Below are 72089 nucleotides of genomic sequence, written 5' to 3'. Positions count from 1 at the left end.
TTGTGGCTGAACCTTCTGTACCACAATATCCACTCCTGAATTTACATATGAATCCTGTTGTTATAATGTTTTGTTTAGTGTGGACTTCTTGTTGATTAGTTTGCTTGTCACTCTGTGGTGAACAATTTCAATCAAGAGACAGATAGATGTCTATTAATTCTCTAAAATAAAATAAAAATCTTTGAAGGTGTCTTCTCTGTCATTTCTTCTACTTCCTGCTTCTTAACCTCTTGTTAGCCACATGCTATAATACTCATGTGCTGCCTCTCTAATTCTCTTAATTTCTTCTCTCCTATTTTTAAATCTTATTGTTGTATACTCTCAACTGTTTCCCAAAGTTACAACGGTTTGTTGATTACTTTCATCATATGATTTATTTTCAAAGATACCTTTAAGTGTCTTCTGCATGTTTTACTCTATAAGGTCTTTATAACTGTTCCCTTTCTGGGGATATTAAGTATAATTTTAACATCTTTTCTGCTCCATACATTGTCTATTGTCTCAGTGAACTTTTATTTATTTATTTATTTATTTTTTTTGGACAGGCAGTGTTAGACAGTGAGAGAGAGACAGAGAGAAAGGTCTTCCTTTTCCTTTTCCGTTGGTTCACCCCCTAATGGCTGCTATGGCCAGCACGCTACGCCGATCCGAAGCCAGGAGCCAGGTGCTTCTCCTGGTCTCCCATGCGGGTGCAGGGCCCAAGCACTTGGGCCATTCTCCACTGCACTCCCGGGCCACAGCAGAGAGCTGGACTGAAAGAGGAGCAACCGGGACAGAATCTGGCGCCCCAACTGGGACTAGAACCAGGGGTGCCAGTGCAGCAGGCTAGGATTAGCCAAGTTAGCCACAGCGCCAGCCATACTTATGTATGTTAATTTGCCTTCAGCTTAGAGGCTTTATTCAATTGTCTAGTGAACCTCAGTTTTCTGTCCATAGCTGAGAGTGAGAATCTATAAGACATTAGGCTAGACATAAGATGGCAACATTTCTGTAGACTGATTTTGTGGGCCTGTTGTTCAGATACTCCAGAGAGCAAATCTCCAACCTCGATGCATCAAATAGGGAAGTTTTGGTTCCACATTTTTCTACATCTTCAAAATCCTTAGTGGCAGATGAGTTTGTTTCTAGACTTTTTTTCTTGCCAGCTTAAGCCTCGGCTTTCTCTTGCTTGATAAATGGGTTGTCATTGGTGCTTTTATCATCAGTTTCCGGTATCTTATTTTTAATACCTTTTTCTATGTCTTGGGTTTTGGAAATTTTTGCCACTTCACTCTTCATCCTCCAATCTTAAAGCTTCTTTGTTATATTAATGGAAATCTTAAAGAATCCAATTAAGGCAGTGCCCTAATCTGGAATTTTACTGTAAGTTTTTATCACTTATAATCAAGAGAATAAATGCTTTGACAGACCCTTCAAGAAGTTTATGAAAGTGTGGAATATGAAGATAACTTTATTCTGGTATAAAATCATGCGTGATTTTATCATACTACAAATGCATTTCCATGGACTTTTTGAAGACATCTCAAATTCTCTGACCCCAACCCACCCCCAGTAAAGCAGCCATCATAAAAAGGAGTCTTAGGTTGTTTCCTAGTTGCCCTGGCTGTTATAGAAGAATATAAGTGATTTGTTAAACAACTGAAGTTCATTTCTCACAATTCTGGATTCTTGAAAGTCCAATATAAAACTGCTGCTGGGTTGGGTCCTGTGAAAGCCCTTTGGCTGGCTGATCTTTTCCTCTCCTGATATAGGCACTAACTTCACCATGAGGGCTCAGCCCTAATGACCTCATTTCAACCTAAGCAACTCCAAAAGACCCCATCACCAAAAACATCTCATTGGGGATTAGGGATTCAGCATATGAATTTTGAGGGGCCATATTCAGTCCATGGCATGTAGGTTGAAAGTTGCATTTTAGAATCTGAGTTTAAATAACTAAGATTACATTTAATATGTATTTTTACACTTAGAGATCTTTAAGTCTTTTTATAGATATTATGGTAAATGTACACATGCCCCATATGACAATAAAATATACAAACAATAAAAACAGTCTGAACTAGTGTTATAACATAAAAAAAAACAGAAGCTGAAAGTTCAAAAATAGCAAAAAAGCATTTTTATTACTTCCTCAAATAGTAAATGTGATCTTTCAATATACATTCTCAAGATAATTTCATTTTTCCCACCAAGATAGGGGAAAAAAAGCCAACTTTAACGGAACACTTGGTTATAGAATTACCTTAATTACCTGTCCTTTTGATTACTTTTAACTTTGGCAATCATTCCCATTATTGCATTAATCACTAGGCAGAATTCAGTGGTTTAATTCAGTGCCAAACGCTCTTGTTACATCTAAGTTGCTAACTATATATTTTAATACAACTGGAAGAATTAATAAAATTTTACGAAGGTCCTTGCATAACTGTGTTAATATTATAAACAAAATTTGTATGTCATTCTTGATTATATTAAGACTTATTTTACAATAGTATTCTCTATAAAAAAAGTTCTTTAACTTCCATATCACTTACATGCCACATTGCATTTTCTGATATAACAGTTCAGCTAACTGCAGCCTTATACTAAAGTATCAGATAGCTTTGAGAGAGAGAGAGAGAGAATTTTATATTTTATATGAAGTTTATATGGCCTTATAATGGGACAGTCTATTTCAAAGTGCATCGGCATGAAGTCACTGTAATTTTGTCTTTACAAGACTCTAGTTGGCAGAATATTTCTTATGTCCTACTTTTTATAGAAAGATAAACTTCAGTTCATGAAAATGAATCATTATCCCAAGGTTATGTGAGGTAAGCATAGTAAAATTTGTATTAGATTCAAACTTTAAAAATAGTAGTTCCTTTTTTTCAGTAAAACACAAAAGCCTTTTATTATATAATTTTGATATTGTACACTATACACTTAGATTGTAATGCATGAAGGATAATATACACTTTTACCCCATTTGGGGGCTGGAGCTGTGGCACAGTAGGCTAAGCCTCTTCCTGTGGCAGCAGCATCCCATATGGACACTGGTTCATGCTCTAGCTGCTCCTCTTCTGATCTAGCTCTCTTCTAATGGTGAGGGAAGGCAGTAGAAGGTGGCCCAAGTGCTTGGGCCCCTGTACCCATGTGGGATATCTGTAAGAAACTCCTAGCTCCTGGCTTTGGATCAGACCAGCTCTGACCATGGTGGCCATTTGGGGAGTGAACCAGCAGACAGAAAACCTCTCTCTTTGTCTCTTTTTCTCTCAGTCTATAACTTGTAACCCTTTCTCTCAAATAAATAAACAAATGTTTTAAAAATAAAAACAATAAAATCTTTAGTATTTCCCCAGGCTCCTAAATATCCAGTTACATGCTTAGCATTTTAGCTTTTTTAACATCAATCCTTCCTCCTCCTCCTCTTCCTCTTCTTCTTCTTCTTCTTCTTCTTAGCATTAGTATTATAATTTGTATTAGTATTATTATTTTATAGGGAGAGAAAGAGAGAGAGCAAGTTCTCAACCACTGGTTAAACTGCATACTTGCAGGCCAAGTATGAGCCAGGCTAAAACCTAGAGCTGGAACTCAATTAAATTCTCCCATATAGGTGGCAAGAACCCAATTAGTTGAGCAACCACTGCTGCATTCCTGGGTGCATATTAGCCAGAATCTGGAATTTGGAACCGGAACTGGGAGTCAAAATCAAGCATTATTTTATCGAATGTTGGATGCGGGCATCCTAACTGACATCCTCACAACTGAGCCAAATACCGCAACATGCAACAGCAGTTTTAATCAACAATATACTAAGACCTTGAAAAGAGGAAACATTTTGGTTTTAAAAAGATAGGACCGAGATCAGCGCTGTGGCGAAGCAGGTTAACACCCCAGCCTGAAGCGATGGCATCCCCTATGGGTGCAAGTTCAAGACTTAGCTGCAGGCTAATCCTCCACCTTGCGGCGCCGGCACACCGGGTTCTAGTCCCGGTTGGGGCGCCGGATTCTGTCCCGGTTGCCCCTCTTCCAGGCCAGCTCTCTGCTGTGGCCAGGGAGTGCAGTGGAGGATGGCCCAGGTGCTTGGGCCCTGCACCCCATGGGAGACCAGGAAAAGCACCTGGATCCTGGCTCCTGCCATCGGATCAGCGCGGTGCGCCAGCTGCAGCGGCGGCCATTGGAGGGTGAACCAACGGCAAAGGAAGACCTTTCTCTCTCTGTCTCTCTCTCTCACTGTCCACTCTTCCTGTCAAAAATTAAAAAAAAAAAAAAAAAAAAAAGACTTAGCTGCTCCACTTCCAATCTGGCTCTATGCTATGGACTAGGAAAGCAGTAGAAGATGGCCCAAGTCCTTGGGCCCCTGCACCCATGTGGGAGACCCAAAGAAGCTCCTGGCTCCTGGCTTCAGATCAGCACAGCTCTGGCTGTTATGGCCAATTAGGGAGTGAACCATCGGATGGAAGACCTCTTTCTCTCTCTCTCTCTCTCTCTCTCTCTCTCTCTCTCTCTCCCCCTCTCTCTCTCTCTCTGCCTCTCCTCTCTCTGTGTAACTCTTTCAAATAAATAAATAAATCTTAAAAAAAAAACGAAATAAAAAGATAGGACTATAATATAGTTTTTTGTACAATAAGGTTGATTTTCCTCCTCTAAAAATCATCTGTTGTTTCATTAGGCAAAAAAATGAAAACCATTTGCCATTACTTGGATCCCATATAAGAAATCATATGTAATTTGAATTTCCATATGTTTGTGGAAAATGGAGTTAGAAGATGAGTTTTTCTGATGAAAAGTTATTTTGAACTCTGTGAATTTTTTTCATAATACACACTTTTATGAACTATTTAAACAACTTGTGTGTGATTAGGAGTGTATGTGTGTGTGTGTGTGTGTGAGAGAGAGAGAGAGAGAGAGCACTTACTTAAGGTATTTTTAGTAATTAAGACTTATCCAAGCTCAAGCAGAGGCAGCATGATTGGTTCACCCACGTCCTATGACAAAGAAACAGCTTCCCACAGGATCAGTAGAAAGCAACCAATGTTTGGATTCTGATTTTTGTGTGTTTCTCCTGTTGAGAAGTTTCTTTATCAAATAATTATGGCTATAGCACTTGTTTTTTGTTGTTGTTGTTTTGACAGGCAGAGTGGACAGTGAGGGGGGGGGCAGAGAGGAAGTATAGCATTTGTTTTAGCATAAGCACTTAGGCTGCCATTCTTGACTAAATCTGAGGGACTGAAGATGTACCAAATGGGGATCTATGCCATGTGAATTATTAGGCCAGCTCAGAATAGAGCAAGGACAGAAATACTGTTGATTTTCCTGAAGTCCCTTTTACTTCCAAAATATTTCCTAATATCTGAGTGAGAAACAGTTCAGAAAATATTAGGGAATGCGAACAAAAACAACAGCAAAACAAAACCACACACACAATCCCACCCCCACCCCCCAATATTACATTGAAGGATCAGTAAGATATATCCAAATAGAATGAGACAGGAAATGTAATATGTATATCAGTGTGGCCCTCTGAGTCACAGTTAAAGAAATTTAACTTGAGTCAGCAATTCTATCAGTAGTTCCTATATTTCTCTGACAATAAGCTGCTGGAGATAAAATCAGTGAAACTTCACATAATTCATGAAATGATAAAACTTCAAAATAAAAAAAAGTATGGAAAAAAACTGTGAGACTTCATTTTGCCTGTGGGTTTAGCAAGAAGGGAGTTTGAGGCAATCTATCGTGCTGCATTGCAAAGCTAAACCACGTTAACAGGAAGCACTACAATTAGATGGAAATGGGTTCATTGCGGTCCTGGTTGTATAATACCTTCTTCAATATAAATCTTTTAAAGCAATTCACATTTGGTTACTCCTGAAATTGACATAGGAGGGATTTAAAAATAAAGAAGTATCCACAGACTTTGCTACCCTGGATTTTCCTTGTTCCTATCATTTTTTAAGTTATTTTTTGTTTGTTTTATTTTTTAAAAATTACTTAAGGTAAACAAATTTCATATATTTCATACATACAAATTTAGAAACATAGTGATACTTCGCACCATTCATTCTAACTTCTTCTCCCCCTCCTCATCCTCTTCTTCCTCCTCCTTCATCTTGGTCTGAAAGAGATATTTTCAGATTTTTTATTCCAGTTCAGATATTATTTCTTCTGCCTCACCAAGCCTGTTCTTAAAGCTTTCCACTGTATTTTTTGACACATTGAATTCTTCATTCAGTTTGATTTCTCTTTAAAATTTCAATTTCATGGGAAACTTTTTCTTCCATTTCATGTATGGATTTCTCTAATTCTGAATTTTCTTCTCATTGCTTCTGAGTAATCCTATGATCAAATTTTTGAAAAACTTTTCAGATATTTCATCAAACTCTTCATCTTCACATTCTAATGCTGAAGTATTTTTGTTTTCTTTGGGAGACCCATGTTGTCTTTCTTATTCTTCTTTCTTGAATTTTTGCTTTTATTTTTAGGCTTTTGTGGAAATACTTGATTGTTTCCTTTGATGGCATTTATTTATTTATTTATTTACTTATTTATTTTTTAATAGGCAGAGTGGACAGTGAGAGAGAGACAGAGAGAAAGGCCTTCCTTTGCCATTGGTTTACCCTCCAATGGCCACCGCGGCCGGCGTGCTGTGGCCAGCACACAGCGCTGATCCGAAGCCAGGAGCCAGGTGCTTCTCCTGGTCTCCCATGGGGTGCAGGGCCCAAGGACTTGAGGCATCCTCCACTGCACTCCTGGGCAGTGGAGTGGGCCACAGCAGAAAGCTGGCCTGGAAGAGGGGCAACCGGGACAGAATCCGGCACCCCGACCGGGACTAGAACCCAGTGTGCCGGCGCCGCAGGCGGAGGATTAGCCTATTGAGCCATGGTGCCGGCCGGCCTTTATTTTTGAACTATGTCACTTACTAGAGTGTCTGCTCTTTCAGTGAACACCCAGAGCTTTGTGCTGGGTGTGGTCAGGGAGCTCTGGCTAGTGCTCTAGTGTAGGGGTGAATATCCAGGGTGACACTTAAGTTGGTCATATTAGATCTCCTCTGTTGTCAGCAGAGAGGGTATAATCAACTCTGTTGGCATAATCACCTCCTCTCTTCCTCCTCTCTTCACCTCCTCTCTTCCAACGTGATCAATGGCCTGCAGTTTGCTCATAGTGAGTACAACACTCACCTGTGCTGCAGCATGAACCATACTAAGAATCTGTGCAGTCCTCAGTGTGACACAATCCTGCTGCAGTGACCCCTCCCTCCTGGGTAATCAGGAAGTTCTGAGCCTCTGCCACCAGACACAGTGATTGCTCAGAGAGCTAGCTATACCCTGTGCTCTATCATGTAGTCACAGAATTCACACAGTCTCAGTACACAGGACTCCCGCTGTCATGGTGGGTAGAGGATCCACTCCCTACCCCTCCCACTTCCTGCTAGCCTGTCCTGTCTATGGAGAAAGAAGAGATGATCCCACAGCCAGTTGCCTGTGGGTGTTCTGCCTTGTTAGTCTGAACCCTGGAGTCTATCATATGTTGAGAGGCTGAGGGCACCTCATAGTCCCACGCAATTGCCCAGCCTCCTGTCAACCCCCACTGCCACACTCAAACTCAGTGGGGTGGGCAATGTGCATTTTTCCCTCCAGTAATATCCCCAGATCACACGTACACCACAAGAGAGCCGCCACAGGCACTACTGGTGCCAAAATGGTGCCTTCTCCCCAATAACTGTTGAGTGTGTACCCAAGAGTTGCTGCAACTATGATTACTGTCTCAATGTTGCCATCTCTCTGCTGGTTGCTGGATGTCCATGTGAGGGTACGGGAAGAAACATGCCCTTTATTCTCTGGGTTAGGTGGGTACTCTGTCCCCCTTTAGGGCTCAAGGCTGGAATCAAAGACAGTGTGCTCTGCCAGGATCTCTCTCCAGTAAAATCACCACACTGTTCCACGATGTCCCTCTTCCTTCTGCAGAACTTCCACTGCAGATTTCACTCCAACTCTCTCCTGTACACGTTCTCCACTTTTTTTGCTACTATTTCTCCCTCACCTGAAGCAATACATCCTTTTCCTATTCAGCTATCTTGGAATCCTGCTTTTTTTTAAGTTGAAAGACAGAAAGACAAAGATGAATCTTCCAGCCACTGGTTCATTCCAAAATACCCACAAAATATGGTGCTGAGCCAGGCTGAATACAGTAGCCTGGAATTTAATCTGAGCCTCCTCCATGGGTGTCGGAGAGACAACAGATGGAACCATCAGAGCTGCCTCCCACGGTGCTTACTAGCAGGAAGCTGGAAAAGGAAGCGGAGCTGTCACTTGAACTTAGTCACTCTGATATGGGTTGCACTCTTCCTAAGTGAATTCTTAACAACGGTACCAAGTGATTGCTTCATTTTTTCTTTCTTTTTCCATTTGTCATATATGTGATGTTGGAAGTGTTACAACTGTCCCAAATTGTTCATTTTTCCCTGATGAAAATACAGTTCATTTATCAACAGTATACAAAAAAATTGAAGGCACTGCTCTTTCCACTTAATTAAATCATTAACTCAAAAAATGTTTTTCAGAGATGGTTTTAGTTTACAGCAGTAAATTTAACATATAGGCTTATTTCAAAGATGATTATGATAAATTTTTCTGTTATTAGTTTTTATGTTTTATATAATTAAATACTATATTTACAAATCACCCATAAAATGATTATTTATTGTTCTATAGATGTGTGTTACATCTAATTCATCTAGGGTACAACTTTATTCTGCTGTTTCTCTGTTGATGTTTGTCTGGATGATCTGCTCTCTTCCAAAAATTAAGTGTTTAAGGTTTCCTATTTAAAAAAATTGGTTGTTTATTAATATAGATCAACTGTGATGTTTTTTACATTCTTGTGAATAATCACAATTTATATTAGAAAGGACCTACATTTTTGAGATTTTGTTTTCAAATGAATTAAACAGGTCAGACTAGACTTGTTGTAAATTCCAGGTGTAGTTCCCTTTGAAATAGTAAGAAAGAAATTTTTTGTTTTTCATTGAGTTCATTGCTATTTATCATGTGTTAAATTGTACTTTTTAAAAGATTTATTTATTTATTTGGAAGTCAGAGATACGCCGAGAGAGAGGAGAGGGGGAGGGAGAAAAAGAGGGAGAGGGAGAGGGAGAGAGAGAGAGAGATCTTCCATCCACTGATTCACTCATCAATTTGCTGTAATGGCTGGAGCTGAGCTTATCAGAAGCCAGGAGCCAGGAGCTTCTTCCAGATCTCCCATTTGGGTGTAGGGGCCCAAGGACTTGGGCCATCTTCTACTGCTTTCCCAGGCCATAGCAGAGAACTGGATTGGAAGTGAGCATCTGGGACTCCAACTGGCATGCATATGTGATACAGGCACTGCAGACGGAGGCTTTACCCATTACGCCACAGCGCTGGTCCCAATCTGTCTTTATTTTGTGATATATTACAATGATGTCTCAGAAAAGATGATATGATTTTTTATTATTTCCGAAATCTCATGTTCTTAGAGGACTTTGAGGAAAACTTCACTGGGAATAATACATTTCCTTTTTTACATAGTTATTTACTTATCATTAGATAAAAATAAAAATATCCCATGTATTTTTCCTTGGGGCTTTCCTTTCTAGCCACTGTTATTTAATATTGATTTATTTTGTTTTGTTTTTCTGGCTCACTATGCTATGGTTTCAGGTTTGGTGACTCTTGCTAATTCCAAAATGTACTCTATGACAAGCTCAGGTAGTTCAAATAAAGTGACTCAAGAAAGTGAAAAATGTTCCTGTTGCTTTTGATGTTTTTGAAAAGTTTCTGTGTCAAGAGAGTTTGCCCAAGGCCATGTTCTCCCACTTTCCAGAGGTTGTTTTGCCACACCTGACAACTGATTCCTTAGACATAATTCTCTTTATAGTGCTTCTCTTGAATGCTATGCCAAGTTCAGTTGAAGTTTGTTAGAACACTTGCATTTTTAAAAATAATCACTCTTCAACTTGATTTCATTTTATTGTAAAAACTGATAGCTTTCTTGATATATTTCAGATTATATTGAGCAGAGATTGTGTTTTTCCCTCGTTACCACGTAAAGTTCACTCATCCTTCCATTGCATTTGATCAAACAAGCATTTTCTTTATTCCTTCTACTTAATCATAGGAGATCTCAATCAATTGTAAGGGCTCCCAATCATTAGCAAAGAATATTGTCTGTGGCAAGAGTGTGTTTTCTGTGTCACACCTTTTCATGGATATCACACTTTTTTATTTTGTAGGTAAAAGTGTAACACTGACTTTTTGCCAATTCTATAGCAGATACCATGTATGATTCAAAATACATCATTTTGTTAAATCATAAGGACATCTCTACAATATATTAAAAATCTTTATTAATTAACAACTGGTAGTATTCGATATGGGAGTTAAATTTACAAAGTCTTAAGAGTTAATAAATATAAAAGCTAATTTTTTCATGTTTACACAATTGATATGTCATCTTCTTGAACTGATATCATTATTGATGCAGTGTTACTTTCATTATACTGAGCATGAAATAACTGGGTAGGAACATTACCTGAACTGCAAGGCTCAACAGGAGTTACATGTTTAATAACACAGATAAGTCATTTTTGTACTCTCTTATGAAGTATCATTTCTAGGACAGGCAAAATTTAAAAGCCAATTCTTCCCATTAAAATCTTATTTAAATACATTTTCTGAGGCCAAATAATCACAAAGAATACAAACATATAAAATCAAATTGACAAAGAAAAAAGAGCACTTGAGTAAAGCAAAGATCAATTGCCAGGGAAACCATTCTAGGGATCATAGGTGGAAACCGCAGAGTGGATTTTCGTTTTTCATGTATTCTGTAATCATGGATTAATTTCTTTGCTTGCTAAACTTTATGTGGGCTACCAAAGTGCTTTGGTAGCCACTTAGGAATGTGCACAAAATATGAATTAGCTGGTATGTATGTACTCAGCTGATATCACACAAGGTGACATTCCTTTCTTCCAGCTTTCATATGATATATAAATGCACTGTTTTGGTCTATTTGGTCTAGAAATTTTTGAAATTTTTATGTTTTTTGTTGATGATTTCATTGTCTATAATGGCTCCCAAACACAGTGCTAATGTGTTACCTAGTGTTCCCAGACACAAAATGTCTGATGTGCCACTTGAGGAAAAAAATATGTTTTTGATAATTTCATTCAGGCATTAGTTGTAAAGCTTCTGGTTATGAGTTCACTGTCAGTAGATCAACTATGTATTAAAAGAGACACACAATAAACAACGTGGTTATTTTATGTTTGACCAAAGTATTATGAACAGAAGCTCCTAGAAATCCAACACTGCATTTCCACTAGGACCAGTGGTTCAATATTTGTTATATCATTTTATATAAACAATTGCTAGGAACTAAGAAGTGTTGACTCTATGGCATTTTCACAAAATATCAGAGTGACAAATTCTGGGTATAATGTACTTTGAAGATGGAAACATTTTTAAAATACTTATTTATTTATTTATTGTTTGAAAGACTGGATGACAAAGTGGGGGGGGGGGGGACTTCCATCCATAGGTTTCACGCATCAAGTGAAACTATCAACAACTATGGCTAAGCCAGGCAGAAACCAGAACACAGGACTTCCACTAGGTCTCCCATGTGGGTAGCAGGGCCCCAAGTACTTGGGTCATTATCTCCTGCCTCCCCGGGCACAATAGAAAGAAAAAAGTATGAAGTAGCTGGAACTGGAACTACCATTTTGATATGAGAAGTGGGTACTCCAAGTGGTGGTTTAACCCACTGCACCATAAAGCCCAGCTCAGATTAGAATTATTGACAACATGCTTCACAGTCAAAAATGTACATTCTGCTGATTATTATAAACAAATTTAGAAAGAGAAAACATCATCCTAATGAGAATAAGGGGAAGATAGATATCATATAATCCATAAATGGCATAGGGCTATGAAAAACATTTACTTGAACTTGTGGTTTCTCATGTTTTTCTTCCCAATAGTGCCCAAAGCAGGAACTATTATATGGTTTAAAAATTGACTTACATTAAATGCTAAATATAAGTATATTATTTACAGTTGACAAAATAATATATGACTATGGAGTTTTTTTGTATCTATATTTATGTTATATATCTTTATAAATCCTGGAACATTACTCAACTGTTTAGAATCATCAAGCTTACTCTGAACCTTCCATGCTCAATATAAATGTTAAAACCTGAGTAATTATGATCTTCAGGTTTTTTTTAAAGTAGATAATTCTCTCTTTAAAATATGTATTAATATATATAAATACATATATTCCTACATTAACAGGGAACTGGATCAGATACAACTTTACAGCTGGCCAAAGGGGTAATCCCAGCCTCCTTTACCAGAGCCCATGGGAAATAGCTTTTACTGGGTCCTCTTCTACATTTTGAAGGCACTGAAGAGGTTGACAATGACCATGAAGCAGACAAGTGTGGCCTTGAGCAAGATGGTGTCCCATTCCTTGCAAGGGTAACATCCCTTCTCTATAGGGGGTGAAGTGGCTATTAATGATGAAGTTACCTCCAGGTCATGTTCTAGTCCTCTCCATGGTGGCATCACCGCAAACCAGGCCTCGCTGGCTTTCCACATTCTCCAGGGCCATTGCCAGGTGGTATGTTCCCCCAGGTCAAGGTCCACAGGAGCAGGTAACAATACATTGCTTTGTATCCACACCTGATTTCTACAGGAGGTCAGCAGTTTGCATCTCCAGTTGATTGGGCATTGCTGAATAATGCAGAACACCTTCACAGGGCAAGTGCTCCAGGCCAAAGCGTTTCACTTAATAAGCATAACACAGTCCACAGTCTCTTGTTTGATCCCATTAGTGAGCCTGAGTAGTATTCCTTTCTGAGGAATTGCTTTGATAGGCCATTATGTTTCTCAATCATTCCAGCTCCATGGGGATGGTACGGTGCCTGCAATTTCCAGTCGATACCAAGATATGTAGTCCAGATCTGCACTCCTAAAGTCATAAACTGGGTCCATTGTCAATTTCAATCATCTGTGTTCTTCCACACATGGTACATAATCTGTCTCAGGCATACAGGACAGATCATCTCTTCTAATTGGAACTACAAAAAGACCCATAGCAGTGTCTACACAAGTAGCTGCATACTTGTACCCATATGATTTCTGCAAAGGTCTGAAAAAGTCTATTTGCCACATTTCAAGGACCATTTGTCCCTGCATCACAGTTGCAGTGGCTACGGGAGCTTGATGGAGATGCTCCTGGGGACAGACAGTATAGCTTTTGATGGCAACTAGAACCTCTCGTTTATAAGGTAGATTGCAGACCTTCAGTGTAGTCCACATCATCTTTTGCCCTGTAGCAAATGTTAGTATAAACATTGGGCAGCAGCATTTCCTAGGGCTTTTTCCAGCCCCTGCACCCTGGCCAGGGAATCAGCCTCATCACTCCCTGGGTGGGCGATGTGTGTGTGAACCATCACATGGGATTCAGTGATTTTCTTCTGGTGTCTCCTGTTCCATCTTGCTACATGGCTTGGTCCCATAAAGGTAGGTACATGACAATCCAATTATCTGTATGCCAGATCAGCATCCAGAGAGTAAAGTCCCAATAGATGGCTTAGCTGGCAGTGACATGGACATCAAGATTGTTGGATCAAACATGCTGAGGGCCTGGCAGCCTGTACATTCCACTTTGCCACACTAACTAACTTTCTCTTGCTCACCGCAATTCCATCTGACACCCTTCTTTGTCAAACAATACACAAGGCCTCAGAACCTGTGCCAGATGAGGCATAAACACTCTCCAACATCCCCAAAATCCCACAAACTCCTGCAACTGCTTTATGGTCACTGGGAAGGGGAAGGCCTTAATTTTGTCTATAACTGCCTCAGGAATGACCTTCATCTCACCTGGCCAGACACCTCCCAAGAATTTGACAGAGTCCACGACTCTGAATTTTGGACTCCTTGACTGCCCAGACACATGGCTTTAAATGGCTCAGTCAAATGGATACAGCTGCTACCAAATCTTCAAGAGCACAGGTTTATATCATATCATCTGTACAATAGAACATCCACACTGTCCCAGGAATTGGTCATTGTATCAAATCTGCCACCACCAGAGGGTAAAACAGCATAGAGGGAGCAGTCTGCCCAACAGATTCTACTTCCCTGCAATAAAAGCCTCCTCATCTGGTCCATGAGTCCCAGTATGTCTATAGCATTTTGCTTGCCCAACTTGCACAACACTTGCTGTAAATCAGCATACATCTGCCACCTGCTGGTGGCCTTGGGCAAATCTGCAGCATTAGTCCATGCCACAAGAGCTCCTGTCATAATCCAGTCTAGAAGGGGATGATTTCCTGCCACATGACAGGTGGTCTGAAGTTGGTGCCATGAGGCTTGATGCAAAGTCAGGATTGGCAATTTTTCCATTTCAAGTCCAAGAGCAAGATCACACCCATCCCCGCATCCAATAATCAGAGCAGCTGAGTAGCAACAGATTAGAAGGCCTTCTGCTTAACCTGATATCTGAGATCAACAAGTTCTTCCTGGTGGAACACCGAATGCTTAACCAGCAAGAGGGGCCCTGTAACTGTACCTTAGGGACTTTTGCTGACTACTAACATATTGGATGAATACCAGAATTCAGTGCCTTGAGTATCACGGGAGGATCATCCTCATCCTCACCATCAGAAGACTCAATGACAGCAACTATAATTGCTGGGTTGTTCCCGGCATCAAGGTTGGTCTGAGGGTGTTTCCATTCCCAAAGTGTGAATGGCATCATCCTTTGCCATCGGATTCACTATCTCTTCCTCTAGGGCACACTGCAAGCCACTTTCTGAAGTCTCTACCTGCATCCTAGCATTGGGTTCTATCTGCAAAGTGCTTAGAAAGACCCATTCCTCCTATAGCTTGTCTCTGAATGCACTCCATGTCTTTTTACACTAGAGGGCAATCCATCCACTTCAGGCCACTCCTGGCAAGGCACTCAGGCAAACAAGGCCATAGCCACCAAATACCGCATACTATTGATCAACCACTCTTGAATCCTGTGTTCTGGCACATCAGCAGGCTCCAAACTGGCCAACTACGCTAGGTGTAACACAGGAGCTCAGCTTCCGAAATATGAGGTCTCTATATGTACAGGCCAAATAACAAATGTGGAGCCCTCCACAGAGACATACCTCTTTTATTCTCTTGGTGGCGGGGTGTACCTTTACTCTTGCAGTGGGGGTGCATACACAGAGATTCCATACTAGCTGTGCTAGCAGCTCCATGCAAATGCCCACAGACAATAGTGGCAGGCAGCCAAATAGTGACATAGCAGAATTGTATAAGATTCTGAACTTCTGACTTGCAGAATTGTACCAGTCTCTGGGATTAGCCGTAGTGGCCACAGCAAAGGAGCCTGACTGATCTCATTTTCCCATCACAGCTCAGTCAAAACTTCCATTGCCACTTTTCTTAGGACTGAGCCTCAGAAGCCACAGAGTGTGTTCCTCTGCTAGTGGGGGCAGTCACTAGGGGCTTTCCAGATTCATGGGCAGAAGATAAGGAGTATTCTTGAAAGGGCAGTGTCAAAATTCTCACAATACATGTGTGTTAGAGAATATAGCCCATTTTGGAGGATACAATCATTTTTGGAGTATATAATCTGTTTTCCCACTACACGGAACCACAGAGATGAGTTGTGATTGAACAGGGATGTACGAATGTTGTTTTCTCCATTTTTTTGTGTGTTTCTTCACTACTAGCTCATAGGCTATACTATTTTGCTCTTATCTCTTAGATTTTAATTTTATCATAAGCTTTCAAACTTCCTGTATCTCAATTAAATTAATAGTGACTACACATTTGAAAGCAAAGCACAATGGCTTGAAAAACTTCCGAATTTGGTATTTAACTTTCCAAAATTTTTATTATTACCTGTGATTTATTTAATTCAACTTCTACATTTTCAAATATTGGCATGTTTGTTATAATCCATATTACCTAAAAACCATTTCACAGATTTTGTGACAACAATGACTATATTATATTTTAACAGCTCATGATTTCCAGAGCTAGAATTTACCCTTCCTCTGACCATATTCCTAAATTCAAAGATTACCAATATAAAGTACTAATAGATTCATCTAGTTGTTAAATATTGCATAGCTAGTTAATACCATAAAAATAAACATTAACTGTGTACCTACTGGGTTTTTGGCCCGGTCCACAGCTGCAAGTGTAAACTTCTTATAATACTTTTCCTTCCTTACTTCCCTCCTTCTTTCCTTTCTTTCTTCCTTCCTAACTTCCTTCTTTCCTTCCTCCCTCCCTCCCACCTTCCCTCCCTTCTTTCTCCTTCTCCCTCCACCTTCCTGCCTTCTTCCTTCTCTGATTTCTCCTTCCTTCCCTCCCTCCCTTCCTTCCTCCTTCCTTCTTTCCTTCTTTTCTTCATTCCTATTTCTCTCTGAAAGAACATATGCACTGTACACAATGTGCCAGGTACGCATATATATATATATAGAGAGAGAGAGAGAGAGATCATATTCTGTTCAATTTGACTGTGTTACTTAATGAGTGAAGACTCAAAAAATTTGAATAATACTGATATACATATGCATATATAAACAGAAGATGAGCATGAGAGATTTTATGATGTGAGAATAAAATGGAGATAATATAAAATTTCAAAAGTTTAGATAGTGTAAATATATTCATTGTATCAGGACAACATAAGAGATACAAAAATATTTATTATACTTTATATGTTGCCTAAATTTTTCTGTCTTGCTGTATTCTTCTATAGAATAATGTACCTATTCTCAAAGTAAATGTTTTATTTCAAAATGTATGTGTCTAATTGAAAAAATTTAATTTCATGTTGAAATTGTTCTCAAATTAGTTTTTATCAGTGCCTTAGAGGTCAGTTTTCTTCATAATTAATACCACTTTACAATTTAAAAAATGCCAAAGTAAATTTTATACAGTAGATAGGAATTTTACTCCAATAAAATCTATCGTGGTCTAGAAATATAGTCATTGTGAATTTTCCACTGTATATCATACTGACGTCTAAAATCATTTCCTGAATAAAAGCCAGTTATTTTTGTAATTTTGTAATGTAGTTATACTAAAAATAAGTTTTTAGTGTATCACCTATGTTTGAAGAGTTTTTAAACAGCATAAGCAAGCAACAATAATTACAGTTACAATTCTTTGACCTTAATGTAAATAAAAATTTATAAATATAGTTGGTCAACTTACCTATTAAGTATATTCTTACTTAAATGATTTGCTGTGTGAAAGTCATTTCAGACACACAGACACACACACATACATACAGACATACCTTAAAGACCCTAATTAAAGAGTATACTAAAAATCAGGTAGCATATTTCCTTCTAGTTATGCCATTAGAACAAGTGTTCAGGGCAAATCTATGATACATTAATTATGGAGAACTAGTGCAATTTTGGATAAATTAGTCAAGGTCTATTTTGGTAATTACACTGTATTATCCAGAATTACCTATCTATTTATTCTTGGTTCTCCTCACTGTGTTACACAAAATTAACTAAATAGAAGGATTAGTTATCTGCTTGCAGAAGGATAAGCTACTGTTTGGAAACTTGAATCCTAAAAGGAAACAAATATTTGGACAAATGAGAAACAAATGCATGCAGAGGTTTTACAAATCTTATGTACAAGATTCATGTACCTAAGAATTTCATACAAAGAATTTTTAATTTATAAAAATTTCAAACTAATAAGTTTTGAAGCAAAAGGTATTGAACAGTTTCAGTTATTTCTTTCATGTCTTCTAAACTTATTTAATCCATAAAGAAAAGTTATGTATGTACACATACATGCATTCATTTAATGTATAAATTATCAAACTAGACAAAACATAATCACAACACTTACTAGCAAGACTTTTGGAATTGAGAGAGATCTAGGGATTTTCTAAGCATAGAAAATTCAACTCAATTCTCCAAACATTTGTTTTTTCATCACAGTGCTGTGGGAAGAAAAGTGATTGGCACAATGCCTAATATTTAATAAGTGTTTTAAAAGTGATCTATCTTAGATCATGTTGTTATCAACGCTCTGTAATGTTTAATCCAAAATTAATTGAACATAAGAAAGCATTTTTCCTATAAAATAAAAAAAGATGATCCTCAAATGTTGGGAATTGAGCTATGAATTAAAATGGAGTTTTCTAAGGAATTAAATGGAAATTCCATTTTAAATTAAACACAAGTATTTGTAATGATGATTATTATCAGGTTTAAGGGGTGGACAATCTGTCTATCTCTGTTTCTCTCTCTGCCTGACTGATAAAATGAAAATACTGTTTTTAAAAGGATAGAAAATAAGGATTCTTGGAATATGATTTCCTTTGCCTACTAGAGTTACCTGCTCATTCTCAGAATATTTAGATGCTGGAAGATAAAGAGAAAAGCAAAAGGTTGAAAAAGTACACAGAGGGGCTGCTGTAAGCTGCCTGTGATGCTGGCATCCCATGTGGGCACTGGTTTGAGTCCTGGCTGCTCAACTTCCAATCCAACTCTCTGCTAATGTGCCTAGGAAAACAGCGGAGGATGGCCCAACTACTTGGGCCCCTGCACCCATATGGAGACCTGGAGGAAGCTCCTGGCTCCTGGTTTTGGACCGGCCCAGCTCCAGCCTTTGTTGCCATTTGGGGAGTGAACCAGCAGATGGAAGATCTTTCTCTCTCTCCTCTCTCTCTATAAGTCTACTTTCCAAATAAATAAAACCAATCTTAAAAAAAATACAGAGAAGTCTTTGTCAATATATATACATATGTGTGTGTATATATATATTTTTTTTTTCCAGAGATTACACTGGTTCAGGAAACAACAGACTTTTTTAGAGAGAGGCCTATGAAGAATACATTGACATTACATTATCATAAAATCAATTTTGGAAATTGTTTCCCCTTTGCACTAAATAAAGTTTTAAATTGTTCAATAATTTACTGTTTTGTAAGTGGAATTAGCTAGGCTTCTTACTACTTATAAAGAAAATCTGTTTATAATTACCCTGGCACAAACAATTTTGATTGATGGGTCACTGATTTCGATGGATTTTATGGAATTTTGAAATGATGACAAAAGAGTCATACAGTCTAGGTATCATTTGCTCAGGTAGCCAATCTAGGCACATTAGGAAAAACAGAAATGATCCTTAGGTATTGTACTTACAAATCAACTGCAGGTGTTGCTAGAATGTAGTAGGTCTGGTTTTTGACTTGATGTTTTCTTCTCATAAATTCTTGGGCAGTGCAGATGCTGCAATATTTTGATTTTACAAGGGCTTAGGGCCTGCCATCAAAAGTCACATCAGATTAGTATGGGTCCAACATAAGTTTTCATTTCAAATCCTTATAATAAATACGTTCTGATTTCATACCCATATTCTTTTGTTTTATCATTTATACATAATATTTACTTTTTATATTACTTCATTTTTAAATAAAAGGCAAACTAAAGTTGATAAACTCCTGCATAATTCTTGGCAAAACTCATGATACGTGAACCTGGGAAGATACCAAGACACTTAGGCAGGTGTGTTAGGCAGGTGTAGAATTAAAGATACATATTCTTGCCTCAAATACTTTTTGGAATGAACAGATCATTCATGTAATAAATAGTTACTTGTTCCATGTTTAAGAATTCAGATACATACTTTAATCCTGTTTTAGGAAAGTCTATGGTGGGTTTTGAATCCTATTAATTGGCAGAGTTTGGAATAGTCAGTGATACAGCATAGCTGGAATTTGTGAAACGATCATAAAAATAAGCACTGATGTCCCAACAGAAGCTTGAGTTAATCTACCTAATGAATGATTGATCATGGATTCCAGGCATTTCAGTTCCAGGTCTTCTGCCAAAAAGACAGTTGGCAATAGGATTGTTTAAGCATGATTTTTCTTATTACACTATGAGGGATTCTAGGCTTAAACAGATTAAATCGTTTGTCCATGTTCCCAAAAACTAGCAAGAACAAAGTCAGGATTCAAATCTAGGTTGGTTAATTCCAGTTGTCTTATTATTTTGAAAAATGTACCAGAGGTTATTGGAAAGACTTCTGATTCATTAATACGTTCAATTAAACCTTCAAATCTTCCAATCTGAATACCATGAAGAATTTAAGAGTCAAGGATTTTGGTTCAAGTATTTTTTCTTGTAATTGCATCTTATGATGCAACTCCTTACTTCTTTTAATGGATAACCAATTTTATTCCTTATTAATATATTTTAGTTTTATAACAATTTTCCATGAACTTCATTTTAAATATTTGTTAATTTAATGTTGATAAGTAAATGTTCACTCAAAATTTGTTGACACAAACAATGAATGAAACCATATTTTCCCTTAATTATTAATCTCATATTACTACCTGTAGTGAATTTTAAATAACTGCTATATTAATTATTCACAGAACTAGGAAAAAAGCTAATAAAATTTATGTGGAACCACAAAACACCCCAAATAGCCAAAGCAGTCTTCAGCAAAAAGAGCAAACCAGGAAGCCTTACACTACCTGACTAAAATACATTACAAAGCTACAATAATCAAAATCACATATTTGCATAAAACAGACATAATGAACAATGAAACACAATAGACACCTAGAAGCAAACTCACCCATCTACAACCAACTGATTTTTGCAGGATGGTGTTAATTTTGTAGTGTAATCTTAACCAGATTAAGAAAGATCTAGAAACATTGAAAATCATTATTTTGGATGTGCGTATGTGTGTGTTTTCAAATGAGACCAGCATGGGAATCTGAGTGTAGTAGGTAGAAAAATCTGACCTGGATGTGGCCTGACATCATCAGCGGTCTGGAGATCTGGAGAGCCTAAATAGAAAGGTGATTTTAAGATTTCACTGAGAGAAATGGGACACACTCAACTCCTGACTCCTGTCTCATGAGTCAATCAGTCTACTGCCTGGATTGTTAGTTGCTGACCTTTGAACTCTGGGACTACACCCATGCCCCCCTTCCTCTCAGGCTCTTTGACCTTGAACTGAGACTCACATCCTTAACCCATGACTTGGACTGAGCCACACTACCACCAGGATCTCCTGCCTACTGGTTATCTGTCATAGGAATTCTCTGCTTCCACAACTGCATGAGACAAACATCCTCATAAATGCCCCTTCATGTCCTTACATGCTGATCCTAAAAATTCTGTATCTCTAGAGAACCATGAATAATGAAGATACTAAGAGCATGCATTGGAAAAAGGATGATATGAAAAAACTGTATACTACATGCTAAAGAATGAAATTAGACTCCTTTCTCTATGCACAAAAATCAGCTCAAACATGGATTAAAGAACCAAATGCACAAATTAAAACTTTTAGACTAATAGAAGAAAATTTAGGCAGATACTCAGGATATTGGAACCGACAAGAGATTTCTGAATCAGAGCTCCAAAGTGTAGGAAACAAAACAAACATGGACAAATAGAATTTTATCAAACTAAATAACTGCTGCATAGGAAATAGTTAAGAGAGTGAAGAGTAAACTTAGGGAATGGAAGGAAATATTTCCAAGTTATATATTTGAGGAGTGGTTAATACTGACAATAAATAAGAAACTCAAACAACTCAATAGCAAAAACTAAATAATCCAATTATAAAAAGGCAATAGGTCTAAGTAGACTTTTTTTTTTTAAACACAAGGAAGATATCCAAATGGCCAGCAGGTATATGAAAAGATGATCATGTTTGCTAATTAACAAGGCAAGGAAAATCAAAACCAAATGAGATATTATCTTGTTCCAGTTAGAATAACTAATATCAAAAAGACCAAAGGTATGAGAGCGAAAATTTAGCCCAGCAGTTAAGACAAGCATATCCCAGATCAGATTACCCTTCCTTCCACTTGCTGCTCTGGCTCCTGATTTCATATTTCTGCCAATAAGAGTCCTGGGAGGCATAAGCGTAGGCTTAAATATTTGGATTTCTACCACCATATGGGAATCCCTCTCTCTCTCTCTCTCTCTCTCTCTCTCTCTCTCTCTCCTTCTCCCTCTTTCTCCCCCCTTCTCTCCCTGAGCTTCAAATAAATACATATGAATCATAATCTGTCTCTGTTTATGAGTTTCAAATGAAAAAATATGCAAACAAAGCATTAAAATGTTAAATTATTGAGGAGATAGACACAGTTATTCTGATTGAACATCATACTTATATACATATATGGAAACATCATATAGTTTCTCACAGATATGGCCAGTTTTTATGTGTCAGTTAAAAAAAGATAAAAATGATTAAATAAAGTAAAAAAAAAATTAGATGATGGTAGGTAGGAATAGAAAGCCAAATGAGAAAATAACACAGAACTCAACTATTGACAAATGCTTACTTAAATACAGAGGAAGTAAAGGACAATTAAGCTTCAAATTTTACAACTCTGCTGATTGAAACTATTGATTTTTGGTTTAATCAATTTTCTCTTTTGGAACATCACATAAAAGTTAGGAATGTAACTGATCAGACATAAAGATGAAATAAAATAAAGTGTGGAAGGCTAAATTCATTTTCTTTGAATTTCATAAGGCAATCAAATGTATAGGGAGTATTACAAAAACATTTTCAAAGAATATAATCACCCTCTTTATGCAGTAAATTTTTGAATGATATATTTCAAAAACAGTTTGTTTTCTCCACTTTTCTATCATAACAGTAACTATCTGAACCAGAAAGACGTCTACATGTTTTTCCATTCTAACAGTGATGAATTCCCTCCTCATTTCACATTACAGAGTGAATTACACATGTTTCAGTTGTCTCGATGAGATTTACTCAGAGATTTCATTCTTTGATGTGGAAAGGGAGCATATGATAGTCATGTACAACTATCTGACACAAAGAATTAGGAAGTCAATCTTCAGTTTGTATTCAAGATAAGAAAATTCTGTAGTCATCAGCAAAGCCAAAAAAATACTCAGGCTATCCCACTTACACATAATTGTTGGAGTTAGGAACTCAGCATAGAATAAGAGCAATATACATAGACTTTCATATTTGGAAAAGATTGGTTTCTAATATGAGAAATTTTCTAATTGTTGTCTATGTTTAAATGTCTGCTTTTATCTAGCTGTGGCATTAGTCCTGCTAGAAGTGTTCCTTAATGCAATCTAATTGACAGTCTGCATGTGAGGCTGCGCCACCTCTCCGGCCCTTACACTAACCATCTGGGCTGAGATCCCTGGACAGTGAGAGAAGAGTTGATGGTTTCAATTATGCTGGGGTCATAGATCATTGGCCTGATACTTTTCAAATGGTCAAGATCACGTTTCTCAAGGTTCATTCTTACTGTTTTATGTGGTGTGTCATTACTTACAAGTGAATGTCAGACAAGAAAAGACCTAGTCGTAGGAAGCCAAAAATCGTCAGAAAAATGAAGAACTTGGAAAACCTCTAACATCTGGGAAAAAGAGTTACACGCATTATCATCTTGTTTTTGAGGCAGCCTACATGCAATTGTATCTGGATTAGAGAGCATGCTTTAGCAGAGTTATATAATTTTCAGTGAAATTTGACTTGCCTGTATATTTAGTGATGAATAGAAGTAAACGTAGTAAGAAAAGGTGGGCAAATCCTTAATTTTACATTTACAAAATAAGAGCACTTTAAAATTGCCCATATTATTGAATGTAAATAAAATTACAAACTGAAATTATATAATAATAACAGGGATTATAATTTAAGGGTCAGTATTATATCCCAGTAGATTAATCCATAACTTGAGATGTAAGCATTCAATATGGGAGTGCTCCTTCTAGTCTCTGGTACTCTGTTTCCAATCCAAGTTCCTTCTAATGCTTCTGGGAAGGAAATGGAAGATTTTCAAGTACTTAGGCCCTTACGTGGGAGACCAGGGTGGAATTCCTGGATCCTGGTTTCTGATTACTCAGACCTGGCTGTTGTGGTCATTTGCAGTAAACCAGGACTGTTGGGTCTCTCAAGCTCTCTCTGTCTCTGTGTGTCTCTCTCTCGTTCTTTGTCTGCTCACTTGCCTCCCAAATAAAAAAATATTTTTACAAAATCAAGCTTTTATGACGAACATCTTAATATAATCATCACATTCTTTTCATAATCCTGTCATATATAAATTTTTAATTAAATGTTGTAAATCCTCTTTGTTATTATTGATAGAAAAGGAAATCTTAACTTCGTATTTTGGAGGAGAGGTGGATTATTTGCTTACTTCATACACTGAATTCTTCTTTATAAAGCAGAAATAATGTGTTTTCTATTAGAAGCGTATATCACAGTCTAAATTCAGAGTGCCATCTAGTGATGAAGTGGAGTTCAATCAGTTCTAAAGTTCAAGAAATACTGTATTTGTATAGTGTTACCTTCAGTGTGGATTTCTTTAATATGGAAAATTGAGGAGACAATTAACATAATAATTCATTACATTTTATTTAAGTTGCTAAATTATAAATTCATTTCCAAATTTAAAAATTTTTAAAACTCATTCACTGTATCTATCCTTATTAACAGGGAAATTGTTTGCCAAGAAATTAGGAAAATAAATTACATATTTGCATTAAAATATTTGAATTTTATTAACATGAATTTACCATACTGAAGTTTTTATTGGTACTAAAAATCTATCATAAATAATGGTTGGTTGATTAGATCAGATGCTAAATATGTCACAAGTGTTTCAAAACACAGCATTTTATTTTATTTTTTTTTCTTTTTTAAACTTTTATTTAGTGAATATAAATTTCCAAAGTACAGTTTATGGATTACAATGGCTCCCCCCCCCATAATTTCCCTCTCACCCGCAACCCTCCCATCTCCTGCTCCCTCTCCCATTCCATTCACATCAAAATTCATTTTCAATTCTCTTTTATACAGAAGATCTATTTAGTATATATTAAGTAAAGATTTCATATGTTTGCACCCACACAGAACATAAAGTGTAAAATACTGTTTCAGTACTAGTTATAGCATTAATTCACATTGAACAACACATTAAGGACAGAGATCCTACATGAGAAGTAAGTACACAGTGACTCCTGTTGTTGACTTAACAATTTGACACTCTTGTTTATGGCATCAGTAATCTTCCTAGGCTCTAGTCATGAGTTGCCAAGGCTATGGAAGCTCTTTGAATTCGCCTACTTTGATCTTATTTAGACAAGGTCATAGTCAAAGTGGAAGTTCTCTCCTCCCTTCAGAGAAAGGTACCTTCTTCTTTGATGGCCCGTTCTTTCCACTGGAATCTCACTCACAGAGATCTTTCATTTCGTTTTTTTTTTTTCTTGGCTTTCTATGCCTAAAATACTCTCATGGGCTCTTCAGCCAGATCTGAATGCCTTAAGGGCTGATTCTGAGGCCAGAGTGCTGACAAACTTTCTGCCAAAACATGAATATACAGAAGGATTGCTCATAGCACCCTGATTTTACCATCCATCAAGGTTCCAAATTTAGGGTTTTAGTTGAGATGTTCACAAGCTTGAAGTTTACTTTATATGCATTTTGAGAAGAATGGGCAGTGGAGCTGCCAAGTTTATCTCTAATAGACTTGAATTTCTTGTTTTTGGTGGTAAATACAATTTCATTCTCAATACAGAGATGCAGCAGGTAATAGAATCACTATTTTTTTTTGATCTGGAAGTCTTTATTTTTTTAACTTTTATTTAATGAATATAAATTTCCAAAGTACGATTTATGGATTACAATGGCTTCCCCCCCATACCGTCCCTCCCACCCACAACCCTCCCCTTTCCCACTCCCTCTCCCCTTCCATTCACATCAAGATTCATTTTCGATTATCTTAATATACAGAAGATCAGCTTAGTATAAGGATTTCAACAGTTTGCTCCCACACAGAAACATAAAGTGAAAAATAATAGATGATTTTTTTTAAATGATGATGAAATCAGATCAGACCTATTGTCATGTTTAATCCCAGTGAGAGTCAAGTTGGGAGTTGATAATTTCTTTTTTTTTTTTTTACAGAAGATCAGTTTAGTATGCATTAAGTAAGGATTTCAACAGTTTGCACCCCCATAGAAACACAAAGTGAAATATATTGTTTGGGTACTCGTTATAGCATTAAATCTCAATGCACAGTACATTAAGGACAGAGATCCTACATGAGGAGTAAGTGCACAGTGACTCCTGTTGTTGACTTTACCAATTGACACTCCTGTCTATGGCATCAGTAATCTCCCTATGCTCCAGTCATGAGTTTCCAAGGCTATGGAAGCCCTCTGAGTTCTCCGACTCTTATCTTGTTTAGACAAGGTCATAGTCAAAGTGGAAGTTCTCTCCTCCCTTCAGAGAAAGGTACCTCCTTCTTTGATGACCTGTTCTTTCCACTGGGATCTCACTCACAGAGATCTTTTGCTAGAGTGTCTTGGCTTTCCATGCCTGAAATACTCTCATGGGCTTTTCAGCCAGATCCGAATGCCTTTAGGGCTGATTCTGAGGCCAGAGTGCTATTTAGGACATCTGCCATTCTATGAGTCTGCTGAGTATCTTACTTCCCATGTTGGATCACTCTCCCCTTTATTTATTCTATCGGTTAGTGTTAGCAGGTACTAGACTTGTTTATGTGCTCCCTTTGACTCTTAGTCCTATCATTATGATCAATTGTGAACTGAAATTGATCACTGGGACTAGTGAGATGGCATTGGTACATGCCACCTTGATGGGATTGAATTGGAATCCCCTGGTATGTTTCTAACTCTACCATTTGGGGCAAGTCAGCTTGAGCATGTCCCAAATTATACATCTCTTCCCTCTCTTATTCCAACTCTTATGTTTAACAGGGATCACATTTCAGTTAATTTTCAACACTTAAGAATAACTGTGTATTAATTACAGAATTAAACCAGTCATATTAAGTAGAACAGACAAAAAAACTACTAAGAGGGATAATGTATTAAGTTGTTCATTAACAGTCAGGGCTATGCTGATCAAGTCACCGTTTCCCATAGTGTCCATTTCACTTCAACAGAAAACACAGCATTTTAAAAACATCAATAAATGACCAGGGTTTAAGCAAGAGTATTAAAATAAAAGACCCATCTTATGGATTATTAGTTTTAAGTATTTTGAGTAATTGAGTATTTGATTATTTTGTACATTTCTCTGAGTGATCAATTTTCATTAGAATCTTAAATTATATTTTAATTCTTTGAAACTAAACATAGAAATTCGTGAAAAAAAAGCATGGAAATAAAGAATGTTACAAAGAAAACAAAATTAAGAGATAGAAAAACAACAGAGACATCAAGGGATACAGAACAAGAAATGGCGAACAGGAAAAGCCAAACCTACTGATGATCTGTTTTTATGACAGAAGTTTTTTATTAAGTATTTTTATGAATATTTTTTAATTTTTCTCTTTTTGTATATAACACTTTATCTTCTTAATTTTTATTTATATACAGATAATAGATATAATGTATTTCATGGATACAGTTGTAAGAAGATAATCATATTTCCCTCTTTCCTTCCTTCAATCCCCTCTCCTTTCTTTCTCTTTTTCTCTTTAACTTTTGTCATAACATAATTTCAATTTATAATCATAGGCTAAATGCTCAAATAACTATAATGTTCCATAAATAAAATGTAGAAATACCACAGTTCTACAGGAGTATATACAAGGGCTAAAAGCAACAATCAAATCATAAGACATTAGTTTCATTCTGAAACATTTTTTGGTATTCTATATGAACTACCACTCATCAGGGAAAACATATGATATTTGTCTTTTTGGGACTGGCTTATTTCCCCAAACATAATGATCTCCAGCTGCATCCATTTTGTTGTCAAAAAATAAAAAGAAGGATTTCCTTTTTTATGGCTGAGTAGTATCTCATACTATGTATGTGCCATAATTTTTCCAGTCATCAGTTGACAGACATCTGAGTTGACTCCATATCTTAGCTATCATGAACTGAGCTGCAATAAATATGGCGTACAGATAACTCTTTCATATGCTGACTTCATTTCCTTTGGTAAATTCCCAGGAATGGAATGGATGGATCATATGGTAAATCTTTTTACCGATTTCTGAGGACTCTGTATATAGTCTTCCATAGTGAATGTACCAGTTTACATTCCCACCAACAGTGCATTATGGTGCCATTTTTCTTTCTCAGAGGTCTATGTTGGGTTCAAGAAGACATGCATTCAAATTTTGAGTTTATCATTTACTTTTTAAATTATGTCTGTCAAGTCATTAAGCCATGGTGTTTGGGCAACTAATAAGGGTGACTGTTGTTGACTATGCATATCGAGTCTTTAATATTCAATAGATAAGCCCATTAAGTCTGGTCTAGCTGGCCCCAGGTTCCTTTATTATGACATTTGCCTATGAACAAAAAACAATGTTTTGCTAAAGATTGAAATCTATAAACAAACCATGAAAATTTTAAAAGGGATGTGAGCCATATAGGACAGCAGGAACTGCTTTTTTTATATGATATTGTCCTTGAGGAACCAATGTCCTCAATTTAGAATCATTCAGTTTATTATAAGATGAAAAAAAAAAAAAAACAAAGATTTCAGAGTATGCCATAGGTCTTAGAGACACTATGCCCTTTCAATCTCTTACTATCCAACAATCGTGACTTAGATCACTGATTTTGGTGCTCTCCAATTATGCTCATTAATGGATTTTGTTCAATGCAAGAAAGTGCTTTCCTAAACACATTTTTGGGGTTTTGATAAGTAATGTGGGATCTACCCTGTTTCCTAAATTAATGAGCTTTCCTGTTTAAATAGTTTCTGAAAGAATGATACAGTTGATGCTTTTGGGGCAAATCTTGAAGGGTACTGATATAAGATCTATTATATCCAAGAAAAATGGCTTCAACTCCTATAAAGCCAAATAGCATTGTTCCAATTTAGTTTCAGCCTTGCTCTGATGATATTTCTGTGGAGATTTGCCAATAACCTGCTGTCATCAGAGGAAGTGACTTTGGCTCAGGCATTTAGTCAGTGAGCAAGTCACCAGGGACATGTCTAAATGAGTATGGCAGACTTTACCTTCAAGGATAAGGGACAATTTCTGTAGAATAATACTTTGTAAATATCACCTTGAGAAAAGGAAAAATGAAGGGTACACTAAGTATGTTCTATCTTAAAATGAACTGTTTTCAGTAAATGAATTCTAGGTAACTTTGTACTTGTCAGTAAAAGTTGGCCTTGAGCAGATTATATTCCTTAGCAATAGTTGCTGTTTGTTGTTTTTCTGTCCTCATTTCTCACAGAACAGTCTTTCAGAGAATCAATGCTTCTGAATTTGTACAAATTTCAAATGAATGGAGTTGTAAGTTACGTGTCTGTCTTCATAGGATAGAATCCCAAGGGAGAATATAGAGGGCCCTTTTGTCAGATCAGTTTTTCCAGTCTTGCCTCTACCCTAAGATCATAATGAATGGTCAGATGACCTAGCTAAGGAATTTTAAATTGAACAAATAAAAATTGTGAAGTACAATACAACTTTTGATATGTGTATATGTTATGGATTGACTAAGGATCCTGGACTTTTCCAGAAAACCAAGGGTGGAAGAAAGGAAATAATTTTGAGTTACTTTTTTCCAAACAAGAAACTCCAAGACAGTTTTCTTCTCAAAAGCATTACCACAAATCATTCTTTTTAGCATCTAGTGCTAGAATGGTTTTTGCTCACTTATAAAATTTTCTCCCTGTAGTGAGTTACCTTTGAAAGAATTATGCAACTGTCTGCTTTCTCTCTTTAAAAACTGTAATTGATATACCAGAACTCATCATTCATTCTTCAAATACTTACATATTGCCTGGCAAGTCACAAAATTCATTTTTCTGGGCAAGGTAAATGTACTGCATCCCCAAAGAACCTCTCCAAATTTTTGGCTCCATCTCAAAGATAATAAACTAATGAGATTACTTGTCAGTTGAAATTTACTGTGTAAAGGGCTGGTTTTGCGGTGCAGATGGTAAAGCCTCCACATGCAATGCTACCATCCCCCACTTCTGATTCAGCATCCTGTTCATGTGCCTGAAGGCAGCAATAGATGACCCAAGTTCTTGGGCACCTGGTGCCCATGCGGGAGAACCAGATGGAATTCCTGGTTCCTGGCTTTGATTTGGCCCAGGCCTGGCTATTGTGGCCATTTAGGTAGTGAACCTGCAGATGGGAGATGCTCTCTCTCTCTCTCTTTCTCTCACTCTCTTAGTCTCAATCTCACTCTCTCCTCCTCCTTTCTCTCTGTAGCTCTGCCTTTCAAAAGATAATTTTTTTTTCAAGTTCCTATATGAATTATCTTTGGAAAGTCAAAATGTTCTTCTGCTGAACAGGTACAGGAGTTGGGGAAACCCATGACAAGTCAGACCTGGGAATGCTGTTTTTCATTTCCCATTGCATTTGAATATGACTCACTAGAACCCATGGAAATTCACTTTGAATGATCTGTAGTTTCCAGAAGCAAATAATCTGACTTCTAAAGAAGAGAGTTAGGTACTAATGAGAAAGACATTTTTAAGGGAGTCCAGGTTCATAGACTCCAGAAACACGACATGAAAGTATTCCTAGATTTCTTCAGACTTGAGTGGTGGCTGTGCTTAAAGATTAATCAGTGTGAGCGGACAAGATGAATGCCAGAGTAAGAGCCCAGAGGATACTGTTTGCCTCCCAAATGGTCAAGTTCCTTCTGTCCAGGAGGATCCTGAATGGAATGTGCTGATAGCCATCGCTGACACCCAGTGAAGGGCATGGAACCTGGGTGAGAAGTAAGTTTTTGTGGTTTTCACGATTTGGGGATTGGTGTTTCAATAAAATCATCATAGCATAACATAGCAGTCATGCACTAATATAAATGGCAGTATTCACCATTAGCATGTATAACAGCCTCAGCTGAGCTGGGGAGAATTGGATTGTCAGTTGTCACTTTAAATAACTTTAAATAAGCCAGAAGGAAAAGTAACCTCAAGCCTTTTACCACTTAAGGTAATGTTATAAGCAAGGGGCTAAACCAAGGAGGGCTCCAACTTTCTGTGTTCCTTTTTCCCGAAAGGAAACCTGCACTGATCAAGGGTTCAGCAGGGACAGAAGTGGGCAGGGGGTTGCTTCACCCTGGAGAGAGTCCAGAGAACAACAAAGGCTCCTCGGGTTTTGCCAGCCCTGAAATCGCGAATGTGAGGAAGGAAGGCGAGATGAAGAACAGCGCCAGAGACTGAGGGTAAAGGAAGCTGCCTTCAAGTTTTTTCCTTCCTCCTTTATAGGGTCCTTCGCAGAGGTGCCTGAGGAAGACCTAGGACCAAAACTGCAGAATGTAGACGACGTGTTAGGAGCGCAGGTATGTGACAGGGAGTCTGATGCTTCCCTGAAACCTGAGATTCTGTCATGCCCTTGCTGTGCACGGAGCCCGGTATGGGGTGGGAGACTTTCGCCTGTGAGGTCAGCCAGATAAAGCCTGGGTATATGCTTATGGCCAAGCCTGAAAAATCATACACAGTTGTTGTTTTCTTTTGGCCGGGAGCCAGATTCTTGTTAAATTAAGTAAGTAGGAGAGCATTGGCCTGAGTTTGCCTCCATAGTTTGAGTTCCCATATAGCAAACTGCAACCTAACTTCCTAAGCAAATAAACTGAAACCTATCTTAGCAGTATAACAGACAGCTGAGTTACAGCCAACCCATTATACTCTCTGCAGATAAGGACGATACGTAGCTGTAGGAACTTAAGGTATTTCCCTACTTTGCTTTTGTGTCTGGCCTCTAAAAGCTCACTGCCCACATTGCTGACTGGAGCTCTCTAAACCTCTTCTGCTTCCGAGTTATGCCTGATTCATGACTCATTCTTTGTTCCAATAAACTCTACTAAATTTAGTTTGGCTATTTTTTTAACACAACCCAACATAAAGTGACAATATGAAGCCTGAATCTTCTAATGTCAGGGATTGAGACTTGAAAGTTAGTCTGTTTTGTAAGGGTTAGTTTTGTTATCTTCAAATCAGTCTGTTTCAGTTACCTATGCTATGTAACAAACTATTGCCAATTATAATTTGCTCACAAGTTAAGGATAAAGAATTTGGAAAGTGCTAGTCGGAGAGGCTTACCTGTGATGCCTCTAATGTTCGCTGAGTCACCTGTCATGGCAGAATGAGCTCCCCCTTCCCTTGTGGTTTCCTCCTTTATCTCTCAGTATTCACTTTCTCTCCATCTTCCCACCCAGTGGTCTTAGGGTATCTTATCTCCCAGGACCTTTCCATGTGAACAGTGTTTCTCAAAGCTTAGTGGTCTTAGGACAATCCCCTTTTTTTCGGGGTGGTGTTCAATGAGCAGAAAAAAGAAGCTAACAGGTCAGCCAAAGTTTATACATAGAATTAGCACAGGGTCACTTCTATCTGTTTCTGTTGTTCAAGGCAGCTACAAAACCTACCTGTGTATGCTGTTCATGTAGCTACAAAATCTATCCAGTTTCAACTTGAGAAAAGGTAAACTCTGCTCTTGATAAAGAATATGACAAACCGCATTGCAGAAACACAAGTGAGTTGGAGGATGGTGCGAGGGTTAGCCCTGGAAAGCAATTCTATCGTACATTCCATGTTGGTGAGTTTGGGAAGATCAGAGGGCTAGCAAGATCAAAGCACATGTGTAACAAGATCTTTTTAGATACTAAAAGTAAAAATAAGATATACAAGTCACTGTAATAAAACCTCATGAATAAAATAAATATAAATGTAAATTAAACATACATATATAATGTCAGGTTACATTAAAATATTCATGGAAAATGGAATTAAAAGATAAATTTATTTTGGTGCAAAATTTTTATCAGCCATATTTTTTTCACAATAACAATATTTCATAAAAATCTGATGATGGGGCCAGCGCCGCGGCTCACTAGGCTAATCCTCCGCCTAGCGGCGCCGGCACACCGGGTTCTAGTCCCGGTCAGGGCGCTGGATTCTGTCCCGGTTGCCCCTCTTCCAGGCCAGCTCTCTGCTGTGGCCAGGGAGTGCAGTGGAGGATGGCCCAGGTGCTTGGGCCCTGCACCCCATGGGAGACCAGGAAAAGCACCTGGCTCCTGGCTCCTGTCATCGGATCAGCGCGGTGCGCCGGCCGCAGCGCGCCGGCCGCAGTGGCCATTGGAGAGTGAACCAACGGCAAAGGAAGACCTTTCTCTCTGTCTCTCTCTCTCTCACTGTCCACTCTGCCTGTAAAAAAAAAAAAAAAAAAATCTGGTGATGGCTCCAGGACTCAGGTTCCTGCCACCCATGGGGCGACTTGAATGGAATTTCTGGCTCCTGACTTCTACCTGGTTCATCCCTAGATGTTGCTGGCATTTGGGGAATGAGCTAGAAAATGAGATACCTATGTTTGCCCATCTGTGTAGCATTTTCTGACTTACAAATGAATAAAATAAAATAATTTTTAAAAATCATCTAAAAATGAAATTAAGAGATGAGTTTATTTTGTTGTAGAGATTTTTAAATCCTTGCTTTTGTTGATTGCAAAATGTATATTCTGATAACTTTTTGAACACAATTTATATACATGGATTTTAAAATATTTTTGCATCCAAATAAATTTACCTGTTAAATACATTTTTGTGAAAATTTTTAAGTACTTTCACGTGTGTTTGTGTGTAATTGACAGATACATAGATAGTTGAAAGATACAAATCAAAGCTTGGACTATTGGATGATTTTACCTCACAAAACAAAGAAATTGAAAAATGGACTATTTTGTAAAATATTTTTACATTGTGAGCATTTTTATGCTTGCTTACCTTTGAAGACTTTTGGTTTTATTTAGATTCAGTTCATTGCCAGATTATTTGGTATTTTTAAGAGAATTATTTTACAATGTAAAAGTTTCAGAATAAGTTTACAAACAACAGCAAATGTTTTGAGGTAGCAGTCAAGAATATGACACACTGAATTAATATTTGTAATATTTGAACTTAACAGTGCAGACCACTGGAAGTCCTGAAGGAAAACCAATGCAGGCAACATCTATCAGTTCTTTTTGACAGCATTGTTTGTTAAGCACCTTAAAATCTGGGGGACATCTAGAAGAGAAAGTGACCTTGTTCTTTACCATAATAATTTTCATGAGAAAACTTATTAAATCTCCATGCTCATTAATGGAAATTATTAATCCCAGGACAATAGTAACGTTGCATGTATTTCATTGGTTTTCCTATTTCTGATATTCACATCCACGCTATTTAATCTTGACTATAGGTTATCAATCATTGATGAAATGCTGATTAATTCTAAACCCAGCTCTGAATTTGTCTTATATTTTTCCCTTTGATATTAGGATTCATTTTGGCCTTTTTGACACCTACCCAATAGGAAAAAAAAAAGGTTAAAAACTGAGTGTTTCGTATATTCTAGTCAGAAGATGATACTTTGCTCTCTAGTTCTGCGAATGAAATATACATTTGCTAAAGTAATTTATAAACTCTTTCAAAATGAAGACAGAGGAATGGCTTGATGTTAGTAATTTTTAGTATAACAAATGTAACACTAAATATGTGGCAATTTATTTACTTTACAAATAGATATAAGTAGGCCAGTGCCATGGCTTACTAGGCTAATCCTCTGCCCTGCGGCACTGGCACTCCGGGTTCTAGTCCCAGTTGGGGCGCTGGTTCTGTCCCAGCTTCTCCTCCTCCAGTCTAGCTCTCTGCTGTGGCCCTGGAAGGTGGTGGAGGAAGGCCCATGCACCTGCATGGGAGACCAGGAGGAAGCGCCTGGCTCCTGGCTTCAGATCGGCACAGCGCGCCAGCTGTAGTGGCCATTTGGGGGGTGAACCAACAGAAGGAAGACCTTTCTCTTTGTCTCTCTCACTCATTGTCTAACTCTGCCTGTCAAAGAAAAAAAAAAACAAATAGATATAAATAATTATTTCAAAATAGTCTGTAAAAAGTATTGGCAATATTGACAATTGTTTATAATGAATAAACGTGTTATTTAAAAGCTTGGAAAGTCATTAACTGATCTGGAATTCAGTCGCTTACATTAATTGTTTTCTTGTTTATTTTGACAGTGAAAGTATAATATAAAGAAAAAACCGCAGTCAAATACTAATCTACTTACTACCTACACTTATGTGTATGCATATACACAGGAACACAAATCAGTCACACATAGAAGATAAATAATGACTTTCTGCCATTTACAAACTAAAATCATAGTCCATCCACAATATATTAGAGCTCAGAGGAACCTTAAACATTACCTCATCCAAGCCTGTCTTTTTCTTGCCAAGGTCAGAGAGTGAAAGTGATTCAAACCAGAATCAATTTGTCTTCCAAGTCCAGTTTCCTTTTTACTAAAACACCTTGTCCATTCTATCTGGAAAACCCAAGATGAATACAATAAAAGCACATATCTGAAATCCCCAGATCATTTTCAGCGATAATGTCTTCTGCCACCTTCATGTTCCAGAAACCTGCTATCTGATTTTTGATCCCAAACATATGAGAGGCTTTGCTAACAGCTCTTGCTGGCACTGAACACCGTACATAAATCTGTTTTGCCAGTTAGGGTATGAAGAAGAACCTAAATGAAACTTGGAAACTTAAATTCGTTTAATGAGAATGACATTTATTTATATATAATTTTATTATAAATAAATACATGCATATTTAACTTAGTGGGATGTAGGTTAAGAATAAAAATATCTTTATATTCTCTATTCCTAGAATGGATACTACAATACAGACTGCTGAATCATTGTATACTGAAGGAATGTAAATGATCAAGCTCAGAAAATAATCATCCAAGTTTATGTTAAGACAAGATGTCTGTAAGCTTGTAAAACTTTAAAATTCTTCCAAGATATTTTAAACTTTAAATACATCTTTGATTATTTCAAAGTTAAGAAGCCGTCCCTTACTATTAGATAAGCTCTATTTTCAATCATCCAATGATTCATTCTTTACTCATTCATTAGTTTACCTAACATGTGGTTTTGGGTGGCTCCTACGTGTCTGACATTTTCTAAACTACTTTTTCTATTGAACAAAATAATTGAAATCGCTCTCTTTGAGGATTCTATTTCTATGTCTTTGAAAGTTAAACCTGTACTATTTAAAAAATTGATCATGAGTTGGATAAATCTGCAAATGAAACATTATTCTTTTGTTTACTTAATTTTTCTGAAAGGTTATTGCATTTAGGTTAAAATGAGTGGGATTGATGAGTACAGTGGGGGGCCATATAATGGAACGATTAGAATGCTTATATGTGGATCAGTCTTCCTGGGTTCAATGTCCAGGCCTGCCATACATACAACAGCTGTGTAACCCTTGCAAAATTACTTACTTGTGTAATTTTAGTTACTACCATGAAGATTAAGATCAAAATATTGAGCTAATTCATGTAAGAACAAGTAGAGAGTAATTTGGCACATATGCTATATGTTACTGTTTATGTGAATTGCTTTAGGAAAATAGAATTATAATATAGTTTACAATTTAGGCAGGGTAAGAGATGATCCTAGGAAAGAAGAAATGAGATACTAGATGACTTTATAGGACTATTTGACTATTAAACATGGCTAATGATAACCAATGGAACACTTTATAGCATATCATATACAAAAATAATGCTAGATATATCATAGATAGTTGTCTAAAGTGTTTTAGAGAGAATCAGTAGAACTAGTTGGGGAATTTTTTAGCAGACTGGCGTAGTAACAATGAAATTTTGTAAAACAATAATAAAATCATAAACAGGAAATCTTGAGTCAGAAAATATACTACAAACTTTTTGTATGTGGAGATCCTGAATTCTACTCTATGTATAGATTCTTATTTTAAAAGAATAGTGACTTGGAGATGATTAGGAATTTGATATACAATTTCTCAGTGTAGAGTTCAGTTATTTATTCATTTAATTGACATGGTAATTAGCTTTATCATATTCTTGTCTTTAAATTACTAATCTCTACAAAATAAAATGTATTGGACTGATTTATTCTATGTGCTGACAACAACGAAGACACAGTAAAAGTTGATTTATGGTTCTCCAATCAAGCGTAGTGGTATTAGAGGAAACAGATTAGGCTGGAGTGTTCCAATACTGAAATTGGTGATTGGTTAACATTGGCCTATGATATTTTGGCTCGCTGTGCGGGTACTGGCAGGAAGATGTCCAGAATACAGTTGGAGTCTACATTTAGAATACAGATATAATGTCCCAGAAAACATGGAGAGCAAGAAATAAAAATAGTAAAAATCATGGGTTTAGAATGCAAGCAGAATGACAGTGGTAAAGAAAATGGGAATAAATAGCCAGAGGCATCAGGATATTCCAGGCACACAAGGGAGAAGAGCCCTGCAACGAGCAAAAGCTCAACGACAGAAGGTGTGTATCAAATGCAGGTGCATCTCTTCTTATGGAGCAAAGGCCATGCGGAGATGAGTAGCAAAATTGTCAAAAGTGCAGGCATTCGGGAATAGGCTAACAGACTGAGGATAGAATCTCACAGCAGCTAAATTTCTTACTTTTGAATCTATTCCCTTCATGTTTTAATAATTATGATTTCATAGGTAAAATCCAATTTCCATAAGCTATAAATTCTTCAGTCTCCTTGCTAGGGTAACAATTTTTTTGCCAAGAGTTTTGCCTGTGCATTAGAATTTCATATAACCTTTAAAAATATTTCCCTAACCTTCTTTGTTTTAGAAATTACTCTATATAAGCATAATTTCTCCAAATTTAATTATTCATTATCATAATTTATACTGATTTGTCTTTATTTTTCTCTCTCCTCTGATTAAAAATATCTGGAGATCATGCAATGCTCTAGATACAAAAGTAGAAATGATCACAGGTGGTGTAATGAAGATGAGAACTGGCACGGAATGCATTTTCACTGAATTTGATTTTGAAATAAATTCTAATAAACAAGATGACTAAATATTCTCTTAGTGTATGTCTGTATGTCTCTTTCTGTGACTTTTAATTAACTATTCCCCCCTCTGACTGTAATTCAAACACAATCAAAAGTAACTTTAGAACAATTAATTAGAAACAATTACAAAGAAGTCATACAACAATCCTTGGTGTATCTTAGGGGTCAGTTTTAAGATCTCTCCCTCTCTCTGTTGACATTCTCTTTAGTTAAGATACTTCTCCCTGTTTTAACACATAAATATTGATTTCTCAGAGCTTTCATAATACAGATCTTGCCAGAGATTGTGAGAGAGAAGCTAAGCAAAAGCCTCTTTGTAGTTCTCACTTGGTGTTGCTTTCCTGCTGACTATGTCACTGGTCTGAGGCCACGGCAGGGCCTGTAATAACTTCACTTTCAACTGGCTCCTGTTTTAGCTTCTCAGGTTCAGTGAGAGCATTTATCAACATAGACAAGGGTCCAATTTCTTCAACATCCCTGCTGCATCAAAGTCAGCGGCAAACAGAACTGACATAAATGTCAGTTGATTTTCACAGGAGTCTGGCTGCAGTTTAAGGCTTCCAGCTTGAGCTGAGCTCACCCTCACTTTAAAACTAGTTTCCCTTCCTGACTTGCCTCCCCTGTTGACCATCACCAGCACCACACTTCATAGAAAGGACACCACAAGAACCAGCTAACTAGCTTCCAGAACTTTTTAAAGATCCTTGTAACAACAAATGAATGCATAAATATATAACAAATATGTGTATGTATATATGTAAAGCATATATATTACATACCCAAATATGCTTACACACATGCGATATGATATATAATAGTTCTGCTTTGAATATTCAACTTTTATGATCTATCCAGTTTTTGTTTCTAGCATTATATCTCCTTTAAAATCTATGTATTTAACCTGCTTATTTTTATAATTAATTAAAAATTATTTTCAAGAAAAACTACATTTCACACCAACATTTCTTTTCATCTACTTGCTCGCATGTATAAATGACAGCATCCTAAATTGTGACGACAAAGCTAATAAATTAGATGATTCAGTAGACAGAAACTTCTTCACCTTCAGGAGGCTGGATTTTCATAAACTTGTTAAGACTCCCTCTAAAAAGATTATTTGTAAGAAAGATATTAGACATTCAAAATTTGAAATTAAAGGTTCTGATGGACTGAAGTGATGTTTGATCTGTTTTATTTTATTTTATTTTTTTTATTTTATTTTTTTTTTTGATAGGCAGAGTGGACAGTGAGAGAGAGAGACAGAGAGAAAGGTCTTCCTTTTGCCGTTGGTTCACCCTCCAATGGCCGCCGCGGCCGGGGCAATGCGGCTGGCGCACCGCGCTGATCCGATGGCAGGAGCCAGGAGCCAGGTGCTTTTCCTGGTCTCCCATGGGGTGCAGGGCCCAAGCACCTGGGCCATCCTCCACTGCACTCCCTGGCCACAGCAGAGAGCTGGCCTGGAAGAGGGGCAACCGGGACAGAATCCGGCACCCCAACCGGGACTAGAACCCGGTGTGCCGGCGCCGCAAGGCGGAGGATTAGCCTAGTGAGCTGCGGCGCCGGCCCTGTTTTATTTTATTTTTAAAAGCTTTTTCCATCGCTAAGTAGAGCTTTCTTAAAGCTCATTTTTTGTTTGAAAGGTAAAGAGACAGATGGAGACGCGTCTTCCATTCACTGGTTCACTCTGAAAATACCTGAAATAGCCAGAGCGAGGCCCAGTTAGACCATATATTGGAATTCCACCTACTTCTCTCACATGGATGGCAGAGGCCCAAGCACTAAACCACCGTCAGCCACCTCCTGGGCTGCACACTAGCAGGAAGCATAATTAGAAGCAGTATAACCTGAAATCCTCAGCTCCTCTGATACGGAACATCCAAGTTAGGGACTTAAACTTTATGGGAAAATGCCCAATCACTAAACGATGATTATAGCGCTGATTTTCCACTGAGACAATAAAGAATATATGGAATTTAACATTTTACATTTAAAGTGAACTCCAGGAGAATGTATTGTAGCACAGTGGATTAAACTGCTCTTCGGGACGCCCACAGCACAAATAGCAGAGCTTGGTATCCAGTTCGACCACGCCCTCAACCCCCAATCCAGTTCTGCTAGGACTCAGAGGCAGCAGTCACCACATAAAGGCATGGGCGCCTGCCACCCCTGTGCAAGACCTGGATGGAGTTCTGGCTTTTGCCTTTGGGTTTTAGCTGTTACTGGTCTTTGGAGAGTGAGCCAGGGAATAGAGGATCCTCTCTCTCTCTCTCTCTCTCTCTCTGTCCTCTCCATCTCTGTCATTTTCTTTTCAATTAAATGAAAACAATGCACATTTAAAAATAAAATAAAAATAACTATGACCATTAAAGAAAAAATCTCTAAATAATCAAAATAAAATATAAGACTGAATATTTTCTTAGTAGTATTGCAGGATGGCTATAAGGGATAAAAGAGTCAAGTTGTAAAAAATGAAAAACATACCAAATATTTTATTTCATTACTTTTCCTTACCACATTGATTTTTCAGTGTATGTGGATTTTGAAGTGGGACCTCAAAAAATCCGAGGAGTATGCTAGACGAGTTTAAAGATGAAATATGTACTTCAGTGTTAAAAAAAAAAACACACTGGAGAATGTTTAACAGAAAAAGGAAACATAAATCATTGGGAGAATGGAATGAAAAGCATAAAAGAAGAACAAGAGAGCTTCTCTATTCAGTCTGTCCCATGGCGCATACTCGCAATCCAGGAAATGAACCACAAGCTAGCAAAGATACCAAATGATGATGATGATGGTGGTGGTGATGATGACGATGATGATGGGCAGACTATGTGTGAATTGAGTCATGACAACGATATGTTCAATATGTTATAATCTTTTAGAATGGATTTCCTATCTTGTTGACAATTTAAGTTAGGTTTAAGGTAGTTTAGTGTGTCCTTTGTGTCACAATTTCTTTTAAGCTTTCAAATACTATCAGTTATAAATGTTTTAACATTAAGATTTTTTGATTAACAGTCATTATACATATTGATGTGATGCAGTGTGTCATTTCAATACATGTATATAATTGGGGAATGATCAAATCAGAGTAGTTACTATTTTTCCTTTATTAACATTACTTTGGGTTGGAGCCTTGGATCTCCTCTCTTCTGTTTGCACACAAAATACATGATAACTTATTATTGGCTATACACTAATGCCCATTGTGCTGTGCAATACCAGGAACGTATTACTTCTATTTATCTCGGATTTATTATTTATTATACAACTGTCTCTTCCCCATCTCCCACACACTCACCCCTTGCAGCCTCTAGGAATTACTATTTTCAGATGTGTTTACTCTGACTTCTGCATATGAGGGAGAGCATGAAATATATGTCTTTTTGTGTCTGGCTTATTTCACTTATAATATTCTCTAATTCTGGGAGTTTTGTTGCAAATGGCATGATCTTATTCTTTTCATGGCTGAATAGTACTTCTTTGTGTATATATTCTGTCCTTTCTTTTTAAAAATCATTTATTTATTTTAAAGAATTACAGAAGGAGAGGGAGAGAGAGAAAGAGAGAGAGAGAGAGACAGAGATCTTCCATCCACTGGTTCACTCCCCAAATGGCTGCAGTTGTCCAACCTGGATAGCCCGTAGCCAGGATCCAGGAGTTTTCTTTGGGTCTCCCACATGGGTGCAAGGGCCCAGGGACTTTGGCCATTTTTCTTTGTTTTCCCAGGTGCCTTAGCAGGGAGCTGCATCAAAGTGGAACTGCCAAGAGTCGGGAGTCAAAGTAGTGCGTATATGAGATGCCAGAACTATAAATGGAGGCTTAATTAGCTATTCCACTATGCTACCCATCCACCTTTTCATTATCCATTCATTTATTGATGGACAATGTGATTGATTCCATTTGTGGTTATTGTGAGTACTACTTCAGTAAAGACTGTGGTGCAGGTATCTCTTTGTTTTGTTTTTTAATGATTTATACGTTCATTTGGAAAAATCTGAATTACAGAGAGAGAGAAAGAGAGAGAGAGAGAGAGAGAGAAAGAGAGAGAGAAACCTTGTATCCTCTGGTTCACTCCCCAAATAGCCAAAGCTTCCAGGACTGAGCCAGGCTGAAGCCAAGAACCAGAAGCTTCATCCAGGTCTCCCACATAAATGTAGAGGCCCAAGGTCTTGCACCATCTTCAGCTTTTTTCCCAGGTACATTGTCAGGGAGCTATATTGGAAGTAGAGCATCCAGAACTTGAACTGGCACTCATATGGGATTCCAGCCATGTAGACTGTGGTTTAACCCACTGTGCTACAGCACCAACCAGAGTTGTCTCTTTGTTAAAAAAATTTCATGTCTTTTTAATATACACCCATTAGTGGGCGTACTGGATCATGTAACAGTTATTTGAGAGTTAGAGAAAAAGTGAGAGAACTTCCATATGCTATTTTCCTCACCAAATGCCCGCAATAGATGGCAGTCAAAGATAGGAGCTGGGAACTGAACCCAGATTTCCCACCTGGGTAATAGGAACTGAATTACTCCACCGATCACCACTGCCTCCAAAAATCTCCATTAGAGGAAGCTGCAGTTAAAGAACCAGAGGTGAAGACTGAATCCAAGCACTCAGATTTGGCATGTGTTTGTCTTAACTAGTATTTTAACTGCTAAGCCAAACATTTGTCCATATTTCTAGTGTTTTCAGGAATTTTCACAGTATTTTCAACAGTGCCTGGAATGATTTACATTCCTACTTTAGCTGTTTCTAAATAACCAATTAATATTGTTTTAAATCATTTCATTATAGGTATTATGAACATTTCATTGTAGGTTTATACACACTAATGAAGGCTACATGCCTGTCTCAGTTACTTCCAATTGAAAATGCTTTACTGTTTTCTACATTTTTTAGATGTATTTATTTATTTATTTATTGAGAGGTAGAGTTACAGAAAGATGGAGAGACAGAGAGAAAGGTTTTTAATCTGCTGGTTCACTCTCCAAATGGCCACAATGGCTGGAGCTGAGTTGATCTGAAGCCAGGAGCCAGGAGCTTGTTCTAGGTCTCTCATGCAGGTGCAGGGACCCAAGCATTTGAGTTGTCTTCTACTGCTTTCGCAGATCATAGCAGAGAGCTGGATCAGAAGAGGAGCAGCCAGGATACAAACCTGCGCCCATATGGGATGCTGATGATGCAGATGGAGACTTAGACTTAGCCTACTAGGCCACAGTGCTGGCCTCCCCTTTCTATATTTATCTTTTTTTTTTTTTTGACAGGCAGAGTTAGACAGAGAGAAAGGTCTTCCTTCCGTTGGTTCACCCCCCAAATGGCCACTACAGCCGGCGTGCTGCGCCAATCCAACACCAGGGGCCAGGTGCTTCCTCCTGGTCTGCAGAGCCCAAGCACTTGGGCCATCCTCCACTGCCTTCCTGGGCCACAGCAGAGAGCTGGACTGGAAGAGGAGCAACCTGGACAGAACCAGCGTCCCAACCGGGACTAGAACCCAGGTTGCTGGCACCGCAGGCGGAGGATTAGCCTGGTGAGCAACTATTAGCCTTTTACACTTTCAATATCTTCTGTGCTTTGATTGACATCTTGGATGCACATAATTTAAAATTTACCTTAACAAAAGTGAATGTTTTGGGGGAAAAAGGAGTTGAGAGGGAGAGAGAGAATTCTTTTATCCACTAGTTCACTCCCTAAATTACCACGATAGCTAGGGCTGTGCCAGGATGAAGCCACAGACTAGGCACTCAATTCATGTCACTCATGTGGGTGGAAGGGTCTTAAGTACCTGAGCCATCATTTGCTGCTTTACAGAGTGTGTAATAAATAAACCTAGAGCCAAAGTTGAAACTAGACTCCAACTCTTTTGCTCTGATAAGAGATGTGAGTGTTCAAAGCATGACTGAATCCACTGGGCTAAAATACCTACCCCAACTGGCTTTACAAATTGAACTTAGTTTATATTTATTTTAGAAATACAGAAAAAGGCCAGTAACATCTTCAAAGTTGGTGTCAGCATTTTGGCATGTTAACAGGAAGTTTGGCTCTGAAGTGGAGCCAGGATGTGAAGCTAGTCATATTAATATGAAATGCTGGCATCATAACTACTGTATCAAACACCTGTCCCATGAATCCCTTAATTTTGTATTTCCAATTCATTCAAGAGAAAGTGCTACTAAATTTCTTTAATGAGCAATTTATAAGATAATATAAGGATAGTAACTTCAGATTCTTTAGAATAATTGAAATTATGAGCACTATTATTCTAATAAGTACTTTAGCAAGGCTCAGGATAAAAATACGTACAAAAATAATTCTATAAAAATATTGATTTAGCTAAAGGCATGGCCAGTGGTTGTCATAACTTCAATATGGCAAATTGCCAGTACATTTAGAATCTTGAGAGTCAAACATTAAACATCTTACTCTCCATTTCAGTAATTTAGTCCTTGTGAAAAGAAGATTGGCAGAAAGGAAAGAGAGTGAAGCACTCTGTTTGTCCAAAGAAAAATAGATCCTAGACACTAAGTGCCCAATCTTCTATCATGTTATCCTGCCAAGACCCTTCACTTTATACATAGAAAGAACCATTTTCAGGACAAAGCATAATTGAGATTTTGACCTCAACCACTCTTTGATCTTAGAAACCTGCTCACTTGCTGTATAAAGTCCATGGCACCAGTTCTGCTTTATTGTCCTTTCAGAAAAAGGAGGAAAACCAACACAAAAAAACTCTCCGGATTTTCAAAGATTTTTAGTTTTTTTTAATATATATATATATATATAGAGAGAGAGATAGAGAGAGAGAGAACAGATTTCATGTATTCCATAGGTACAAAAGCTTATAAAATATCTAGTTCATGAAAAAGGCTTAAATATATTCTGAACTAGTGATAACATACATTTAACACGTTTCATAGGTGTTAGAAACAATGTAAAACAACATGGAATCCACACTTGTGAAGAGGTTAGCTAAATCATTACCATTCTCATCTCATCTCTTCCACATAAGGTAACAAAGCAAGTGTAATCCCTTTCTCACATGGAAGCCATTAAGAAAAATTTAAAGATAGGGAACCATTCTGGAGGCATGTAGAATTTTATTTTCTACCCTGGGTTGAAGAGGTAGCATTCTGCACTATTGAAAATAGATCTATCAGTTGTTAAATATCTATTAGGTTAGAAAGAAGGAAGAAATAGCTATTAGTTTTTCAAAAATCATACATCTTGTCTATTTCTAGAAAACAGATTTAAGTTTAATGTACTAGCTTGAAAACTTTCTTTGAAAAGAAAACTCGAAGAGAAAGTTATGTACAAATAAATCTGGTATTCTGAGACCTTAATTATTCACATTTGGAGTATTCCAAAAGAGGATCCAATAAGTGGAGTGTGTGTGTGTGTGTATGTGTGTGTGTGTGTGTTTGTGTGTATCTTATTGGTAGAGGAAGTGTTTAAGATCAATGTGGCTGTGGTTAACATAAAAAAGTTGACAAAGCAAAAATGTTATTGATTGAGATTTTGTGCCATGTGCCAATATTGTGAATGGAATTTTACATAGAATTACTTTTTGTTTGCTTGTTTTGCTTGTTTTTATTGAGAGCTCATAAAAGACCAATGGAAACTCTGTACTGTACATCTGTTATGAATTAGAAAACAGCCTGGGAGATTAAATATAATTTTCACAAGTGGTAGATCATGGTAATTCAAAATAAGTTTTGCATTTTGAAGCCCATATTTTTCTCTGTCCCCTGTAATTTCTCTACTACTTTATTCATATACCTACATAACCTTTTAAATAGTCTAGATGCTAGAAAAATATAAAATTAATCAAAGGAAAGAAAAGTTTTTGTCTTATGATTTCTTATTGTAAAATAGAAGTAGTTATATACAATGTATCTCTATTATCAGTGTCTTTAAATAGCAGCAGTGATAATGGTGTAAGTGTAAATTATAAAATACTGAAAATGTGAATGCTTTTTAAAGATTTATTTATTTATTGGAAAGGCAGAGTTACACAAAGAGAGAAGGAGAGGCAGAGAGACAGAGAGATTTTCCATCGGCTGATTCACTCCCCAGTTGGTCGCAATGGCCAGAGCTGTGCCGATCTGAAGCTAGGAATCAGGAGTTTCTTCTGGGTCTCCCATGTGGGTGCAGGGGCCCAAAGACTTGGACCATCTTCTACTGCTTTCCCAGACCATAGCAGAGAGATGGATCAGAAGTGGACCAGCCAGGACTCGAACCGGTGCCCATAGGGGATGTTGGCACTGCAGGTGGCAGTTTTACATGCTGTTCCACGGTGCTGGCCCCTGAAATTTTATCATACTTAAATTGTTTATACATTTTTGTTGTATTTGAATTTTTTAAATTCTTAAAATATTCATTAATAGCTTTACACAAATTTTCATTTTCCATTCAAAATACTCCTTTTGTAAAGATATTATTCTCAAAATAATAATAAAGCTAAGGCAATAAGGGAGAAAATTAACATGATATTATTAACACATTGAATTTTATACTAAAAATAGATATTTTGGGGGTTGCTTCTGTGGCACAGCTGGTTAGGCAATGGCCTGCAGTGCCAGCATCCCATATGGGCACTGGTTAGAGTCCCAGCTACTGCACTTCCAATCCAGCTCCCTGCTAATGTGACCAGGATAACAGCACAGGATGGTCCAAGTATTTGGGCCCCTGCATCCACTTATTCACTTTGGAGACCAGGAAGAAGCTCCTGACTCCTGGCTTTGGCCCAGTCAAGCCCAGCCCAGCCCTGACTATTTTGACCATTTGAGGAGTGAACCAGCAGATGGAAGACTTCTCTTTCTCTCTCTTTCTCTCTCTGTAACTCTGTTTTCAAATAAATAATTATTTAAAATAATAATATATATATATCTATAATGTACAAAATGATGTATATGACACTAAAAGAACAGCATCAGTTGATGAGGATGGCTTATTATGACTATATCAGCTACCTGCTTTTACATTTTATTCTGATTGTTGCATTTAGATATGAGAGTAAACTGAGGGAAAAATATTGTTGACATTCCTATCAGAATATGATGGTTGTAGCTGATGCAACTATTTTAGTAGGGTATCTTGATGTAGCCTTTTTATGTACCACATAGGTATGAGAAATTTTAGTAAAAATTTAATAAGAATTAAATAAAAAGTACATTCTGAATAGCAATTAAGGTGGTATTGAAGATCCACACCAACAAGAAAATTCTCAAATGTGTATATCAGGAAATACATAATTACAGTCATAACTGGAAAAGGTAGGGAAAACAGAGAATAAGGTGAACCAAGCTAACAAGCTCTTTTGGGTGGTGTATATAGGACACCCCATTGTAAAAACACATAGGAACTGGAAGAACTCATTATGAAATATATGATTTCTAAAATAAATTTCCTGAGGTTTCAATCTATTATATCTAGAGAATGAAAGAATAGTACACACTTGTTTTGTGGTTACAATCTTGGATCATTCAGTTAAATAGTAATATGAGTAATTACACAATCATAAAATAAATCTTTAATGAGTTTTTTTTATTCAGCATACACTTAATTTTCATGTTGACATTAATGATGTGAAATAGATATTATCCATTTAACAGATAAAGCATTTTAAATTCAGACATTTAATAATGTATTCAAGGAAAATAGCAGTTAAATTATATGTAGGGTTAAAATCAGTAGTTTTTTTTTTTCTAAATATTATGAGTTTAATCAGCTTTGGTAAAAATATAGACTCACTCTCTGTATTTTGACAATGAAATGTACTTGTTTTGCACATCAGTAAGTTCTGCATAGATTAAAAAAACTTACAAAATGCTTTTTGAAATGAAACCAAATGTAAATTGTGAATTAAAAAACTAAACACACATATTTTCTCTTTGGCTAAAATTTCTAGAACTATATTGAATAGCAATGGTGAAAATGGACATTCTTTTCTGGTTCTTGATCTGAATAGAAATTTTTCCAACTTCTCCCCATTCAGTAGGAGACTTTGAGTTTGTCATAAATTGTCATCTTGTGTTGAAGATTGGTCCTTCTATACCCAATGTGCTTACGATTTTCATCATGAAAGATGTTGTATTTTATTAAAAACTTTCTCTGCATCCATTGAGATAATCATATGGTTTTTATTCTTCAATTTGTTAATGTGACAAACCACATTTATTGATTTGTGAAATGGAAACATCCCTAATACCAAGGATGAATCCTACTTGGCCCAGGTGAACAATCTTTCTGATGTTTGTTGGATTTGATTAGCTAATATTTTGTTGAAGATTTCTATATCTATCTTCATCAGATATATTGGTCTATAGTTCTCTTTCTTTGTGTATTTTTTTTCTGGTTTAAGAATTAAGGTGATGCTGGCCTCATAAAGGAATTTGGGCATATTGGGCATATTCCCTCTCTTTCAATTATTTTGAATGGCTTAAGAAGAATTGCAATTAGTTCTTCTTTAAAAGTCAGGTAGAATTCAGCAGTGAAGCCATCTGGTCCTGGGTTTTTGTTGTTGTTGCTGGGAAGGTCTAACCTCAGTCTGGTTATTGGTCTATTTATGTTTCCTTTGTCTTCATGACTCAATTTTGATAGATTATATGATAGATTATATGTGTCTAAGAACCTAAGCATTTCTTCTAGATTTTCAAATTTGTTGGCATATTGCTGTTTGTATTAATTCCTGATGATTTTTTTTATTTTGGTGGTATTCTTTGTTACAACTCTGTTTCACCTCTGATTTTATTGATTGGGGTCTTCTTTTGTTTTCTTTTTTTTTAACTTTTATTTAATGAATATAAATTTCCAAAGTACAGCTTATGGATTACAATGGCTTCCCCCCATAACGTCCCTCCCACCCGCAACCCTCCCCTTTCCCACTCCCTCTCCCCTTCCATTCACATCAATATTCATTTTCAATTATCTTTATATACAGAAGATCAGTTTAGCATACATTAAGTAAAGATTTCAACAGTTTGCACCCACATATAAACACAAAGTGAAAAATACTGTTTGAGTACTAGTTATAGCATTAAATCACAATGTACAACACATTAAGGACAGAGATCCTACATGAGGAGTAAGTGCACAATGACTCCTGTTGTTGACTTAACAATTTGACACTCTTGTTTATGTTGTCACTAATCACCCTAGGCTCTTGTCATGAGTTGCCAAGGCTATGGAAGCCTTTTGAGTTCACCGACTCTGATCACATTTAGACAAGGTCATAATCAAAGTGGAAGTTCTCTCCTCCCTTCAGAGAAAGGTACCTCCTTCTTTAATGACCTGTTCTTTACACTGGGATCTCACTCACGGAGTGAGTGTCTTGGCTTTCCATGCCTGAAATACTCTCATGGGCTTTTCAACCGGATTCGCATGCCTTAAGGGCTGATTCTGAGGCCAGAGTGCTGTTTAGGACATCCGCCATGCTATGAGTCTGCTGTGTATCTCGCTTCCCATGTTGGATCATTCTCTCCCTTTTTTATTCTATCGGTTAGTATTTGCAGACACTAGTCTTGTTTATGTGATCCCTTTGACTCTTAGTCCTATCATTATGATCAACTGTGAACAGAGATTGATCACTTGGACTAGTGAGATGGCATTGGTACATGCCACCTTGATGGGATTGAATTGGAATCCCCTGGTATGTTTCTAACTCTACCGTTTGGGGCAAGTCAGCTTGTTTTCCTTTTTTGATTAGTTGTGCCAATGGTTTATCGATTTGTTTATTTTTCACTAAACTGGCTCTTCATATCATTGGTCTTCTGTGTCGTTTTGTTATTATTATTTTACTTGTTTATTCTTTTGCCGTGGTTTTATTAGTTGTCTATTCTGTTGTTATTTATTTCTTCTCTAATTTTAATTATTTCTTTCCTCCTATTAATTAGGGGTTTGGTTTATTGGTGATTTCTAGGTAATTGAGATGCAATGATAGCTTATTTATTTGGTGCCTTTCCAATTTCTTGATGTAGCCACCAATTGCTTTGGATTTCCTCCTAACATTGTTTTTGCTGTATCCCATAACTTTTTTTAACTTTTATTTAATGAATATAAATTTCCAAAGTACAGCTTATGGATTACAATGGCTTCCCCCCCATATCGTCTCTCCCACCTGCATCCCTCCCCTTTCTCACTCCCTCTCCCCTTCCATTCACATCAAGATTCATTTTCGATTCTCTTTATATACAGAAGATCAGTTTAGCATACATTAAGTAAAGATTTCAACAGTTTGCTCCCACACAAACATAAAGTGAAAAATAATAGATGATTTTTTAAATGATGATGAAATCAGATCAGACCTATTGTCATGTTTAATCCCAGTGAGAGTCAAGTTGGGAATTGATAATTTATTTTTTTTCTTTTTTTTTTTTTACAGAAGATCAGTTTAGTATACATTAAGTAAAGATTTCAACAGTTTGCACCCCCATAGAAACACAAAGCGAAATATACTGTTTGAGTACTCATTATAGCATTAAGTCTCAATGTACAGCACATTAAGGACAGAGATCCTACATGAGGAGTAAGTGCACAGTGACTCCTGTTGTTGACTTTACAAATTGACACTCCTGTTTATGGCATCAATAATTTCCCTATGCACCAGTCATGAGTTTCCAAGGCTATGGAAGCCTTTTGACTTCAATGATCTTATCTTGTTTAGACAAGGTTCTATTCAAAGTGGAGGTTCTCTCCTCCCTTCAGAGAAAGATACCTCCTTCTTTGAAGACCTGTTCTTTCCACTGGGATCTCACTCACAGAGATCTTTCATTTAGGGTTTTTTTTTTTTTTTTGTCTATTCCCAAAAATTTGTCTTCTAGCATGAATATTCTTTCTTCTGCCACATTAAGACTGTTGTTAAGGCTTCCCACTATACTTTTTTTGAAATATTGAATTCTTCGTTTCTTATATTTCAGTTTGAATTCTCTTCAAATTTTAATCAAATGGGAAAATTTTTCTTCCATGACATTTATGGATTTCTTTAGCTCATGGATTTCCTTCTTGCTGCTTCTGAGTAACCTATGATTAATTTGTTGAATTCCTTTTCATGTATTTCATCAATCTCTTCATCTCCCCATTCTAAGATTGAAGTTTTGTTTTATTCCTTTGAGGAAGTCATGTTATCTTCCTAGTTTGTATTTCTGAATTTCTGCATTTATTTTTAGACATTTGTGAAAATACTTGTTGGTTTTTTCCACTGAAGTCTTTTTTCTTTAAACTATGCCTCTGCGGTTTATTTGAGTGGTTGTTGTTTCAACGAATATCCAAAACTGTGTGTTAGCTGGGGCCAGGAGGCAGTCAGTGCTCCAGGTTGCAGCTAGTATTCAAGATGACAACAAAGTTGGTATGGTAGATCTCTGTTGTCAGCAGGGGAGAGGGTATAATTACCTCTGTTGGCATAATCACATTCTCACCTCCTCCCTTCCAAGGTGATAAATGCGCAGGGTAAGCCCACAGTGGGTGCAAAACTCACCTGTGCTGCCTCATGGACAACACAAGGATCTGTGCATGAGCATGGATCCCACTCCATTAAGTTACCCCAGTTAATCTGGGAGCACTGTACTTCTGGCAACACCCATGGTGATTTCCCATAAACCTAGCTACACTATCATGCAGTCATAGAGTTTCCACAGACTCAGCACACAAGACTCCACCATAGTCACAGGGTACAGAGGATCAACTCTGCCCCACTAGCCTGTCTCTTCCACAGAGAGTCAGAGATGTTTCCAACACAGCTGCCTGTGTGTGCTCTGACTTGGTGGTTTGAACCCCAGAGCCTGTTGTATGTTGACAGATTTGGGGCACATCACAGTCCTATGTGGGTTCCCATCCACTATCAATCCTCCCAGTCAGACTAATAGTAGTGGAAAACATGAACTTTTGCCTCTGGTAATGTCCCCCGATCACACATGTGTACAAGAGCCATTGCAGGCACTTGTGGTGTCAGAAACTATCTTTGATAATCTAAAATGTAATGATACACTTTTTCACGTGAAGTTTTAACTACCTTATATCTCATGGTTCGAAACTAATAACTTTCCTACTTACATCTTCAAATAAGAACAGGAAATATATTTTTTCTTTATGGGCACATAAGTAGCAAATACACTATGCTATATTGCTCAAATGAAAAGTGGGCAGGGTGTACAGACAAATTTAGTAACTACAAAGTATAGATGTTTAATTAAAATACATATTTAAAAAATAAATCTCAAAAAATAAAGGAAAACAATCTAATATATGATTTACCTCTTCTTACATTGGTAGGATTATTATTATTATTATTTATGTTGTTGCTATTGTATTGCTTGCTTCATAGTTGGATCTTTGCTTATTTGTTAAGAATGTCTACTATAGATTAATTTAGGGAATAATATTTTATATATTACTGATAAGGAGATTATTGACAAAATACAGATTTTGCCAATTAGGTCATTTGTTAGTGTATGTAGAAATAAATTATTGTCCCTGATTTACTAGCTTAATGGGTGCAGAAATCTTTGCTATTCTGTTATTGGAAGTATCAGCCAATTGCTGAGATAAATGCCAGCCTCAAAACAGATACAAATTTAATGAATGAATGGATCCTATTAATAGTAATAATTTCCAAATTTGAAAAACATCTTGAGGGATAAAAAAGATTTGCACATAAATATATGCTAATATGGTCTTATTTGTAAAACTGGAAGTGCAAACACTACACATATAGTTAAATATGGCTATTTGGTTAAATTGTGTATTCTGTAAGCATTTTGATGTTTGGGGATTTACTATCAATGGTGATACTTATACTCAGAAGGAAATATTTCTGTTAAACAAAACAGAATTGCCAAATATTATGCAGAAATGAGATTAGAGCTATAAAACATGATTTTTTATATAGTTAATAAAATGAATTCCCATTGGGTGTTAAATACTATTCTGAAGTTATTTCTATTCTCACAATGGATTCACTAATTTAATTTTAGGTCACTTTTCTGGCTTATGAGGTCACTACTTCCAATACATGTTAATTAATTATTTTAACTCTCACATTAGTTGTATGAGGGCAACACTATTTCAATTCCCTGGAAAGTGAATCACAGAAAGGTTCATTACCTAGGTGTAGCAGGCACATGATCAGAATGGCAAGGTTAGGGTTTGAATTAGAAGAATCATGATGAAGACTCATAGATCTTGAACTTTCTACTCTATGCTCAGAATTGCATATATCATGATACACTCGAGTTTCCCCTCATGTGCCAAATTATGGTAATATTTATTGGATAATGAATATTCATGATATTTTAACATGAAAGTACTGGCACACAATATTTTAGGGAGTTTTTACAAAATGCTTGCTAAAATAAGTAGTGAAAAAGTAAATGATAACATGGTAGTATAGAGATGTTTGGAATACAAGGGGAACAATTTGCAAAATCAGCTAAAGCAAATAATCATTCATCTCACAACGGCAATAGCATTATTAAAGTCTGTGGTTGACAGTGGTATAATATCTTAGGGTTTTATGTCAACAAGGTGGGAAGTAACATGAGTGATGAGGTCTGTTGTTTCCACTGGGTCCTCTTACTCAGTGATTGACGATTCAAGTCATGATTTCCTTAATTTTTTATGTTTTCTGCTCCACAAGTCCATTAAGTATGTACTGACATGTGAACATGAATTTCATTCAGTCATAGCATCAGAACTTAATAACTCATATTTTATTTAAATATGATTTTAAAAATAAAGTGTAGAGTAGTGCAGCAGGGTAATTCACCACTTGGGACATTCACATTCCATATCAGAATACCTAGGTTTGTGTCCCCCAGTAGTTTCTGATCCAGCTTTCTGCTAATGCATCCCCTCGGAGACAGAAAGTAATGAATCACATTTGGGTCCCTGCCATCCATGTGGGATACCCAGATGGAGTAAGTGCTGGCTTGGGCTTGGATCAGTCCCAGGATTGTGGGTATATGGGGAATGAACCCATGAATGAAGTTTTCTCTCTCTCTCTCTAGCTCTCTCTCATTTGACTGCCTTTCAAACAAATTTTAGCACTTTTTAAAGGTAAAAAATAAAGTATTTAATTCTTCCATTTTGGAAAATATAATTCTCCTCTACTAATGCAGGAAAATAGTTGAATAATATATTAATTACATCAATTAAAATCTTGTTTAATAATGAGATTACCAGAATGCAAAAGCATGTGACTGACTGATTTTAGAATTTTCTATATTCAATAAAAATGTGTTTGCATCTGTGTGTGTACACAGAGAGGGAGAGAGATCTGTATATCTATGTGATATAGCCATTTCTATCAATCTCCACATACATATCTATAGAGAATTAGAAGAAAAGTCTTAAAAATTTATTGAAAATTAGCTAAAAGATAAGTTTGTTTTGGTGTAAAAGTAATGAAATCCAAGCACAGGATGAACTTTCTTTTTTTTTTTTTTTTAAATTGCTGTATTGATTTTAATTTTTTTTTCTTTTTTATTTTTTTTTAAACTTTTATTTAATGAATATAAATTTCCAAAGTACGACTTATGGATTACAATGGCTTCCCCCCCATACCGTCCTTCCCACCCACAACCCTCCCCTTTCCCACTCCCTCTCCCCTTCCATTCACATCAAGATTCATTTTTGATTATCTTAATATACAGAAGATCAGCTTAGTATACATCAAGTATGGATTTCAACAGTTTGCTCCCACACAGAAACATAAAGTGAAAAATAATAGATGATTTTTTTTAAATGATGATGAAATCAGAGCAGACCTATTGTCATGTTTAATCCCAGTGAGAGTCAAGTTGGGAATTGATAATTTCTTTTTTTTTTTTTTTTACAGAGGATCAGTTTAGTATGCATTAAGTAAGGATTTCAACAGTTTGCACCCCCATAGAAACACAAAGTGAAATATATTGTTTGAGTACTCGTTATAGCATTAAATCTCAATGTACAGCACATTAAGGATAGAGATCCTACATGAGGAGTAAGTGCACAGTGACTCCTGTTGTTGACTTTACCAATTGACACTCCTGTCTATGGCATCAGTAATCTCCCTATGCTCCAGTCATGAGTTTCCAAGGCTATGGAAGCCCTCTGAGTTCTCCGACTCTTATCTTGTTTAGACAAGGTCATAGTCAAAGTGGAGGTTCTCTCCTCCCTTCAGAGAAAGGTACCTCCTTCTTTGATGACCTGTTCTTTCCACTGGGATCTCACTCGCAGAGATCTTTTGCCAGAGTGTCTTGGCTTTCCATGCCTGAAATACTCTCATGAGCTTTTCAGCCAGCTCCGAATGCCTTTAGGGCTGATTCTGAGGCCAGAGTGCTATTTAGGACATCTGCCATTCTATGAGTCTGCTGAGTATCTCACTTCCCATGTTGGATCACTCTCCCCTTTATTTACTCCATCGTTTAGCATTAGCAGGTACTAGACTTGTCTATGTGCTCCCTTTGACTCCCAGTCCCTCCACCATGACCAACTGTGAACTGAAACTGATCACCTGGAACAGTGAGATGGCATTGGTACATGCCACCTCGATGGGATTGAATTGGAATCCCCTGGTATGCTTCCAACTCCACCACTTGGGGCAAGTCACCCTGAGCATGTCCCAAATTATACATCCCTTCCCTCTCCCATTCCCACTCCCATGTTCAACAGGGATCACATTTCAGTTAATTTTCAACACTTAAGAATAACTGTGTAATAATTACAGAATTAAACCAGTCATATTAAGTAGAACAGATAAAAAAAAACTACTAAGAGGGATAATGTATTAAGTTGTTCATTAACAGTCAGGGCTATGCTGATCAAGCCACCATTTCCCATAGTGTCCACCTCACTCCAACAGGTTTCCCTCTTGGTGTTCTGTCAGTCGTCACCGATCAGGGAGAACATATGGTATTTGTCCCTTTGGGACTGGCTTATTTCACTCAGCATGATGTGTTCCAGATTCCTCCATTTTGTTGCAAATGACTGGATTTCGTTGTTTCTTACTGCGGTATAGTATTCTAAAGAGTACATATCCCATAATTTCTTTATCCAGTCTATCGTTGATGGGCATTTGTGTTGGTTCCAGGTCTTAGCTATTGTGAATTGAGCTGCAATAAACATTAGGCTGCAGACCGCTTTTTTGTTTGCCAATTTAAATTCCTTTGGGTAAATTCCAAGGAGTGGGATGGCTGGGTCGAACGGTAGGGTTATCTTCAGGTTTCTGAGGAATCTCCAGACTGACTTCCATAGTGGCTTGACCAGTTTGCATTCCCACCAACAGTGGGTTAGTGTCCCTTTTTCCCCACATCCTCGCCAGCATCTGTTGTTGGTAGATTTCTGCATGTGAGCCATTCTAACCGGGGTGAGGTGAAACCTCATTGTGGTTTTGATTTGCATTTCCCTGATTGCTAATGACCTTGAACATTTTTTCATGTGCCTGTTGGCCATTTGGATTTCCTCTTTTGAAAAATGTCTATTGAGGTCCTTGGCCCATCTCTTAAGTGGGTTGTTGGTTTTGTTTTTGTGGAGTTTCTTGATCTCTTTGTAGATTCTGGTTATTAACCCTTTATCTGTTGCATACTTTGCAAATATTTTTTCCCATTCTGTCGGTTGTCTCTTCACTCTCCTGACTGTTTCTTTTGCAGTACAGAAACTTCTCAATTTGATGCAATCCCAATAGTTGATTTTGGCTTTGACTGCCTGTGCCTCCCGGGTCTTTTCCAGAAATTCTTTGCCTGTGCCAATATCTTGAAGGGTTTCTCCAATGTTCTCTAGTAACTTGATGGTGTCAGGTCGTAGATTTAGGTCTTTAATCCATGTTGAGTGGATTTTTGTGTAAGGTGTAAGGTAGGGGTCTTCTTCATGATTCTGCACTTGGAAATCCAATTTTCCCAGAACATTTATTGAATAGACTGTCCTTGCTCCAAGAATTAGTTTTAGATCCTTGATCAAATATAAGTTGGCTGTAGCTGTTTGGGTTGATTTCTGGTGTTTCAATTCTGTTCCATTGGTCTATCCATCTGTTTCTGTACCAATACCATGCTGTTTTGATTACAACTGCCCTGTAGTATGTCCTGAAATCTGGTATTGTGATGCCTCCGGCTTTGTTTTTGTTGTACAAGATTGCTTTAGCTATTCGAGGTCTCTTGTGCCTCCATATAAATTTCAGCACCATTTTTTCCAGATCTGAGAAGAAGGTCTTCGGTATCTTGATTGGTATTGCATTGAATCTGTAAATTGCTTTTGGGAGAATGGACATTTTGATGATATTGATTCTTCCAATCCATGAGCATGGAAGATTTTTCCATTTCTTGGTATCCTCTTCTATTTCTTTCTTTAAGGTTTTGTAATTTTCATCATAGAGATCTTTAACGTCTTTGGTTAAGTTTATTCCAAGGTATTTGATTGTTTTTGTAGCTATTGTGAATGGGATTGATCTTAGAAGTTCTTCCTCAGCCATGGCATTGTCTGTGTATACAAAGGCTGTTGATTTTTGTGCATTGATTTTATACCCTGCTACTTTGCCAAACTCTTCTATGAGTTCCAACAGCACCGCAGCTCAATAGTCCTCCATCTAGCAGCGCCGGCACACTGGGTTCTAGTCCCGGTCGGGGCACCAGATTCTGTCCTGGTTGCCCCTCTTCCAGCCCAGCTCTCTGCTATGGCCCGGGAGTGCAGTGGAGGATGGCCCAGGTGCTTGGGCCCTGCATCCCGTGGGAGACCAGGAGAAGCACCTGGCTCCTGCCATCGGATCAGCGTGGTGCGCCGGCCGCAGCGCGCCAGCCGTGGTGGCCATTGGAGAGTGAACCAGGGGCAAAAGGAAGACCTTTCTCTCTGTCTCTCACTGTCCACTCTGCCTGTCAAAAAAAAAAAAAAAAAGAATTAATGAAAATAGTATATAATGAACAAGCTATAAAGGAATTTAAAATTATTTTGTACCAAATAAACAAACATATTTTAATCATAATTTCCATGAATTCTTGAGGTATATTTATAAAGATGTCAGTTTCAAGCAAGTCTTAGAATTGTATAAACTTGTATTCATCTGTGACCTTTCTATTTACCCAATACTTAAAGCTTTTCCGATACATCATGCCTTAGTATGAATGTGTATGGGAGTATGTTGTGTGTGTGTCAAAATCCCTAAAACTGTTACAGTTAAAAAAGTAAAGAAAAGCGATTCTCAACTAGTAAGTGGTTTCAAGGATCACTCTGCCCATATCTCAGGGAGGCCATGAGGAATTCTTTAATACCGAGGATTGCAGTACCAAAAACTGTTGACACCAGTAACTGAGGATATAGAAAATGACCTAAAGATATCTTTATACTTTAAGTTTACACCAATTTCAAAATGAAAATTTGCAAATTGAGGATCCATTCTCATTCTCAGAAGGAGACAGAGAACAATTTAGACACACATGAAACAGAAGGAAGTAGGCCTTGCAAAGAAAGGCAGGATTTTTTCCTGTAACTACAAAGGATTGAAAGGTTCAGCCATAAGCTAATGTTAGATTTGCTTTATGACTGTAATAATCACAAATTTAATTTGAAATTGTTCTACCAACAATCATGAAGTAAATAAATACCACAAATTAATCTAAAACAAGTCCTTTATCCATTTATCACTTAAAACGTAGTTACTGTTTCTGGGCTGTTACAACGATGAAACTGCTTTTATGAACATTTTTGTGTATTTATCCTGGTGCACAAAGTGGAAAGATCTTTCCAAGACAGCAGGGCATCTTTACAATGTTTAAAATTATTAAGAAATACAAGGATGTTTTGTACCTATATTAGCAACTAAAGACATTTATAAATATTTACTTATCAATCTATTTTATGATCATGAGCAATGGTAATATTATCCCATCATGTAAATACGTTTCACTTAATTGAAAATAATATTATCCATAACAATTAATGAGGAGACTGTCATAATTTTATATTTCAATAAAACCAGGATTATAATTTTTGTTTTTATGTTTAATGCATTGTGATAGGTTGTTTTGATTGAAGCATATAAACAAAAGCTAACCTCACATAAAAAGGGGTTGGAAAATTGAGAAGTGTTTTATTAATCTTTGACACATAACTGTCACAAATTTGATTAAAAATTGCCAAAATCAACAAGCAATACTTTCTCAGATTAGTTGCTTTGTGGAATGTTAAACGCAATAAACAATCTTTTTTTCTTTAATATGGTAAAATCTGCTTGTCTGTCATGCATTTAATAAGGGCATTTTACCAACATTCTATATCGATTGTTTAGAAAATAGCTGCTCAATGAATTTACATAGATCTTTCAAATATTGCTATAATTTATTAGTCAATATTAAAATAATAAAAACAATGAACTATTAGTTAATATCTCTACATACCTCAGAACAGAAACATAAAGTATTGGGAAGATATAAAGTTCACGTAGGTGAATATAGCTTTTTACAATGCAGCTACTTGTTTGAAACAGAGTTTTTAACTGTGTGTAGTAATGAAGAAAGCATGACATCACTGCAGTTTGATTTCTCTATCTTCATTTGTGCAAAGGCCCTAGGAGTCCTACTGACTATGACTTTGGAAAAGCAGTAAAAATGTCAATGCAATCATTCTAAGATAAATAATATAAAAACAGTAATTTAGAATTTAGAATTTCGTTATTTTTATTTTTAATGTTATTTTTATTAATATAAAGAGAACAGAGTTCATGTGCTTCATAGATATAATTCTAAGAACATAACCATTACATCCCTCCCTCTTTTCCTCCCTCTGTTCCTCCACTTCTTTTCTTTTTTCCTTTAATTTTTGCAATAACGTAATTTCAATTTACTTTATAATCACAGGTTTAATTTACCACTAATCATAATGTTTAACAAATAAAAAGTAGAAAGACCACTGTTCCATAGGAATACGGAAAAGAGCTATAAAAATAATCAAACCATAGGATGTCAGTTTAATTATTATACTTTTATTGTGTTCTATATTAACTACCATATGTTAGAGAAAATATTTGTCTTTGGAGGACAGGCTTATTTCACTAAGCATAATGGTCTAGAATTGCATCCACTCATTGGCACAGAATTTTGCATTTTAAACATTTTTAGTGCTTATTGCTAAGTATTTATATGAAATATTTTCTATGATGGTACTTGCTGCTTATTTTGGATCAATGACATCAGAGAGCAAGGCAGATTGGTGCATTTTTCCATTTGTATGTCAAAAGTTCAATCCTGAAGACTAGGTGCCAACTAGGTCTCTATGTGTTCAGCCAAATCATTAGTTTAAACAGGTATTGTATCATTGAAAGTTGTTGACATAATTTCTTGAAATAGCTTTTCATTTGGCAGATCTTTCATCAATGACAAGTGCTCAAAGTATTATCTGTCTTGTTGCCATCAAGTATACTTAAATAAAAAATAAAATTTAAAAATTTCCCTGGTATGAGACTCCATATCTTTTTCACTTCTTATTTGAGAAGTTGTAAAAATGACTCCTAGCTTTAAGAAAACTGCTCATATTTACCTTTAATATATTCAAATCTTTTTTTTTTCTTTAAACTCTGAATGATTGGTTTCAAAGAATGCCACATTTTAGCTGACACAATACTATTCAAAATATTTCATGGTAACAGACACAAGGAAGCAAATTTTTAGCATCATCTAAAGCTGGGAAAAGGATAGTATTTGTTATACTTTCCATTCTTAGTTACAGTTGGCCTAGTTACTTTCTCCATGAATAAGAATATTAGCCGAAATGTCAGATTTATGTTTTTAGTACCTATAATCTAATCACAAAAGCTAGGAATTGCGAAAGCAAGTGGTTGACTCACCCCTTCGTAAAAAGGTTTGGCTATTTATTTTCATCTACTTGCAATGCACAGCAAAACAAAGAGAGAGATACAAAGAAAGATCTTCTATCCGCTGGTGTAGACCTCAAATGCCCGCAATAGCCAGGGCTGGGCATAGCTGAAGTCAGGGGCCCAGAACTCCATCAAGGTCTCCCACAGGAATGAAGGGGCCCAAGTATTTGAGCCATTATCTGCTGCCTCCCAGGATGTATCATTAGGCAGGTGGATCAGACCACGGTAGCCAGTAACTGAGTGTGCACTTTGATAGAGAATGTGGATGTCCCAAGTGAGTATTTTAACATATTATACCACAATGCCCACCCCTGAAATATCCTTTTGAGGCCAATATTCTAGCATGAAGTATAAAAAATATGGCAATTACATTTTATTTTACTTAGGAATGACATATGTTTATATTAAAATAACTTTCAGATAAAATTGAAGCTTTGCAATAACTGTGAATAATGTTTATATATAATAAATATAGAACAATATATTGTGTATTTACTTCTTGTTGTGTTTCCATATACATACAGTTATATTTGTAATAATTACTACTATATTTGGGAGAGTCACTTTCTAATTATTTGTATTGTCTGTATCATTTGTTTTCTTTTGGAATAAGTATAGTATTTTGCTAGAATTTCATCTTTCTTCCTTCTTTATATTAGTTTATTATTTACATTTGTGTCCTGCATGAACATTCTCAGTTTGATTTCAAAAGATTCACCACTTGACTCTATGCAATATAAGCACATGAGGAGTTTGACTAAAGACAGTGTATTTTGCAGCTGAATAATATTTCCTTGTATATGGTATTCCATATATATATATATATATATTCAGATATGTTTGTGTGGGTATCACATATGCTTTACCCATTCAATTGATAATAGATACTTTGGTTGATTTCAGTTTTTGGCTACTGGGAGCGTACTGATATATCTATGGTGGGGCAGGTATCTCTTTGATACAATGTATTCACGACTTTTGGAACTATTCCTAGTAGTGGGATCATGGGACACTATGGCAAGCCTATTTCTAGTTTTTTTGAGAAATCTCCATACTGATTTCCACAGTGTCTGCCATAGCTTATATTTCCTTCAACAGTTACTGTCTTTTGGATAATAGGCATTCTGAGAAGAGTGAGGTTATATTGCATTGTGGTTTACTGGAGTATCTCATGATGAGTGAAATAAGCAAGACACACAAAGATTTTTTCAGTGTATGCCTGGACATCCAATTTTAAACTATTGGCTAAGGTAAAAGCAATAGGGTCTGTGACATGCTGGTTAAGGAATAAACATCACCTAATGATCAGTGTTACTATAATTTTTTTGTTGCTAACCTAATTTATCTAATAAGCCTCACCTTTGTACCTTACTCCAAGTCTTAAAGACTCCCTGTGAGTCTGGAGATTTCTCAGAAACCTGAATATAACCCTACCATACAACCCAGCCATACCACTCCTTGGAATTTACCCAAAGGAAATTAAATTGGCAAACAAAAAAGCTGTCTGCACCTTAATGTTTATTGCAGCTCAATTCACAATAGCTAAGACCTGGAACCAACCCAAATGCCCATCAACAGTAGACTGGATAAAGAAATTATGGGACATGTACTCCATAGAATACTATACAGCAATCAAAAACAATGAAATCCGGTCATCTGCAATAAGATGGAGGAATCTGGAAAACATTATGCTGAGTGAATTAAGCCAGTCCCAAAGGGACAAATATCATATGTTCTCCCTGATCAGCGACAACTAACTGAGCACCAAAGGGGAAACCTGTTGAAGTGAAATGGACACTATGAGAAACAGTGACTTGATCAGCTTTGTGCTGACTGTTGATGTACTATGTAATACTTTATCCATTTCATTATTTTTTTGTTTTGTTCTAGTACAGTTGGTTGAACTCTGTAATTAACACACAAGTATTCTTAGGTGTTTAAATTTTAACTGAAAAATGATCCCTGTTAAATATAAGAGTGGGATAAGAGAGGGAGGAGATGTACAATTTGGACATGCTCAATTGGACTTGCCCCAAATGGTGGAGTTAGAATCGTGGCAGGGGATTCCAATACAATCCCATAAAGGTGGCATGTACCAATGCCATCTCACTAGTCCAAGTGATCAATTTCAGTTCACAATTGATCACACTGATAGGTCTAAGAGTCAAAGGGATCACACAAACAAGACTAGTGTCTGCTAATACTAACTGATAGAATCAAAAAGGGAGAGAATGATCCATCACGGGAAGCGGGATACACAGTGGACTCATAGAATGGCAGATGTCCTAAATAGCACTCTGGCCTCACAATCAGCCCTTAAGGCATTCAGATCTGGCTGAAGAGCCCATGAGAGTATTTCAGGTATGGAAAGCCAAGACACTCTGGAAAAAAAAAGAAGACCTAAATGAAAGATCTCTGTAAGTGAGATCCTAGTGGAAAGAACGGGGCCAAGCAAAGAAGGAGGTACCTTTCTCTGAAGGGAGGAGAGAACTTCCACTTTGACTATGACCCTGTTGGAATAAGATGGAAGTCGGCGAACTCAAAAGGCTTCCATAGCCTTGGCAACTCATGACAAGAGCCTAGGGTGATTAGTGACGCCATAAACAAGAGTGTCAAATTGTTAAGTCAACAACAGGAGTCACTGTGTACTTACTTCTCATGTGGGATCTTTCCTTAATGTGTTGTCCAATGTGAAGTAATGCTATAACTAGTACTGAAACAGTATTTTACACTTTGTGTTTCTGTGTGGGTGCAAACTAATGAAATCATTACTTAATATATACTAAGTCGATCTTCTGTATATAAAGATAATTGAAAATGAATTTTGATGTGAATGGAATGGGAGAGGGAGCGGGAGATGGCAGTGGTGCGAGTGGGAGGGAAATTATTGGTGGGGGGAAGCCATTGTAATCCGTAAACTGTACTTTGGAAATTTATATTTACTAAATAAAAAAAAAAAAAAGAGTAGGTCAGTTTAAAACAAACAAAAAAAAAAGACTCCCTGTGAGTCAGGACTCTTAATGTCTCAGTCATTCAACCACTGCAAGAGTGATATTCATAGAGTTCATGTGATTGTTGGATGACTGAGACATTAGTTTAAAACTGGATGCCCGGGCATCCCTAGGGAATAAAAGTTAAATTATCAATCCACTCATAAATCAATTCTATCTTTACTTTGTCTTAGTTCTTTAATAGTTAACCTCATTACTTTTTTCTTTCCTTCTTAGTTTAATGGTGTCTGAACATAAGTATCCTCTGAAAAATAATTTGACTTCAATTTATGATTTCAATTCTGCTCTTTATTCCTCCTTAGATACTATAGTGTAGATTTTCTTGGTCACTGTCATTGTAATCTTGCCTAATGTGATAGTAACTTGATTTAATTTTGACAGCTTTTTAAAATGCTTTGCTGTGTAGTGGGTCATTTGTAATAAATCATTTTTATTGAAAGAATATGTTCTTAATAAAAATTATTAAAAATACCAAAAATAGAGATTAATCAAGGTATTGCTACTCTTCTAGTTGCACTCAACTTATTTTAATTTTAAGAATCACAAAAGTCTAAAAGTATTTTAGAGACCAAAGGTTAAAAAGATGTTTTCTAATCTATGGTAATTTATATTATTGTGCTAACTTTATTAACCATGCTAATTATTCACTAACATGTCTCCTGTGAACAAATATTGTTGGTTTTTGATTTATAAAGGAAAGTCAATCTTCTGTGCTTGATATCAATAGATAAGATAAAAGTCATTTAAAGTAGTTTTCTATTTTTCTATTTCTTAGTTTTATTAACAAGTACATTGAAGCTTGAAATTTAAAAATTCTAATTAATTATTGGACCCACCGTATTATTTTGTTATCCCAGATTGATATAACTGATAGATGGAAAACACTTTGTCAGTTATCCATAAATGCAACAAGCTTCACTTTATATATTTAAATTAATCAATTTATACCTTCATTAATGCTTACTTATTTCTCAGGTGATGTACAATTAAAGAAACTCAAAAATTAATTTGTGAAATTTTCTGCCATAAATTGTTGTACATAACTCAAAACATTATGAATTCCCAAGACTAAACTTAAATTTAGCGAACTTTTAAGTGACCATAATGTGTGTTATTTGTGAAATGCCAAAGCATAATTATTGGCAGATATCAATAAATAGGAAGCAAAGCAATATCTAAATATATTTTACTTGATAGTTTTGTATTTGTAACAGATATTTTGATATTTAAATTCTCTGCTTTCTCCTTTCCCAGATGGAGTTTGAGGGAAAAATGTATCTGTCTTGGGTGGTTCAAATAAATTTTAAGATGGATATTTTTTATAAAATTAAAGTCCTGGGTAAGTTTATGTAGAAAATTAAGGTGAATATAGAATTAAAAATCAAGTTCAATTTCATATAATGAGCTAAGGCCAGAAATTCAAGGGAATAAAAACACAAATTGGGTTGTTGATAAGCGAATGACTTAAATGACTGTAAAAGCTGGAAATAGAACATCTGACATCATCTTTGTGAAATTTATAGATGGTGGAAACTTAAGGTTTTAATCTTAATTCCCTTTACAAATATTCGCACTATATTAATCATGGAGCTTTGGGCTTTTTATGGCTCTAAAAATATGGATTGGGCATAAGACACTTGTCAAATATTTATTATATTGGCAATGGCTTGATAAAATTTTATATTTAAAAAGGGAGTTTGTAAAATGTAATTTTGTTTTTCTCAAAACTGTTTCAATGATTATCTCATGCCCCTTACATTGAGGACTTGTTAATATAATATAATGTAACCCTTAGATAACCCTTATCTAGCCTGCAGGATATAGTAAAACAATTATTCTCTGTTCTAATTTCCATGTGTTCTTTATGAAAAATTTTATTCCTGGTTTTCTTCAAAGCTTAGTTTTTGGTTCACTATTTTTTGGTGAGGAAATATGATTTTTGTGAGTTTTATATTTTAATTTATACATAGTTACTATATACTCTATAGAATACAATATGATATTTTGATACATGTATTAAATTGTAAAATGAGTAAGTAAGGTTAATTTGCATATTCATCACATGAAATATTTATCTCTTCTTTGCAGAGGAACATTCAAAATCTTCTGCCACAACTGTTTTAAAATGCACAGTACATTTTGGTTAATCACAGTCACTTTACTAAACAATAGACCATCAGAACTCATTCCTCCTATATAATGATAAATTTATATCTGTTGATCAATCTCTCACCCATGCCTTCAGTGATCTGCAGAAGGACACTCAAGAAAGAAGTACTTAAGTTGATGTATCATTAGTTACAGTGAATGGACTAACCACAGGATCATCAAGGAAAAAGACACACTAATATTTCCCAGTGAAACCCAGGCACAGACTTACAAAATTCACCTCTTGAAATGAGCAAGCAACCTTGAAATTCAAAGTCCAAAATTTTTATGAGTCATGAGATACATGAGATACATTTGTACACATCCACTCGTAGTTATGAGAATTCCAGATTTCCAGTTGAAAAACAGATTGTTATGGGTGGAATTACAGGCAGAAAAATCTGCTAAATTCATAACTGCAAGTACCTCAGAATATGACCTTAAATGGGAATGTAGTTATCAAAGACATAATTGGTCAAAGACATAAATTGGTACCCCATAGTATTGAGGACCCTTAGTCCAATATAATTTGTATTCTAAGAGCAAGATAGATATTTACACATGGACACAAATGGAATATTAGCTTGTAGAAACAGAGGCAGAGATTGGAATTAAGCTTTCACAAAGGGACACCTGGGGCTGGAGAAGCCAGGACAAATCAGGAAAGACCCTCCGCTGGAGATTGCTGATAGATGTGGACTTGTGAACATTTTAATCTGGACTATCTTGCTTCCAGAACTCTGAAATGATAAATTTATGTCATTATACACTACCATGTTTGCAATATATTGTTACCATAGCCCTAGGAAATTAAAACAATTTGGATCCTCGAATTGTGGTGCTGCTGAAACAAATGTCTGAAAAAATATGGAAGTGCCCCTGGTTTTGAGAATTGGGGAAAGGGTGGAAAATTTTGAAATCCACCATAGAAAAATCTGATATTGACTCAAACATACGGTTGCTAGAAATAAAGGTTTTAAAGAAAACACTGTTGAAGAATCTGAAATAAATGAGCATGGCTGCTAACAAAGTGTCTATAATCTCGAAGAACACAACGTTGGCATGGGCAAAATGCTTCCCTAAATGTGAGAAGTTAGGGTAATTCTGCTGTAAAATAACGTGGAAATGAGGAACCTGATACCAATAATTGATTAAAAGATAAATGGCAATCCTTGTTACAAAGTGACAGAGATGTTGGCTGCTATGTTCTATTATTTTGTGGAAACTAGAATTTATAAATGGTGAACTTGGATATTTGTTGGGGGTTTTTTGAGGCAGTTGTAGAAGCCTGGATCCTTTTTACTAAACATATGTAATCAATGCACAAACTGAAGAATAGACTGCGAAGCATAAGGAAAGTAGTATTTGATCTTAGAAGATTCTCATCATCTCTTGATAAAAACAGGGCCAAATTAGGGCCTGAGAACCATTTGTTAAAGAAACTGAATGTGTTAGTCATGTACCAATCAAGTGTCTTAGTAAGTCTCATAAATAGAAATGTCAAAAAGATGTGTGAAGGACTTTCCTTTAGGATGAATTGGAGGACTCACATGAGTGTTCATGAGAAATCCAAGCTTTCGAGAGAATTTTGACAGTAGAATCACTTCTGGCTTCAACAGAGAGAGACACAGATAGGACGAAATGAATGAAGAATGACTTTAAAGGCAGGGCTATAGGTAAAGAACTCTGGGCTGACAGGACATTCTTGAGCAGTGAAAGTAGAACTGACAACTTAGATTGGTCAAGAAGGACCAGAGAATGACGCATAGGATCACAGAGGCTTGTTCTCAAGTCTTAAAATGTAATGAAATTTTCTCCTACTGGTTTGTAGACTTATTTTAGACTCAAGATCATTTTGCTCCTATTTTCCCTATTGTAATGAGATGCACTAACCTACAACTCTTCTATCATTGCATTTTATAAAACCATAACTTGTTTTTTTGTTTCACAGGCCACTGATGAAGAAGGAGGTTTTCCCAGAATGGATAACATACAAATTCCCATCTATAAGTAATTGTGATAATTCATTAATGAGATTTGGCACTTTTTCTGTTGATTGTATTTTGATGAAAACTTGGGCTTAGAGTTGATACAGAAATGAATTAAAACTTGGTGGTGGGCATAGCAATGCTGTGGGTCAAAGGGTTAAGCTATTACTTGTGACACTCATATCTCATATCAGATTGCCAGTTTGAGTCCCAGGTCCTCTGTTGTCAATCAAGCTTACTACTAATGTGTCTGGGAAAACAGCAGAAGATGGCCAATGTACTTGGGTACCTATCACCCATCTGGGAGATAGAATGGAGTTTATGCCTCCTGGTTTCAACCTGGTCCAGTCCTGAATGATGCAGCCATTTGGGGAGTGAATCAGTGGATGGAAGTTCTCTACCTCTCTCTGTCACTCTGCCTTTCAAATAAATAAATATTAAAAGAAACAAACAAACAAACAAAACCTTTGAGGGGAATGACATTTTGCCGAGCACTTTTGATGCTGGTTAAAATACCTATGTTCTACACTGGAGTGACTGGGTTTGTGATCCAACTTTGCTCATGATTCCAGTTCCCTGCTAAACCCAACCCTGTGAGGTACCCATAATGACTCAGGTTGTTGCATTCCTTCCACCCAAGAAGGAAAACTATATTAAGTTCCTGGCTTTGGCAGCATATAAAGACTATTGTGGGCATTTGAGAAGTGAATTGCTCAATGAGAGCTCTCTCTTTATCTTGATGCCTACCAAAAAGCACAAAAAGAAAAAATTGCAGGCAGTTCAAAATAGGGAAAATGTATTTTTCACTTGAGAAAGACACACATTGTTGGAGGTCAGATGGCAGACTGTTATGCGTTGACTTTTGTACCTGCCCCCAGAATATGTTCAAATCCTTGTGATAAAATACTCACTTGCAAAGATAGAAAAACACTTCTAGATAATGACTTTTGTTTTCAAATTTTCATATATTTCATCATTAGGCACCATCAATGGCAAATCAGAGTTTGGTTATTAATATAAATCCAGGGATATATCTATGCCCATACTATTTATAATATACTCCTACTCTCTTAATAATCACTGTTTAAAATGATTTATTGATACAATTAATTAAACTAATTTTTGATCACCACAGAAAAGAGTAACTTATTGAAACTTTAAAAATCCTTCAAATTGGTGTGACTTTTGTGGCACAGCAGATTAAGTTGCATTGTGCAATGCCACCATTCTGTGTGAATGCCTGTTAGGGATCTGTTATTCCGCTTTTGATCCAGCACTCTGCTAATGTGGCTGAGTATGCAGCAGAAGATAGTCAAGTGCTTGGGCACAAGCCATCCATGTTGGAGAATCTGATGGAGTTTCAAACTCCTGGCTTTCATCTGGTCAAGCCTCTGCCACTGTGGCTACTTGGGAGTTAACTAGCAGGTGGAAGATATTCTCTCTCTCTCTCTCTCTCTCTCTCACACACACACACACACACACACACACACCTATCCCTCTCCTTCTCTCCCACTCCTGTTCCTTTCCCTCTCTGTAACTCTGCCTTTCAAATAAATAATCGCATCTTTAAAAAATCCTTATAATAGGAAAAATCATTTCACTCAAAATTCTAAGGATGTTTCTAACACATGTTCCATCTGTAAAACATATAAACCAGGAGACTTGCAAAGGATGGAGCTGGCAAGAATCAAAGCCTTAAAGTCTAGATGACTGTATAAAAATGCATTTGCTTCCTTTAAATGAATACACATTTGTTTTTATTATTGTGTGTTTAATTCCTTGATGTTTATGAGATCTGCTTTTCTGCCAAATGACAGAAGACCAAGAAGGTGAAATTATCCAGACTAAAAGCAATCACCCTTCTGGACTTTATGTTTTCAACTTGGGGTATTCCCGACATCATTACCCAGGGATATAAATGCCTGTTTTACAGGGACTGCAATCAAGTAGCTGTGCATGACGCTGCCCATCTTCCAGGAACCATTCTGTACAAAGAAAGCTTAGAAAATTATGTGAGGATTTACTGTCATAACTGAGGGTTCATCCTTTGCTTTCTTGCCTATCAGAAATTCAATGACCAGAAGTCATAACATGGGGCCAACACTGTGGCGTAACAGGTTAAGCCTCCGCCTGCAATGCTGACATCCACTCTGGGTGCTGGTTTGAGTCCCCACTGCTCCACTTCTGATCCAGCTCCCTGCTAATTCACCTGGTAAAGCAGCGGAAGATGGCTCAAATTCTTGTGCCCCTGCAACCACATGGGAGACGCAGAAAAAGCTCTGGGATCCTAGCTTTGGCCTGGCCCAGCCCTACCTGCTACAGACATTTGGGGATTGAACAATGGATAGAAGATCCCTTTTTCTCTTCTTCTTTCTCTGTAACTCTGTCTTTCAAATAAAATAAAAAAATAAATCTTTTAAAAATAAATGAAATCATAAGTTACTATTCTCTAAACCCTTGGCCAGTAAGACAGTCCTAAAAAATGACTGTCATCTTTTAGCAGTTTATTTGAATATATAAAATGTTATAACATACCTGTCCAGGCAATCTTACCAAAGGAAACCTATAGAAACAGTATAAGAATACACTTTAACCTAATTGGTATTGATCATATGGATATAGGCAGGCAGATAGGATTAAATTAACTAGATTCATGAGCTGGAAAACCATGCCCCACCACCCCTGTGTGATCTTATGCTCCGACCTAATTTAACCTGTATACATCCACCTGTTAATCAAACTATATAAGTACACCTTTTTGGAAGAAAATAGAAGGTGTGGAGTACACTGGCCGCCTCCCTTGTCCTCCCCCAGCTCTGGGTATGCTGCCTTCTAGCCACCCCTCACCCCTGCTTTCCTGCTTGCATGCTAGGCTACCTGTAGTTAACTCCTAGCTGCACGCTTTGCTCCCTGTGGTTCTGGCCTGTGAATTTTTCACACGTGGCTCCTGGCCTGCTCTTTGCATAGTATGGACTCCTCAGCTCATGTTTCTAGACTCCTTTCTCCCTAAAATAAAGTCTTCACTTTCCTGTGTATTTCTCTCACTAAGTAAATGCTATACTTTACTGTGACTCCTGCTTTATTTGAGCCAGTATTCAGAATTCTTATCTAAACAGATGGCAAGGACCCTCGAGATATTAATATTAAAATAATTAACAAAGGTAACCAATATCAATATCAGGAACTTAAAATTAATCCAGCGGTTATGATTGAAAATAGAGGTTCCTCCTTCTGTATTTCTCAATCTACATGTCACACTTATGCAATCTTGGTGTCATCAGGGCTGGGAAATGGAAAATTGACACTCATTGAAGATTCTCAAGAAACAGACAGCATCATAAATAATTCACTTTTCCAAGAATCTTAGATTAGAGACAGACTTTTCTGATGTCTGTGTTTTCAAGAATCAGAACGCAAATGTTGGGAGCCACCTATTATTAGACCTTTTGTTGCAATTTTTCTCATCTCTCTGTGTTTTTAAATCACTGTATTTAACATTTTCTTCCTTTATAATTATGTATTTTAATTGCCAAGGATGAAAACCGTTATATATTTTAATATTTTTGTTTTAAAATGCTAATCCATAATATTGTTAAATTTGTAATTTTAAATTTAAATTTTATTAATTTTTACTTACTTGGAAGAGAGAGTGTGGGGGAGAGAGAGAGAGAGAGAGAGAATGAATCTCCCATTCATAGGTTCACTCCCTAAATGCCTACTATAGCCAAGATTGGGTCAGGCCAAATGCAGCACCCTGCTCAGCCTATGACTCCCATGTCAATGATAGGGATCAAACTACTTGAACGATCACTTCCTGTGATCACTTCCTGGGCACACACACTCCCAGTGTGCCCATTAACAGGAAGCTGGAAGAGAAGGCAGAGTGGATCTTAAATCCATGATTAGGGCATGATGTCTCAAACACTGAGTCAAATGGCTGTCCTTGCTTCTTGATATTTGACAACACTTAACTGCTAAGAATGAATGGAAAAAAACAATAAACTACATGAACCTGACAGCTGTGCCATTTTCAAATTGAGAAATTCAAGTATAGAATTCTTTTTCTGCTTAGGATGAAAAAAATCACTGTTGCCATTTTTATCATTGTTGGCATCATAATTATGTGTGTGGGGAGCAACTCGGACTAGACTGTTACTGGAATTAAGACTTATTCTATGCATCTGCTC

General features: G+C 36.7%; 1 long non-coding RNA gene across 1 annotated transcript; it reads left to right on the top strand.

Annotated features, from left to right (window-relative positions):
• Positions 1-30998: 30998 nt before the first annotated feature.
• On the top strand, positions 30999-68731 carry LOC149124532 (uncharacterized). The gene is made up of 3 exons (XR_016213726.1): positions 30999-31351; positions 43195-43457; positions 67866-68731. It is a non-coding gene; the product is annotated as an uncharacterized LOC149124532 (long non-coding RNA).
• The last annotated feature ends 3358 nt before the right edge of the window (positions 68732-72089 follow it).

The sequence above is a fragment of the Oryctolagus cuniculus genome, chromosome 9 (genome assembly GCF_051225735.1).
Source record: "Oryctolagus cuniculus isolate XC-2025 breed Fujian yellow rabbit chromosome 9, ASM5122573v1, whole genome shotgun sequence".
In the NCBI taxonomy this organism is placed as follows: domain Eukaryota; kingdom Metazoa; phylum Chordata; class Mammalia; order Lagomorpha; family Leporidae; genus Oryctolagus; species Oryctolagus cuniculus.
This window is presented reverse-complemented; position numbering and strand designations above follow the sequence as displayed.